General features: G+C 39.5%; 3 protein-coding genes, 3 long non-coding RNA genes and 1 pseudogene across 9 annotated transcripts in view; 1 reads left to right on the plus strand and 6 right to left on the minus strand.

Moving 5' to 3' along the window:
* Positions 1-19670: 19670 nt before the first annotated feature.
* LOC143884774 (pentatricopeptide repeat-containing protein At2g40720 pseudogene) lies at positions 19671-23057 on the minus strand (annotated as a pseudogene). The gene is made up of 2 exons (XR_013253068.1): positions 20417-23057; positions 19671-20299 (listed from the first exon to the last, which is right to left on the minus strand). The product of XR_013253068.1 is annotated as a pentatricopeptide repeat-containing protein At2g40720 pseudogene (transcript).
* Positions 23058-32754: 9697 nt separating this feature from the next.
* On the minus strand, positions 32755-33297 carry LOC143891671 (uncharacterized). The gene has a single exon (XM_077396216.1). The coding sequence runs from the start codon at positions 33295-33297 to the stop codon at positions 32755-32757; it is 543 nt and encodes a 180-aa protein (XP_077252331.1).
* A 4757-nt stretch (positions 33298-38054) lies between these two features.
* LOC143884779 (uncharacterized) lies at positions 38055-45335 on the minus strand. Its single transcript, XR_013253070.1, has 3 exons — positions 45247-45335; positions 43769-43809; positions 38055-38463 (listed from the first exon to the last, which is right to left on the minus strand). It is a non-coding gene; the product is annotated as an uncharacterized LOC143884779 (long non-coding RNA).
* A 6492-nt stretch (positions 45336-51827) lies between these two features.
* Positions 51828-58196, minus strand: LOC143872315 (uncharacterized). The gene is made up of 4 exons (XM_077376729.1): positions 57889-58196; positions 57194-57312; positions 56985-57098; positions 51828-52039 (listed from the first exon to the last, which is right to left on the minus strand). The coding sequence occupies exons 1-4, from the start codon at positions 58032-58034 to the stop codon at positions 51966-51968; spliced, it is 453 nt and encodes a 150-aa protein (XP_077232844.1). The 5' UTR covers positions 58035-58196; the 3' UTR covers positions 51828-51965.
* Positions 58197-60825: 2629 nt separating this feature from the next.
* The window catches only part of LOC143872279 (uncharacterized), a 21036-nt gene continuing 9772 nt past the window's right edge, over positions 60826-72089 (minus strand). For 2 of the 3 annotated variants that reach the window (XM_077376726.1, XM_077376727.1), the window contains 8 exons: positions 62713-63133; positions 62405-62590; positions 62236-62328; positions 62056-62157; positions 61651-61950; positions 61486-61559; positions 61162-61386; positions 60826-61065 (listed from right to left, as the gene is read on the minus strand). In XM_077376726.1, the coding sequence (XP_077232841.1) occupies positions 61377-61386; positions 61486-61559; positions 61651-61950; positions 62056-62157; positions 62236-62328; positions 62405-62590; positions 62713-63123 (1176 nt within the window). In that variant the 5' untranslated portion in view covers positions 63124-63133 and the 3' untranslated portion in view covers positions 60826-61065; positions 61162-61376. The remainder of the gene's footprint in view (positions 61066-61161; positions 61387-61485; positions 61560-61650; positions 61951-62055; positions 62158-62235; positions 62329-62404; positions 62591-62712; positions 63134-72089) is intronic. The other variant, XM_077376728.1, reaches the window with a different exon arrangement.
* Positions 63371-64785, minus strand: LOC143884782 (uncharacterized). The gene is made up of 3 exons (XR_013253071.1): positions 64481-64785; positions 64300-64399; positions 63371-64213 (listed from the first exon to the last, which is right to left on the minus strand). It is a non-coding gene; the product is annotated as an uncharacterized LOC143884782 (long non-coding RNA).
* LOC143884786 (uncharacterized) overlaps positions 68399-72089 on the plus strand; it is a 5557-nt gene continuing 1866 nt past the window's right edge. Inside the window, exon 1 of the long non-coding RNA XR_013253078.1 lies at positions 68399-68464. This is a non-coding gene — a long non-coding RNA (uncharacterized LOC143884786). The remainder of the gene's footprint in view (positions 68465-72089) is intronic.

Genomic DNA, 72089 nt, shown 5'->3' on the forward strand with positions numbered 1-72089 from the left:
ACCCCACTATACTTCTATATTCAGTTGGATCTGTTAATAGAGCACTAGAATCATCAAACATATCAATCTTTTGTGCTATCGGAGTTGCAACTTGTTTTGAATTTTCCATTTTAACCCGTTCCAAAACATCAGTCGTATACTTTTCTTGGCACAAGAATAATCCATCGTTTGTTTTCTGAACCTGAATTCCTAGAAAATAGTGTAAATCTCCCAAATCTGACATAGCAAATTCTTGATTTAAGCAATGTATTATTGAACCCAACAAAGAACTGTTTGAGGCCGTTAAAATAATATCATCGACATATAGAAGAAGAATTGCCATATCAGAATCACATTGGAAAATAAACATAGATGGATCAGATTGACTGCACCTAAAACCTTTTTCCTTGATAAAACTTGTGAACCGTTGAAACCAAGCGCGCGGAGTTTGTTTTAAACCATATAATGCCCGTTTAAGTTTGCATACATAATCTGGAAAATCTGGATGCACAAATCCTTGAGGTTGGGACATAAAAACCTCTTCTTGTAACTCACCGTGTAGAAAAGCATTTTTAACGTCAAGTTGACGTATGCTCCATTTCCGAGATAAAGCAAGAGATAAGATGATACGAATTGTGACAGGTTTAACGACTGGGGTAAAAGTTTCATCATAGTCCAAACCTGGGCGTTGATTATAACCTCGAGCAACTAGGCGAGCTTTATACCGTTCAACACTTCCATCACCAGTATATTTAATTTTGTATACCCACTTCGAACCAATGAGATTTTTATGTTGTGGGAAAGGTACAAGTTCCCACGTGTGATTTTCCATAAGAGCATTATATTCATTGGACATCGCCTCTCGCCACTTAGAATTTTTGAAAGCAATTGTAAAACAAGAAGGTTCAGTTACTTTTTCAATTGAAAAGAAGGAAGGAAGAGTTTTGGGTTTGTGAATGCCAGCACGCCGACGTGTAATTATGGGGTGACTAGATTGGTTTTGAGAAGATGAGGGAACGGTTTGAAGGTTTTGAATTTGAAGTGGAGAAGGCACGTGGGGCTGATGTGAATGTAAAAGAGGAGAGTCATGCGGAAGTGGAGAATTTTGAATATTATCTATTTGAAAAGTAGAACGTGCTATAGTGGGAGAGGAAATGGGAATATTGGAGTCGTGGTGAAGTGGAGGAGGAATAATAGGAGAAGCGGGCGTTGGATTGAGATTCAAAAAATTTTGAATATCATCAGTTGAATTTTGAAAACGGGGAATGGGTGGAGAGAACCACGTCCTTTGCAAGTTTGGGTGGGAGGTTAAAAGGGGATCTGATAAGGATGAATATACATTAGATCGTGAAGTGGGCTGTAAGGTAGGAGAACCGATAAGAGAGAGAGTACGTGGGTGAGTTGGTATAGAATTTGAATGGATGGGGAAACGTGAATGTGAGTTTGAATTGGTGGGTTGTAGACTAGGAGAACTAAATGGAGAGAAATTAGGAAGTAATTGAGAAGGGTTAGCGAAATTAGAGCTAAATGAAAAATTATTTTTCGTTGAAAAAGTATGAAATGGAAATTCATTTTCAAAGAATTTGACATGGCGAGAGATTATAATTTTATTATTTGCTAAATTAAGACATCTATATGCATGATAATTTGATGCATATCCAACAAACATGCATGGAGAAGAACGAGGAGAGAGCTTATGAGATGCAGTAGCAGATTGATTTGGAAAACATAAACATCCAAAAACTCTTAAGAAATCATAATTTGGTAATTTATGAAAAAGTGTAAAATAAGGAGTTTGAAAATTTAAAGTGCTTGAAGGTAGCATGTTTATGACATATACAACATTAAGTAATGCCTCAACCCAAAATGATGAAGGTAGCTTGAAATAACATGGAACAAACCATGTTTAATAAGGAACGATGCTTACGTTCTGATGCCCCGTTTTGTTGAGGAGTGTAAGGAGAAGAAAGACGATATTGAATGCCGTTTTTATGAAGAAAACTTTGGAATTTCGTATTAGCAAATTCACCACCACCATCACATTGTAGATATTTGATCTTACAATGTAGAACATTTTCAACAGCAGCTTTAAAAATTTGGAATTTAGCAAACACTTCTGATTTTTACTGCAAAGGAAAAACCCAAGAGAAACAAGAGTAATCATCTAAAAATAACACATAATATTTATAATTTGAAAAGGAAGTTACAGGAGACACCCATACATCAGAGTGAATAACTTCTAAAGGAGACGTAGAACGAGAATTTGAAACAGAGAATGGCAACCGAGTACTTTTGCCAATTTCACAAGCATGACACAAAATATTCACATCGGGTTGACATTTGTCTACAGGTACAGAACGACATATGTGGTGAAATGAAGGTTGACCAGGATGACATAGCCTATTATGCCATATTGATTTGGAGACACGAACAGCAAAAAAGGATGCTTCTGGCGTAGTATTGACTTGAGCAATTGACGGAGGAAGCTCGTACAAGGACCCATGAGAGACTTCTTCGTCACCATATCCTTAATAGAAAAACCATCAGATGTAAATTCAAACGAGACATTGTTATCAAAAGCAAATTTCTTGACAGATAAAAGGTTCTTTTTAATGTGTGGAACAACTAAGATATCATTCATTCGAAAAGAATGAGTTTTAGTTGTCAAATTCGAATGGCCAACATGAGTAATTGGTAACAATTGACCATTACCAACATAAATATGATCAGATCCAAAATATGGAGTTTTAGATAGAATACTACCTTCAGAGGGTGTCATATGAGAGGTGGCACCAGTGTCAAGATACCAGTTTTGAAGCGAATTGTCTTTAAGGTTCATAGCAGCAAAAGATTTGGGAATTTGATCAGCAGTATATGACTGATTAAATCGATTATGACACTCCAAGGCAGTATGATTTGTTTTTAAACAAATTTGACAAAGCTCTTATTTGGGAAGTATTGGAGGAGGTCGGCCAAGAATTCCATCAGTATATCTTTGTGGTGGGGGAGAATTGAAATTACGGGAATGAGAATAATCACGATTATATTTGTAATAATTAGGATTTGCTCGGCCTCGACCATATAAAGGAGGAAATTGAGAGTGAGTTGTACGACCCCCTCGACCACGACTAACACCACGGTCACTTCTATAGCCTCTACCACGATTTGCAAAGAAAACTTTGTCAACAGGGGGTGGGGAAGGATTACGTTGTACAATACGAGTTTCCTGAGCAAGAAGAATGGGACGAATTTGATCGAATGTAAGAAGGGGGGGTCTAGAAGTAGTGGCAGAAACAAAGCTATCATATTCAAGGGGAAGACCGCAAAGAGTTTGCATTACTAAGTCATCATCATCTAATGGATGACCAATGGTAGAAAGAGAATCAGAGATAGTTTTTATTTCTTGAAGAAATAAAGCCATAGTTTTGTTTGCCTTTTGAATTCCACTAAATGCGACTTTCAATTGTAGGTATCGGGCGTTGGCTTGATCGTGGAATAATTTTTCAATCGCAATCCAAGTTTCACGAGCAGTGAGAGAATGATAAGGTTTAAGTATTTGTTTGAGAACATTAGTGGATAGAGTAGCGTTTAGCCAAGACACAACGCGATCATCAATTTTTTTCCATTGAGTGAAATCAGGATTGATGATTGGGATACCAGAATCGGAAAGAATAGTAGAAGGTGGGGGAAGAGAAGTTCCATCAACATGATGTAAAACATCATGACTATTGAGAATGGGAACGAATAGAGTTTGCCACAGTATGAAATTTTCATGGTCAAGGTTGATAGGAACAAGTGATTTAATATTTCCTATCTCAAAAACTGGATGCGGTTGAGAAAGGGAAGAAGATGAAGGAATATTTTCAGAGGAAGCAATACTAGGTTCGGTTATTGGAGTTGGATTCGAAGAAATAGGTGGAAGTCCAGAGGCCATAATAAATGGATTCTAAGATAATTCGTTGAATAACATAAATAAAGGGGAAAGAGAATCGGTAGGAGGAATATTGTTTAACGAAAATTTAGAAGAGAATCAGTGGGAAAGATCGTTCTCTGCTCTGATACCATGAAGACAGTTAGATATTTGAGTAATTCTGCAAACCTTACATCAATGATAGATGTGGCTGCTATTTATATTAACTAGATAATTATTACAAGACAATAATGCCCTTAGATAAGAGCGATATTACAATACTATAACAAACATAGAAATACATATGCTATCACTAACAACCCCTTGGCATTTGAAGGAAAGTTGTTCAGAGCTACCTTCTCAGACATTTTTAGTTCCATCTTTTCCTTAGGACAACATTGATGGGTTGTTTCGATTCCCAACACACCCATCGCATTAGTACTCGTGAGGTTACCCTCACTCAAATCAACCTCTCCCTTTTCCGAAAGGTTAGTCTGGGGTTCGTGAGAGCTACCATTAGAGTGGCCACTGTCATCTAGATTATTCACGGTCAGGCCCATTGTTGTGGAATTGTCATTACCACAGTTTAAATTATTATTTAATTTGAATTTAATTTCATAGGTACAACCATTACAATACACGAGTTGGAATCGTCTATTTTCAGTGGGGATTGAGAGGGAGCAGAATAATTGCTTCCACAATGCTCCACATTAGTTTCACTGCTACCGAAATTATCAAAGCCAAGATCGACACTGTTCATAATCTCAGAACTCAATAACTATTCATCAAGTAGGCTCCATATATAGGGTCTTTGTTGGATGTTTCTGTGGCCTGTCTCTTATCGGACAATGGCTCATGTTCGTTACTATCAACACCCCATTGGTAGACACACTTTGATTCGAGCCTCAAAGGAGTTTCACAAACCATTTTCCCATCCAAACTGTACCATTTTCTACGCAAGAGCTCCCATGTGGAGAGAAGAGGCAGAATTTCACAGGTTCCAAACAACCTATTCAAAGAAAGCAATAAAAAATCATTTGGCTTAAACTCAAATTCCACAAGTCAAAATTCAGACCAAAAAGAAAATCTAAGCCAATACCAACAAACATTGAAATCTACAAAAATAAAATAAAAGAGGAGAATAAAAACCTAATTAGAAACTGGAGAAATCTTCCAATTAAAATTCTATTTCTTCCTTTTTTTTTGAAGTAGGGCTTTGTATGAAATGGAAAGGGAGCAACCGAGAAGGGGCAACCCAGAGAACAAAAACAAGAAAGAAGAAACAGGAAAGAAGAAGAAAAGAGATAACAAAAATTACAAAATTATACTACGGGGGAAGATGGTCGAACCAGAGAATACTCTTCCCCCCAACTCTCTGCTTGGCTTACACATCCGCCTTTTCGTTTCCCGACCTCCAAAAGTTTTTAAAGACAATAGCCGAACCCGCAACAAAATCCTCAATTTCATCAAATAACGCCAAAATTCTCCAAGGAGGAGCTACTCCACCCTTCAACCACCGAATGACATTCAATGAATCCCCTTCAACAATAAAATGGTCCAAGACTTCCCTACTCAACTTCTTGATCCCAAAATAGGCCGCTTTGAATTCCGCCTCCGAAGAATCACACACACCAATAGGGCCAGAAAAAACCCAAAGTATCTCACCAAACTCATCACGACAAAGTCCCCCCACCCCCACTGGACCCGTGTTTCCAAAACAAGCACCATCAAAGTTGATTTTCAACATTCCTAACATCGGAGGCTCCCATCTTTTGACTATGTTAATTTTCCTCTCACTACTCGAGCACACTTCCTCCAACCTTTCCCAAAGATCAAAGGCCGATACAAAACGAAAGGATGGAAGACATCTAACCCACGATATGACCAATGCTATAATCCGCATGTACAACTAATAAAGTGATTTGGCCAAACTATGAAACAACCTAGAGTTTCTTTCCTTCCAAACCACCCACCACATAACTAGCAAACACACATTCCACAATAATTTTCCTTTCTTTTTCTAGCAAAATTATATTTCTTCCTTCTTCGAGATAAAGAGGAAACGAAGAGAAATATAGGGTTTCAATGTTTACTGTCATTGCAAAAACTTGGATTGGGGTTAGGGTTTTCCTTTTTTGTTTTCCGCTTTGAGATTCAGTGGAAACAAAGAGAAATCTGGGGTTTCTATGTTTCCTGTTATAGCAAAAACTTGGATTAGGTTTAGGGTTAGGGTTTTACGTTTTCTCTCCCGTTTTTTCATTCAAAACCTTGTTCGCAGAATGAGAAGACGGAAACAAAAGGTCACGACGAATATATCTATATATAATAAAGAGGAAGGGAGGTTTACTGTTCACCGCTGATGTGGCAGCCATCCCCTTCCTCCCTCACGTCTATGTGGCAATTAAATTCATAGGTGTTATTGAGAACTAAATATTCTAAAAACAAACAAATTCTACTTTAACACATACACTTTCCAGTATGCATAGAACTCTTTACTGTTATTTGCATGTCCTTCCGTTTTCAACACATCGCCACATTCCGGTTGATTGCGAAAATAATCTTTCCCTATTTTACGCTTCCACTTTCCAGTATGCATAGAACTATGCATAGAACTCTTTACTGTTATTTGCAAGTCCTTCCGTTTTCTACACGTCGCCACATTCCGGTTGATTGCGAAAATAATCTTTCCTTATTTTATAGGTATCACCATTTAATCTTTCCCTATTTTATAGGTTGCACCGTTTAATCTTTCCCCAAACGTCAATTACTATTAAATAACTACCGATTCCTGTCCATTTGTTTCCAAAACGGCATGATGGATTCGTGTTAATTTTCCTTCTATTAATATTGTCCATATAAATCGTTTCTTATTCCATCGAAGCTTCCTCCCATATCCTTATTTCCCCATTCCTCTATGCCTCTTCACCATCCACTCTCCTATTGCGGCTACAATTTTGGTAGATCTAAAGTTTTAGGAGCATCCGCATCAATCGTATAGAGAAGTCTTTTGGAGAACTGCCTATCTACGTTGGGGCCCACAAAATGAATGGTTTAGAAACTTTCTATTAAAAGAGCTTTAAGAGGAGGTGATAAGCAAGAAACTTATTAGTGCTACTTTATAGGATGGTTTTATCGACAATCATAAAAGCGATGCTTTCCATTTTGTTTTGAAAACTATAAATAGAGAGATTATATAGGAATTCTTTATTTTTAGGATTTATATGTTGCCATCTTTTGGGGAGGAGAAGTTTTAGGGAATGATTTAATTAGGGATCTGTTTTGTAGCAGTCGTGTGCAAAGAAAAGATAGAGACCTTTGGAACCTTCCATGATTTTAATTTGTTTTCACAAAGAAACTTAATCGGATTTCTGAAAATAGAGATTTTTTAGGGACCTAGGTATCTTAATTAGAAAGTCTCTACTTAGAGTTATCATGGGCAAGCCATTCATTTATTATTTATTGCTCTGACCTTTAAATGGCAGTAATTGGGTTTTCTCTATATCAGGTAATAGATTGTTGCTAACCAATTGTTTCTTTTCTTTTTTGTTTGGGAGATGAGGAAGATATCTTGGTCGATGCCAGTTTTTCATTCGGCTTTCTCATTATAGATTACTTTTGGCACACCCAGATTGCAGCTTTGTGCACAATTAGTTTCTTTTTATGTCTTTGTTCTTGGTTTAGGTTGTTTGGATGCCCATATTGCAATTTTGGGCTCTTTGGCTTCCTTTTAAAAATCATTTTCCTATTTCATATAATCTTCTGCCCCTTCAAATCTCAAGCTTCTCTCAATCTTTATCTTTTTGGTACTGTACAACTCAAATCCAAATTGACAGTAGGCTTGCACAGTTCATTTTTACTTTTGGAACCATTTTAGTACATCTTTTTGTTACTCTTTATTCGTAAGGGCGCTTGCGGCGGCGTTCGATAAAGTTAAGGCGCACTAGTTTAGAAGCTAGATTGAAGAAATGAAAAATAAATTCGAAGAAACGGTATGCTCCCTAACTTAAACCCGAAACCGAAGGCATTCGAAAGGCATGTCTGGGAATATAATAGGATTCGCTTCTTAATTTAATGTTTAACACCCGGTGCATCGCACGGGCTTCTCACTACCAGCTTACAGACCGGTAAATTCAGGATTCTAGGAGTTTAAGCACAATATACCCAATCAAATTGTTTCACTTATGTGAGGAGATATATTGTATAGGCTATCTACCTAGTGTGGGCCATATTGGATTATCCAGTGGCTAGGAATTGTTCTCCTAGGAAATCATAATCATTGGACCAAGATCTAACACCTGCAACCTAATGTTAGGGTCCACTAAATGGGTGATCAGGATCGATGATCGGATAAGATGGGTGTTATGAATATGTAGTAGAAATTGAAATTAGGAAAAAGTTTATGGGTCTCTTTGGATATCTCTAATAATTATTTGTATATAATCTTGCATTGAAATGGCTATGAAGTTAAATATGATTATTTGCATAAAATGGTTACAACAGCCTTAGAAATGATATAGTTAATGCTTTCCTAAGAAGCCTCAAAATCCCATCAGCAAATAAGATTAGATTAAAATAAGCTTATTTGCAAATAGGAAACTGGATTCCAAAGATGTTTACTTAAGAGCTACTGAATAATTTTAATCGCTTAATTGTGGTTGTTTATTTGACAACTATAGCCCATGTGAGAAGCTTAGAAAACAGTGTGCAGATAGATGGAAGCTTGTTGTGGTTCGGTCGAGTTTCGGATTTCCAGTCTTGAATTAGCCGTGGCTCAAGCGTCACTAGGGGTGTGAAACCCGAATCCGAAAGGTTCAACCCGATTTTGGCTTGGGTTGGGTTAGGGTTGGGAAAAGACAAACCGATTGGGTTATCACTCAGATCTTGGGCAACTCAATCCAACTACGTCCACCTAATTTTTTTAATGTAATTTTTAAAATCTTAAAGTTATTTGTTTGTATTTTTTTTTTAGTTTTTGCCATAGGCAAATTCAAAACAAACTCGCCTCGATTTCAAAAATCAGGTTAGATGGGTTGGATTAGGATTGGGAGATTTAGAAGCAGGTTGGGTTAAGGTTGACCCTTCCAAATCCAACGTTCAGAAAGGGTCGGATTCCAATTGAGACAATGCTACCTTGGGTTAGGCTGGGTTAAGGTAATTGCCTTTTATTGATGATTGTAAAAGTGAATTTTGTGGGCAAGCCCTCTTTCAGAAATCTCATTAGATGGGTTGCCTTCTATTGTTTGTAGAGCATTAATTATTAGAGATTCAACTGTAGACAAAATTAGAAATTTGAAATAGAAGATTTTTAGAAGGCATGGATGATATTTCGTTCATCATGAACACCTAATTAATGTTATTATTTACAAAAGATATTAAATTAAAATAATCTTATCAATATATAGAGACTGATGCACAGCGTATCCAAAGAGGCCTAATATTCATAGAATTAGCATTGATGTACATTTGATTAAAAGTTTTATTATTTGAGTTTTTATATGGTATCCTTGCATGAAGTGCCATGCAGATAGTACCGCCCTTGAAAATGATCCAATGGCAGCCCACTTTTTTTTAAGAGGCTACTGTTTGATCGAATATCAAGGGGGGAACTTTCGACGTCTGCGTACGCTCTGGCACCATATAAATATCTCTAATACTTCAGATAATACTAAAAAAACAAAGAAATCGATACTCCATCCACATATAAAGAGCAAAGAAGTTTAGACTCGTACCTCCTTTTCCTATATCACCCATTCCATTCAACATGTTAATCCTGTCAATTGAAACTTACATATAAGCACAAGGAAACAAAAAAAGACAATGGTATTTTCATCCCTTGTTTTGGTTACTTCTACCATTTCTCTTTTACTAAGCTCATTTGTTAGAGCTTCAATTAATTGGATAGAATGAATGAAAGAATTTTAAGAGAGCACCGAAAGGATAAAAAAAATGGCTGGAAATTGTCCTTATAATTTGATTATTAAAGGACGGTGATATTTTTGAGATTTTACTAAAGTTCGTTTGTTAAGTAGTTAGAATGAATGAAAGAATTTTAAGAGAGCACTGAAAGGATAAAAAATTGGCTAGCAATTGTCTTTATATTTTAATTATTAAAGGAAAGTGATATTTCAGAGAGCTTATATGGTGAATGTGCATGTAGATCGGTACTGGCGGTACCACCCTAGATATTTGATCCAACAACATCACAGTTTGTAAGGTGCTGCCGGAGGATCAAATATCAAGAGCAGTACTTCTGCCGTAGTGCCGTACCACCAATCTACATGCGTGTTTACCTATAATTTCTCGATATTTGCACTCTCTTCATTTTCATGCTTTCTGTTAGGGAGAAACAAAAGGGGTGGAGAAAGGATTTACACTCATGTAAGCATGCTTATAATGAAAAGAATTGGACGGTCATTCAAGCATATCTGCATGTAATTAATTCTAACGCAAAGTAACCGTGTGGTGTGTGATGTGAACAATTTAAGCTAAAGTCTGAATCTACAGTGTGATGTTAGACACTATTGGTGATGGGATTCCTATTCAAAATTTAGAGGGAAATACTATGATTACGATTAATATAGTAGGTTGGTTATCATCATAAATTGAAGGTCCTTTTAGATAAAAATGGAACAAGGTTGGTTCAAATCAATGTTACTGGGGTCCCCCTCTCACCCTCTGACCCACGATCCGAGGTCACCGACCCGAAACATGAGTCGTTTGCGACCCGGATCTCCGAAAATGGCGACCCGGGCGACCCACTGGAAAGAGAGAGATGTATATAGAGAGGGAACACTTCGGTGGAGTAGGAAAAGAGAGTTGAACAATAGTTTATTAGTTTGTTCAAGTTTTTATTTCAGAACTGGTATTTATTTTCTGATATGTTGGTACTTAATTTAGTAATATTTAGAGATCTTCAGATTTTAAATATTACAGATTGGATTGGAAAAATATAAATGAACGGCATACACGAGGCTTTTGTTTTTTGTTTATTAATAGTACGAAGTATAGACTATAGAATGATATTCTTGTAAAAAAAATTGAAATTATATAGAGAGTCTAGAGCGACCCAGATTTGTGCTCCAAATCAACCCACGAGCTGGAATAGCGAACCGACGTTGCCTACCCTCTGAGAACCCCATACCAGGCTACCATCTTACCCCGTACCCGTTCACATACTGCGTACCGGAACGAACTTGGTTCAAATTATCTTTTTTAGTGTGTAAAAAGAAATTTGCTATGGACTTTAGCAGAAAGGCATTTAGAGTCCGGCTGTTACATGAGAGAACAGCGACCTCAGATGATTTAACTGAACAAGAGAAAATCTTCGGAAAAGACAGCCTATGTGGCTGCTCTCTCATGTAACACTAAGCCGTGAAATGCCTTTCTGCCCATGTTACATGGATTCTCCCAAGTGGGCAAAGAATCCGTGTCGGACACGTCTCGGATTCCAATACTTTAGATTCTCTTTTATATGTTTTTTATATGTTTTAAGACACTTCTAGATCTCTTTTATATGTTTTTTTCCCTAAATACTACTAACACATCTTTACAGTTACCACATGTTTTGAGTTTTACACATATTAATAGTGTCTTAAATGAAAATAAAACATTATATTTTCGTAACCTGTTAAAAAATTTAATATATTACTTTTTCTGATTTTGTAAAAAATAAAATTTGATATTTGATTAAAATATTTTGGCGAATCCACGAATTGTTCTTTCTGAGATTTTCCGAATCTTGGATTCATTAGTTATTGGGATGGGTGTGAGACAACCTTATTGTTTAGTTGATTATTGACTTGGGATGGGTGTGAGACAACCTTATTGATTAGTTGATTATTTGCTTTCTCTAGGACTATGAAAGCATGTGATAAAGCTTGCAATTTTACTGTAAGATGGCATTAGGTACCGAGGTGGAACAAAACTTGTGCTCTGCCGTCTGCGACAGTCACAAAGGCTGGTTCTGTTTTAGCAGATGGTATAAAGGGAATGATTTTACAAAGCTTGGGATAGCTCAGTAGTTTACCCAGAAGATGACATTAGGTACTGACGTTGCAAAAAAAAAAAAAAAGGAAAAAAAAAACCCTTTTGTCTCAGCCATCTTGAGAACATAAAGCTTTTGGTAAGGCTTGCCTTTTCTTGGTAAGTTGCAAGGCATCCTATTAAGTCATAAAGCTTGCTATTTCACACAAGCTGATTTCAAGTATGAATTAAATTCTGCAAGAATTATGAAATGAATAGTTACTGTATATTCAGTTTTGGTTTGCAATTGTTCATGAGATAGGATTATGAAATGAATAGTTACTGTATATTCAGTTTTGGCTTGCAATTGTTCATGAAATCAGGTTTCTTGTTGATAACTGAGCTACCTTTTATATTTTTCCTCTTCATGGATATTTGAGCATTTCATATGGAAGAGAAAAAATAGTTATGGTTCTTCATCTGTTTCCTGTATTAGGACTAATATTAAAATTAAAGCACAGTAAGGAAAATAAAAATCAACCTCAAATAGATTCCTTCATCTGTTTACATTTCTTGAGATGATTCAGATTTGCATAATTCTTCCTCTTGCAGAACTATATAACTAGCCCTGTGCATGTCCTGACATTTTATTTTCTTTACTATCTTCTGCATTTTTTCATATGAATTTTAGAAATTTCTTGTTTTGTAATTTGGTTTGTAGCCATTCGATTGGCTGGAGGAAGCAGTCTCAGAACCCCTTGAAGAGGCATGAATTTTGTCTGCACAACAACTAGAAACAGGGGTGATGAGAAGAATCTCACAAACCAGAATTTATTGCATAATGCAGTTGGTTGCTTTTCTTTTTACCCAGTGGGTACAATGATTATTGAATCTAGTTTCATGGTATTCTGCAAGAATTTGAACACGGAATTTGAGCAAACCAATATGGTTCATTGATGTTTACTCATCCGCTTGTGGGTGCCTGATTGTTTTCTTCCAGATTGGAAAATCACTGATTACTTGACTGTATATAGTAGCAGAAAATTGTGTAACCAAGAATTTATCATCCATGTTCTTCATGACAGGGTATTGTACTGAGGGCCACCTCTTGCCAAGGGGGTTGGTCCCATTTCATGTCCCTCCTGCCACAGAAGGACTGAACTTTCTGCTATTGGGGCTGTTTGGCATGCAGATAGCAATCCCTGGATAAGCTATTGCTATCTAAGGGTGAGGGCCAAGGAGGTGGATACAAAGAGCTTTACAAGGAGAGAGGTGGAGTGTTGAGGGCTGTACAGATTTGCTGCAGTTGGGGGAGGTAAGGAAGTATAGAGGTGAAGGAGGGGTAGATAAAGGATATTGAAATATCAGGTCAGCTATAATATTTCAATATTCAGGGTTTTTAGTGTTTATTTTGTTCCGATTCAATCGGCAAGAATCAACACATTATCCAAGGATTGTTATCCTCGTACCTACAAGAACACTATGATATGCTGAAGATGGTGTGTATTTAAAAATTCTAAGACGGGCACTTAGGCTCCTTCCTAAAAGACGCTTATTGAACCTCGCTTGACTAACCAGCACCTCCACGTCCTCCTTTTCAGCCCCATCTTTTGCCAATTGTCTGCTCTAGTGTTAGCTGAGCTTCACTGGTGGTGGAGTTTAGGTCCAATGGCACAAATGAGATCCCTAATCTCTGCAATAATATGAAGGTCTCATTAACTTGTTACTTGCTCGGGCTATGACATCTAGTTTCCTATAATCATAGTCAAAGTCATGTATTTGCATACCATCTTAGTCCCCATAGGAGAGCTTTTGCTTCCTCCGTGTGTGAGTCGCATATTCGTACAGAACTAGAAAACAATAAAAACAGTCTTCTATTTGAATCCCGAATAATGCCACCAATACCAGCCCATCCGCCCATCTGGGGTTTCCTTTGGAATTACCATCGAAATTGAATTTCAACCACTTTTTAGGCAGAGGTAGCAATTCTGGTGCAATTTTGCACTTCATTTTCTTTCTCACTACCATTTGTATTGTAATCCGATTCGGCGAAAAAGCGAAAATAAATCACAAGAATAGGTAATCATAGTCTTACGATAGCAAAATAGAGAGAAAAAGAAGAAAACTCCACGAGTGGATGTCATCTCTTAATTGATTAATTGATAATCAAAACAGAAGTGCCTTATATGTCTCTTCCACTCCTTTAAATAAGATTAGGAGGGATTCTAAAAAGGGAATCTCATACAAGAAAAAAGGAAAACGTCTATAATGGATGCTTCCACATTAAAGGCAACCTATATAAAAGTAAACTCAATATTAAACGGTCCTAATTAGCCATGCCTGGAATGGTATGTTCCTTATTTGGCCATGCACAAAATAGAAATGATTCTATCCTAATTGGCATGCAAGAATAGAAAAAAATCTGTCCCGATTGATATGCAGGAGAATCGAAATAAATCTGCCTTAATTGATATGCAGGAACATGGAAATAAATCTGTCTCCATTGGTAGGCTTGGAAATGCAAAGTCTCAAGGTTGCCTGACTCTGCGCCCAAGCTTGCTTCTTAGCACTTTGGGGTGGGCCCACATCCTCTCCATGCCATCGCGGATGGTATGGGTCCCATCATCCTCCCCGGGTTCGGAAAAATCCATCCTCCGATTTGCATCATCTGATGAGCTATCGCCGACATATGGTGCCAAGTGCTTCACATTGAATATGTCATGAGTCCGAATGTAACTGGGTAGTCGCAGCCTATAAGCATTGTCGTTGATCCTTTCGATCACTTTGAGGGGGCCGATTTTCCTTGGAATCAGCTTGCCATGCTCTCCTGGTGGAAGCCGATCCTTGGTTAAGACGGCACTTACATAGTCACCAGGCTCGTAGATGCCCCTGCACTTGTGTTGGTTGGCCTGTGCTTTATACTTCTGGCTCGTCTCCTCCATTTTTCCCCGCACCTGTTCATGCAACTCCTCTAGGTTGGTTACCATGTCATTGGCCTTATGATTTGCTCGACCCACCTGTGGTAGAGGTGCAAGATCTAATGTGTCCCATGGGTTGTAACTGTAAAGCACCTCAAAAGGGCTCAATCCTGTGGACCGGTTCCTTGACCTGTTGAATGCAAACTCTGCTTGCGCTAGCACTTGATCTCCCACTGTTTGGGTAAGGATCCCGCCAGGCTCCTTAGCAGGTTTCCCAAACTCCTATTCACTACTTCTGTCTACCCGTCAGTTTGTGGATTATATGCACTACTAAAGTTGAGCTTTGTCCCCATCATTCTCCACACACTCCTCCAAAAGTGACCCACAAACTTAGGATCCTTGTCAGAAGTAATGATCATCAGAACTCCATGTAGCTTCGTAATTTCTATGAAGAATAAACTGGCAATATTGGAAGCGTCCATCGTCTTTTTTCATGCAATGAAATGGGCCATTTTGGTGAACCTGTCGACGACGACATAGATTGAGACACAAGCCCTCTTGGTCCATGGCAATCCCAATACGAAATCCATGGTAATATCCGTACAGGGGCCCTCAAGAACAGGCAGTGGAGTGTAGAGGCTCGCATTAGTAGACACCCCTTTTGCCACCCGGCAAATGTGGAATCTGTCGACGAACTTCCAAATATCTTTCTTCATCTTCGGCCAATAATAATTCCCTGCAATCAATGCGAATGTCTTGTCATGCCTAAAGTGGCCTTTATAATGCAGCTCTTGGACTATCTTCAGCCTCCAACTACAATCAGGAACACAGATCTTATTCCCCTTGAAGAGAAACCCATCATGTAATACAAAATCGGACCGTTGGTATGTTTGCACCTCTTCAAAAACTCCATCAAAGAATGGATCTGTGACTAGCATGTCTCTGAAAGACTTGGGTTTTAGCTCTGATTAAAAAGGGCCGCCTAGTGCATGAGGCTCCCACCATTGCGGGTTTTAGCTTTGATTGCAGGAAGAATTTGCTGGAAAACCTAGATCCAAGGCTCTGTTACCAAATTTGATGTAGGATCGGGAAGAAAAATAGATGAAAGAGGCGAAAGAGAAGAAGAAGAGAAGAGAATGAGAAGAATAAAAGAAGAATAGGTGAAGAAGAAGAAGAAGTTATGGAAGAAGAGAAGATAGAAAAAGAAGAGAACTACAAATAGAAGAAGAGAAGGATTAGAGGGGAGAAAATATGTATTCCAATCAATTAATCATCCAAACTTGTAAACCCTAATACATGAGGCTTATATAGAAGCAATTGAAATAAAATTCCATGGAAAATAATTTAAATAAATAACTTCCCGAACTCTAAATAACATTGAAAATAAAATTCCTAAAAATTAAAAACATGGAAATAAAATCCTAGAAACTAATAACATGGAAATAAAAATCCTAGAAATCCTAATGGGCAAATATGCCACTTATTGAACCTATAATCTGCATCCCAAAGGCTGGTTCTGCTTTAGCATATGGTACATAATGGATGATTTATATTCTGATGTGGAATAAAGTTTGGTGTTTTGGACATGTTCAGGACCATGAAAGCTTGAAATGAATAGGTGCCTTCGTCTTTTCGAATTCCTTGAGTTGACTCGATTTGTACAATTTCTCCACTGGCAGGGCTATATAACTAGTCCTGTGCATGTCCTAATATGTTATCCTCTTTTATCATCTTCTCCATTTTGATTAATTCTTTTGTAATTTGTTATGCAGCCATTCGATTGGCTGAAGAAGCAGTTTGAGAAACATGCGAAAGAGGCATGAATTTTGTCCGCACAACTACTGGAAACAGGGGTGATAAGAAGGAATTCACAAACTGGAATCTCTAGAACAATGCAGTTGACTGCTCTTCTTTTTTCCCACTGGGGAGTATGGCCACTGAATCTATTAGCTTTCATGTTTTAGTTTCATGGCATTTTGCAAAACTTAGACACTGAGAATTTGAACAATCCAACATGGTTCATTGGTGTTTACATTTTTTCTTGTGGGTGCCTGATTGTTTCCTTCCATATTGGAATATAACTTATTTCTCTTGAATTTGTCTATTGTAGCATAGAACCCTTTTGAAGCATCCCCCGAAACCTCCCATATCAGTTGTTTCCTTTGTGTGTTAACCCAGAACTTGATATCTAATGTTCTTCATGAGAGGACATAGTATCGAGGGCCACCTCTGTCCACTAGGGGCGGCCCTTGATCAAATGAGCTTAATCCCTTGATTCATCAAGCCCAGTTTAGGGTTTTCCCAAGGAAAGCTAAACTTATCATTTTTATAGTCCATTATCTTATGCCAGATGGATCTCTCATTTAATAAAAGTATGAAACCATGGGTGGTTGTTTTTTTTTTTTTTTTTTTTTTTTCTGAATGAGAGAATTTTTATTGAGACATCTTGTGACCGAGGTGGTCGATACACGAAGAGAGAAATTACAAAGGGACTTGATAGCAGATTGCCCTCAAGAAGGAAATCAAATAGCCCTGGGTGCTCTCTAGCTATACCTTCCACAGCTAACCTATCAGCTTCTGAATTAGCCGACCTTCTAACATGGTGAAAGGAGATAGCAGAAGCCGCCCCCCACTCGTAACATGGGACCTAGGGTTAATTATCCGTGGAATAGCAAGCAATTCAAATAAAGTTTGTATGATATTCAAGAAAAAAAGGTTCTAGCTCCTAATTCCTTTCCAGCGTCCAAGAGCAGAACCAACTGTATCCATATCCAGAAATTCACATCCAGAACCCCACACCAGGATAGTGGGTTAGTTGGGCCCACCAAAACCTGAAAACATGGAATGAGCTGTTACCCAGTTGAACAAATAATAACCGAGAAAGACATTTCGGACTTGAATCAGAAATGTGAGGTTAGGTTGGGAAGTAAATAGGAGCTCTGTAGTTATCCTTTCTGAAGTTAGTTTAGTAGCTGCATGGATTCTGGCTTGATCTGATTGACCGAAGTTTGGTGATGGGAATAAAGAAAAGTCTAGTATGGAGCAGGAAATAGTGGCATGTCAGCAGAAGGATGAACTATGAACTGAAGAAACTACGCTTGCTTGATCAAGGTACATGGCTTGGGAAACTAGTCCTGTAGTCCTATAGTGGAATTGTGTCAAATTTTCCTAGGGTTTAGTTATGCAGAACTGAAAATATTCCAATTTGGATGTTTTGATTTAATCTTTATTTAGTCTTGAAACTTTTTATTAAAGCAATCAGCAGATGATGTAAAAGCTAAGCCCAGAGTCCCACAATTACCTTGACCCACTATCTATAATGATGATACTGACCCAAGGATGTTCTATGTTGGAAACCCAAGGATCAATTACTGTTGCATGCTGGAGAGTTGAAAAAATGACGAGAAAATGTTGAGTTTTGAAAAAACACTAACAAATGCTACTTTATTAAAAGAAATGTTGCTAGGGACGAAAATACCCTTCAACTTACTTTAATCTTTCTCTTCTCTTCTTGGTTTTACCATTTTACTCTTTTACTTGCAGGTTTTACACTCTTTCATTTCTAGGTTTTACTCCGACGCATTTTGTGTGAAACGACGAGATTTTCCGGCGATAGAAGCCTTCTTCTCCGGCGAAAAATCTCATTTCTCTGGCAGCAGATGCTCCTTTGTCCTGAGGGATTCTGAGGATCAACAAGTATGCCTTTCTTGAAAGCCAAGAGCACCGATCTATCAGTGTTTATATCGTCATGTGAGCAGAGGAATAAAATATAATGGGAAGATGAGAAGGAGAAATTGGATTATGGCCATGTTGAGAAACCCCATTTGATAATTTTTTGTTGTGTTACTGTGGCTAATGGAAAACTCCACTACCTCTCTTAACTTCTAAACTTGTAAAATAGATGCTATGGCAAAGTCATATGTTCATCATTTTTGTGCTATCCAATGGACATCAAATGATAAGTTATTTTCAGAGATCTTCTCCTCTTCTTCTCAATGCAAAAACAGGTACTCGAAGCCAAAACAGGATATTCGAAGCCAAAGTTACTTGGTCGAAGTGAAAAATGTGTTTCCTGTAACATTCGCCGTTGTGTTTTTCACTTCGACTAAAGTTTTTTAGGCTTCGAATAACTGGTTTTTTTGCTTCGACTAACATGTTTTTGGCTGCGACTAAAACTTTTAAATTCCAGTAACATTTGGAACTTTTTTCGTCTTTAACTAATATATTTTAGCTTCGAGAAATATTTGTTGGCTTTGACTATCATTTTTTTTTTTGCTTCGACTATCATTTTTTGGATTCGACTATCATTTTTGGCTTGGAGTAACTTTTTTTTGGCTTCAACTAGCATTTTTTGGGCTTCGACTATCATTTTTGCCAAACTTACATTTTGCTTCGAGTACCATTTTGGCTTCCACTACCCTTTTGCCTAGTGAAAGCTCTTTGGGCAATTGATTTTGGCTACAGCCATTAGAAAAGGGGAAATACTTATAAAGATAATGAGATTTTAGATATTTGGAAGAAGAAAAAGAAAATGAGAAAGGAGCATCTCTAGAGAACTCCTTCTAACCTCTCAAGACAAATGAGCATATGCCGGAGAAATGAAGATGTTTCGCTGGAGAAGAAGGCTTTTATCGCCGGAGAAGAAGGCTTCTATCGCCGGAAATATAAAGTGTAAAAACAAAGAAGAGAAAGATAAAGTAAGGTTAAGGGTATTTTCGTCCTAAAAAGTTCTTTTTTAATAAAATAACATTTGTTAGTGTTTTTTCAAAACTCAACATTTTCTCGTCATTTTTTCAACTCTCCAGCATGCAATAGTAATTGATCCGAAACCCAAATACAGAGATCCGTTGTATTTATTGTCCCCCCCCCCCCCCCCCCCCCCCCCCCACCCTTTACACTTACATTAACTGTCTCATCTTACTCATCATCCACCCCTTCTTTTGCAAACTAGTCCTCTCTTTCATTTGCAGGCTGAAATTGAGGACCAAATTTTGGAGGAAGGTCCCTAATTTCAGCAATAATATCTGCTAACTTCCATGGGCCTCTAGTTTTTTTAGTGGCCCAGTTCAAGACAATAGCTTAATCACCTTCAATTATTAGGGTCCGAAACTAGGATTCACCAAGTCTGCCACATTTCTCTTTAAAAAAATTATTATTTCTCTCCTTCCGTATATCCCAAATTAGAGCAAACGGTAGTAATTTCCACTAAGTCTGCCACATTTTGCCCAAAGGCCGAATATGACAACTTTCTTAATAGATCCTTGAAACACCCATGATAGTCCAAAGCCTTTAATAGTATTCTGCAAAGTCTATACGAGAAGGGCCACAGGATTAGTAAGTGATCTAAAGTATCCTCATTCTCCTTGCAAAGCATGCACGGGCTCACGATCTGAAATTTTCTCCTTTTGAGATGTTCACATGTGTTAATCTTATTCTTCATCAACGTCCAAGCAAAAACCACAACACTTGACGGGGCAATGGATTTCCAAACTCTTGCACTGCAGGATCCTTCCTAACCTTCGAGTTTAACCTGTAGAAAAAAGTTCGATAAGAAAAAGCACCTTGAACACACGATGTCTCTACAGTCAGGTATGGTAGAAGAACAATAAAATGAGGAAATAAGACCAAGCAAGGAAGACAAACTAACCTTCTCACAGTATTTAAGGTTCCGCCTAAGCCTAATGTCCCAGGTAAAGCTCCCAAGCTCCCACCCTCCCCCTCATAGAACTTCTCTCAATTAAAAACTCTCTTGGGGCCTCACATGGGAACAGCTTCAAGAGAGCTTTCTTCCTTTTCCATGTTATTTTTTAGACAGTTCAATGTAGCATGGATTTCTACTGTTCGTGGCGATGATGAATCCCCTGAGAAGAACACATCAACCCTATCTTTCACCTCAATCCAACTGCATCCGGGGCTCTTTTTTAATCCCCTTTCTTTCATCAAAGCCCTCAATTTTGCTACCTTGTCCCACAGTTCACCTTCCCCATAAAGATTTAACAAGTGAACATAATTGCTACTTCTCTCTGGCTCTAGCTTTAGTAGCCGGCCAGCAGCTATTTCTCCGAGCTCTATCCGGTTTTGAGCTCTACAAGCACATAGCAAGCACAACCAAACACTCTCGTCAGGTTCGATTGGCATGCTTTGGATGAAGTCGTAAGCTTCATTAAGGCACCCGGCACGCCCCCAGAGGTCTACCATATTTGCATAGTGCTCCATTTGTGGTACAATGCCATAGTCTCTGCTCATAGAATGGAAAAAACCAACACCCTCTACCAGAAACCCTGAATGAGTGCAAGATGAGATCAAGGCAAGGAATGTGACTTCATCGGGCATTAACCCCGATCTTTGCATTTCTTTGAACAGTTTGATTGCTTCTAGGCAATCTCCATGAGATCCGTACCCAGCAATTATCGAATTCCAAGCCACAACATTTCTCTGCGACATCCTTTGAAAAATGCAGCGTGCATATTTTAAGCAGCCACATTTGATATACATATGGATTAGTGCATTCTCTACATGAAAATCAGATTGAACCTTATGTCTCATCAGGAAACCATGTATCATCTTTCCCTTTAGCAATGCCGCTAACGAGGAGATTGCAACTAGAACACTTGTTATGGAAACAGAGTCAGGAATCAAACCATGTTCAAGAATTTGAGCGAAAAGAGTAATGGTCATGTCGGATTGACCACTCCGACAGTAGCTGGAGATTAATGAATTCCATGCTACCAAATTCTTATGCGACATACCGGAAAACACGCCTCTTGCCAACTCAGGCAAGCCGCATTTTGCGTACATATCTATCAAAGCGCAACCTACAAACACATCTGATCCTGTGCCATTCTTGATAACAAGTCCATGGATTTGACAACCCAATTGCACATTTTCTAAACTTGCAAAGGCATTGATCACACTTGCCGCAATTTCGGAATCTGGTTTCAGTCCTTCGAGCTCCATTGCTTTGAACAAATCCAAAGCCTCCTCAATTTTCCTCTTTTGGCAAAGTCCCATGATCATGGAGCCCCAGGCAACCAAATCTCTTTCCTTAATTGTATTAAAAACTGAATTAGCTTCCTCAATTCTTCCATATTTAGCATACATTGTAAGCAGGGCACTCTGCACAGCCATGTTAGTCGAGGCTGCCGGACATTTCACCAATTCCCCGTGAACTCTCCTCCCAAAATCAAATAAACCAGTAATACTACATGCAGATAAAATATTTGAAATTGTGAAAGAATCAGGTCTTAATCCACTTAATCTCATACGATTATAAATCTCAAAGGCTTCTCCAACGTAATCATTTCCAACATAAGCTGAAATCATAGCATTCCATAACTCAATTCCTCCACTAGACACACTATCAAACAGTTTGTATGCATCTTCAACTACCATACACTTTCCATACATTGTCAATAGAGAAGTACAAACATAAGGATCATCCACAAAGCCCATCTTTATTACATTGCAATGAACCACCTTCCCAAAAATTAGAGCCTCTCCATACGAACAAGCTGTTAAAACACTCGAAAACGTTGAAGACCCAACTTCACAACAGTCATTCTTCATGCATTTGAACAGTTCCAAGCTTTCCTCCCACAGCTCATTTTGACAATACCCCCCAATCATAGCATTCCAAGCAAAGCTGTTTCTCTCAACCAATTTGTCAAACACTTTGCGGGCATCAAAAGGCCTCCTACATTTCGAATACATACCTATCAATGCAGTACCCAAGTAAGGGTCATGATCCAAAGCATTCCTAACAACAAAACCATGAACTTGCTTCCCATGCTCTACAACTAAATAATCCCTACAAATCCCAAGAATTATACTAAGAGAGTACTCGTCTGGTCTGACGCCTAAAATTTGCATCCGACGAAACGACAAAAGGCCCTCAGCTTTATAATCATAGCGAAAATAGCCATCAATCATGGAATTCCAAAGAGTGACATCTTTTAATGAACACTCATTCTCAGACATTTTCACAAACACCTGGGTGGCATCACCAATTGAACCTGTTTTAAAGTACATGTTTATCAAAGCACTTGCTATGTGAGAATCGGATTGAAGACCCATTTGAATGATCGAGCCATGGATCTTCTTTCCGAGATTCAGATCAAACAGGGAAGCACAGTTTTTGAGAAGGGAAGGGATGGAAAATTTGTCGGGTTTTAGGGAGGAAAGCATTAATGTTACACGGAATAACAGTCATAGAACTTCTTGATGAATAAAAAGAGAATAGTTGTAGAGGTGATTTGCGTCCACTGAAGCGCACCCCCTGTAGGATAATTCGCACCCATTTAAATTGAATTCATGCGCCAGACATGAACGCCAGAACGTTTTTTCACGTTAAGGGGCGCGAATTATCCAAAAAAAGGGTGCGAATTTATAATTGCCCTTTTTATATATGAAAACATGCCCTTCGGATGATTTTTGGAGATTGTATGAGGATGAAGATCTTCAATTTAGAACTTATAAATTCTTGAATACACGATCCAGCATTGTAAAATCCTGGATTTTAGAAGCTTAAAACTAGATTTTCTAAGACAAATTCTGTAGTTTAGATTTTCGGGTTTTAGCTTATAAAATCTTGAAAATGTACTACAATATCCAGGTCTTAACTTATAAAATCCAGGTTTTAGCTTGTCAAATCCACGATTTTACAATCCTGGCCACTTAGATTGTAGGTATCGGGTCCTACAACCTTATAAGTTGAGAGTAACGTCTTGATATCCACTCTTTCTTAATGATCTTGTACAAAGAAATTTTTGATCTACTAAATTTGATTGAGATCCTCATTTCCCAAATTTTCCAAGCTGGATTGTAGTAAAACCAAAATTTTAAGACGCCCTGGATTGATTCCCCATAGATGTGAGGACTATGTGAGCCATTTAATGTAAAAATCAGAGTACATTAATTTTAGGGCAGTGATAAATCGACTCCCCATGTGTCTATCTCTCTCCTCTTTCTCTCTCTAACCTAGAGGAGAGAGAAAGACACATGGGGAGTCGATTTATCACTCCCCTAATTTTATACTACGCAGTTCATATTTAACAGTGGTTCATGTGAATGAGATTGCTAAACTTTGTAACCATAGAATGATCAGACACTGATTAAGATGTGTATTGATCTCTATAATTCGTTATTAGGAATTTGTTAAGGGCAATGATATTTTCACCACCCTGCATTGCACATGCGCTCCCCTTATAAGGTGATTTGAGGTGAATAGTGTGCAACTGTAACTCTTTTTGACGTTAAACTTAATCATGATACTAAGTTGGTATTCATATTAATTTTCGGCAACCACAATAGATAATCCAATCTAAAAAAGTTTCCAAGGTTTCTGGTCATATAATTAGGCCGTACTTGGCAACCACAATTTTTTAGAGTTGCTAGCGTCCATCGCAGAAGGCAATTCGCGGAGCATCTGTTGCTTGAGGTAGCAACCACATATGCTCAGATTTTATCTTACTCATTTAATTCATCTGAGGTGGCTGCTTCCTCATGCAACAGACACTGTGAAATGCCTTCTACGATGGACTCTAGCAAATCCCTAAATTTTTTATCATGATATATTAATTTCTCCAAGTGGTGAGAGAGGGGTAGGGCGAGTGGAGGGAAGAGAGACTTGACAGGGCACGGATAAGTAGTGGGTGAAGTGGCTAAAAAATATGGAAAAACTCGATCGCTCATATTTTGGGTGGAGTTTTTTGTTTCCCTGTTTTTCTACTTTTCTTACCCTCTCCACGCTCATTCTCTTGCATCTATTACCCTCCCACGCTCCCTCACCATTTGAGCTAATATTTGTGTGTGTGTGTGTAGGGGGGGGGATCACGGTAGGCAAACATGCCGTTTTAATGATTGCCCAAGTGTGAGAATGTAAGAACTTTTGTATTATAGGCTTTCCATTGGTTACATATATTTAGTTAGGCCTGTGAGTAAAACTGATGTAAAGCGGAAATGTCTAAAGCCATCAATTTATCCTTGATTCACAGATTATAAATAAGAATATTGTGGGTTTATGATCTTGGTTTGGAATCTAATGGCTATTGTTCTATGGTTTTGCTCGCCCACAATATTGATCCTTAAAAAAGGGAAATATTATATTCATCCCCTTTTCTTCCCCGGGCCACACCTTTGTTACCCAATAATTATGAAGATTGCCACTAATCTTTGATTAATTTTCAATTAAGCTCTAATGAGTGTTTATATAGAACACTCAAATGGTACGGTAAATATAAAAAATTAAAGATAATGATTGAAAGAATTCATCCTAATTTAGTTCAGTTACCTAATATAACTTTTACCTACGGAATCTAACATTACCTAAACCCAATGAAAGGTAGTGATTATGAGGGTGTATTGGTGCACCTTAGACATGAGCTATCACGCGCCCACAAGATACAGATGATTAGTATAGGTACTGTTAGACCGAAAATCGGTAACAGGTACGACAGTGGCGTAAGAGCTGAGCTGGAAGACCAGAGGAGCTGACTCCTACGGGACCGGAGTGAAGGGGGGAGCGAAGTGGCTGAGTCCTGCTGTGAGGGCTAAGTTCTGCACAAGGCAAGCGAGGTCAGAAGACCAACCCGGGTTTTACTCCGGACAGGCCCTTCGACACTCAAGTCAGTATGAGCAGGAGTGCAGAGCTAGTCTTAAGAGTTTTGGGTGGAGAGAGGGTTTTTCGTATTACCTGTTGGTTTAAGCTTTGAACCCTTTTTTATAGGGGAAAACCTGGTGAGGTGTCCAGGACAGGTGTCCTGGACAGATGGCGGCCTGTGAGAGGCTGGAGTTCACCTACTCCAGGACAGGTGGTGACCTGTAAGAGGCTGGAGCTCACCTACTCCAGGACAGGTGGCGGCCTGTAAGAGGCTGGAGTTCACCTACTCCAGGACAGGTGGCGGCCTATAAGAGGCTGGAGCTTACCTACTCTGGGACAGGTGGCGGCCTGTAAGAGGCTGGAGCTTTTCACCCCATCAGTTGCCCCCCAGTTTTCCAAGTCATTGAGTGACTTGGGAAAGTGTGGTTGATCGATTATCTGGACGGGCAGGTGCCGGAATTAAGTCCGGAAATCCAGTCCGGAGTCCGGCGGGAGTTGAGTCCGGAGTCCGGCTGGAGTTGAGTCCGGAGGTCCAGTCCGGAGTCCGGCTGGAGTTGAGTCCGGAGGTCCAGTCCGGAGTCCGGCTGGAATTGAGTCCGGAGGTCCAGTCCGGAGTCCGGCTGGAATTGAGTCCGGAGGTCCAGTCCGGAGTCCGGCTGGAGTTGAGTCCGGAGGTCCAGTCCGGAGTCCGGCTGGAGTCGAGTCCGGAGGTCCAGTCCGGAGTCCGGCTGGAGTCGAGTCCGGAGGTCCAGTCCGGAGTCCGGCTGGAGTTGAGTCCGGCTTCAACCGGACTGGTTTTTGTCGTTTTGCAGAATGCGTTGTATCCAGTCCGGCTTGGGCCGGACTGGTTTTTGTCGTTTTGTAGAAACGCGTTATATCCAGTCCGGCCCAAGCCGGACTGGTTTTTGTCGTCTTGCGTCCAGTCCGGCTTGGGCCGGACTGGTTTTTGTCGTCTTGCGTTCAGTCCGGCTTGGGCCGGACTGGTTTTTGTCGTTTTGTAGAAACGCGTTATATCCAGTCCGGCTTGGGCCGGACTGGTTTTTGTCGTCTTGCGTCCAGTCCGGCTTGGGCCAGACTGGTTTTTGTCGTTTTGTAGAAACGCGTTATATCCAGTCCGGAGTGTTTTGGAGGTGGAGGTACGCGTATTCGTACGCGCGTGCTCAATCACATTTTTGTTCTGGGAGAATGTGTCCGTCATTAATAAGGGACACGTGGCGTCATTTGAGTACCCTCGAGATGCGTGCTTCGCATTTAATGCCCCACCGCCTTTGAAAAGTTATAAAAGGAGGTTTTTACCTCTCATTTTTCACTTTTCACCTTTTATCTGCTCCTCTTCTCTTGCTCTGCGAGTTCGGCTTCGCAGTTCGTGTTTGGAGTTTGCGCTTGGATCTTTAGGAGCTCTCTACTTTTCCTGGTATTTTTCTCAGTCTTTCTTTTTACTACATGTCTGATAGTAGTTCAAGTTTCGAGTCCGGTTCTGAGTCTTCCACCAGTAGTAGCTCAGAACTGAGGCCGCTTCAGGAGCCTGTAATGGCTAGTCCGGCCGCTAGAGTAGATATTATAGACAGCGATGACGGCGGGGACAATGACGAAGTTAGACCTGAACGCTACCCCACTCCCGACTGATAGTCTCCACCGAGTAGGGGGGTGGGGGTAGTGATGTTGCTGAAGCGTCGACAACGTTTCTCCCTGGTCGGGCCGTGGAGGTCATCGCTAGAGCACGGATGGAGGCCATTCCTAAGTATAACATGCGGGCTTTAATTGAGGAAAATCACCTCACCGAGTCTATGCTGGGGGACATTAGAGATAAATATTGTGTGCCCCCAAGATTTGAGCTGAGGGCGGCTATAGAGGGAGATAGGGCCTGTAACGAGAGTCAGGACCTCTATATCTATGAGGAGTCGTTGAGAGCAGGACTTTGATTCCCTTTGCACCCGTTCTTTACAGCGGTGCTCCGATACTACGGACTGGGCCCAGCCCAGGTTGCTCCGAACTCATGGAGGTTACTGACTGGGTTTTTGTACCTTGTCCACGGCCGGCTAGAGAGGAGCGTGACCTTGCCGCTATTCCGCGCTTGTGCACATCTGAAGAGACACAAGGAGGGGGGCTGAATTTATATTAGCCAGTGCCCTGATTTGAAAATAATTACCGGCATACCTTCGTCGATACATACGTGGAAGAATAGGTTCTTCTACGTCGAGGATAAGGGAGCCAGTGAGGCCTGGCCGGTCCCTTTAGTGTGGGACACTCCGGATACCACCGGACTGAGTCGCAAACCGCTTCTTGAGGGTGAAGATGCGAGGACATTCGCCTTGATGCGGAAGGAGGTTGAACGAACAGGCATCATCCACTGTTCGGACTTTTCAGGAGAAAATATCTTGGTCGGACTTGGTATAAGTACCACGACTCCGGCACGTATGTAGCTAGACTTGTCTCAAAATCTGCTGATTTTTGTTTATTTGTTTCTGACTGTTTGCTTACTTGCAGAAATGAAGAAACAATCAACAGTCGAGAAGATAAGGCAAGGAGCCCAGCCCAGGGTGCAGGAAGGGGCTCAACAGGCAATTCAAGAGCGCCAAAAGAGAAAGGCGTCTGAGCTGGCGAGCCCGGCACCGTCACGAGACACTGCGCCACACCCGGCTCAGAAGGCAAAAACCACAGTGAAGCTAGTGGGCCCCTTTGCTCAAGGAGGTGGTTCCTCTAAATCTGGTGGCACATCCACTGGAACTGGGGCTGGAGCCCGTCCTCCTGTGAGGTCGAGTGACAACATTTTTCTGCCCAATTGTGCCATTCAGAAGGACGATACCGGGCTGGGCGAGAGTCGAGTAGCGGCTGAGATCGTGAGCAAATGTCTCCTTGGAAAGGACAAGCAACAGGTCATCCACGAGCCGCCGGCTACTGACGAGGAGGCGGTGTTCTCTTCACTCTATCAGGTAATGAATTTGTTTACTTTCTGTCCGTCTTTTGCTTTCTTCCTATACTGATGCTTGTTTCTCTGTAGATTGGAATATACTACAACGATCTCAAGGAGAAGAGCCAGAAGTTCTCCGAAGCCATCACCAAATCCGAAGAGGTGAACGGAAAGCTGGCCACTGAGGTCAAGGAGCTCCAAACGAGTATCGGACGGGTGGAGGCTGAGAAGAAGTTACTGGCGGAGGATTTGGCCTTCGAAAGGCAGAAGTTGGACAAGGCTGCCGAGGCCATGGACGCCCAGAGGAGGAGGGCCAAAGAGAGGCAGGAAGTGGCAGTAAAGGGGGCCGTCGAGGCGAAAGAGGCCGAACTCTTCAGCCTGTCGAGTGAGGCTTATAGTCTTGGGTATTACGACTGCCTCCAGGAACTCCAGGCGTGCAACCCGAACTTGGTGATGGCTAATCTGACTCTTCCTTCCAGGCCGACGATTGTTGACGAGGAGCCAGAGGCCCCTGCCGATACTGCTGCTGATACCGCTGTTGACACTGCCACCATCCCAGATGCCTCTTAGTATTTCTTTCTCCTTTTTGTAGTGGTCTTTGAGACCCTAGGATCTCTTGTTTGTTCTGTTGTTTTTCTTTCTTTTTTTGACGGCCTTTAAGGCCAACTCTGTAATGGTCCTCGAGGCCCTACATTTTGATGAATGAAATTATATTTGTCCATATTTGTTTCTCCTGCCTCTGATAAGCTTTAGCTGAGTAACTTATCCGGCTTGCCCCCTAGTTTTAATAACCTGGGATTTAGGCGGTGGAGTGCACCCATGTTTCCTAAGCTGGGTTTCCAGAGAGTACCCAAGTTTACGAACTGGGTTTCCAGAGAGTACCCAAGTTTTGCGAACTGGGTTTCCAGAGAGTACCCAAGTTTTGTGAACTGGGTTTTCAGAGAGTGCCCAAGTTTTATGAACTGGGTTTCCAGAGAGTACCCAAGTTTTGTGAACTGGGTTTCCAGAGAGTACCCAAGTTTACGAACTGGGTTTCCAGAGAGTACCCAAGTTTACGAACTGGGTTTCCAGAGAGTACCCAAGTTTTGTGAACTGGGTTTCCAGATATAAGTGATAAGAGAAAGTCTAGATCTGCAAAAAGGATCATTTATTCATATTAATGTAAACGTAATTTTACAAAATCACCTGTCAAGCCGGGCGACGTGTCTACTGATAATATTTCCTAAGGTTTTTGGCATTCCATGCGTGGAGTAACAAACGCTCCTCCAATGTCTCTAGCTTGTAGCTTTCTGGGCGGATGACTTCTTTCACTCGATATGGCCCCTCCCAAGTCGGGGAAAGTTTCCCGATTTTAGTTGGTTGGGATACTGCTGCCCTCCTCAGGACTAAATCTCCTGTTCGGAATTCTCTGGGGCGTATCTTGGAGTCATGATAGTTGGATACTTTCTGTTTGTAAGCGGCGACTCGGATTCAAGATTCTTCCCGGATCTCTTCTAGTAAGTCGAGATTGGCGCGGAGCCCTTCACTATTAAGCTGCTCGTTGAAGCTGGTGACTATGGGAGACGGAGTGCCTATGTCAACCGGTATCACAGCCTCTGTTCCGAAGGAGAGGTTGAATGGCGATTCACAAGTTGGCGTACGAGGAGTAGTACGGTACGCCCATAGAACGTGATAGAGCTCCTCTGCCCATCGACCAGCTTTTTCATCCAGTCTTTTCTTTATCCCCTGAAGCAGGATTCTATTAGTCACTTCCGTTTGCCCATTGGTCTGGGGGTGAGCTACTGAAGTGAACCTCTGTTCAATCTTTAGGTCAGAGCAGAACTTCCGAAAGTTCCGACAGTCGAACTGTTTGCCGTTGTCCGTTATCAAGGCACGGGGAATCCCAAATCGGCAAACTACTGATTTCCAGAAGAAGTTCTGCACATTTTGCTCTGTGATCTGCGCTAGAGGTTCTGCCTCCACCCACTTAGTGAAATAGTCGATCGCCACTACCATGAACGTGCGCTTTCCAGAGGCCGGTGGGAAAGGGCCTAGGATGTCCATCCCCCATACTGCAAAGGGGAGTGGACTGATAATTGGAGCCATTGCTACGGCAGGCTGGTGGATGGTGGGAGAGAATTTCTGACACCTCTCACACCTTTTAACCAGACCCAGCGCGTCCTGCCTTATAGTGGGCCAATACAGACCTCTGAGCAGCACTTTTATTGCCAGGGCTTTGCCCCCCAGATGCTCTCAACAGATCCCTTCATGCGTCTCTTGTAGTGCATACGCGACGTCGCCCGGCCTGAGGCACTTTAAGTATGGGAGAGTATGAGATCTCTTATACAAGATGTCACTGCTGAGGGAGAATCGGGCAGCTCTCTGTATCACCTTGCGGGCTTCCTTTTTATCCTCAGGGAGTTTACCATCGCGCAGATAATTGATGATCTCGTCCATCCAGCACGGCTCATTCCCGACCTACATTATTTTCGCGGCTTCACTCTCTATACTCAATCTCTGTAGAAACTCCATACATATGCTTCCAAGAGCAGTGTACCCGGAGGCGGCTAGTTTCGACAGCACATCCGCCTTGGCATTTTATGTTCTGGGGATTCTGATGACCTCAAAACTTTTGAACTTGCTGGCGAGTAGGCGGACCTTGGCGAGGTACTTGATCATACGCTCGTCTCGAGCTTCGTATACTCCCTGAATCTGGTTTGCGACTAGCTGGGAATCGCAGTATGCTTTTAAGTCCCGTGCGCCGGTTTGGATTGCGAGGCTCATTCCGGCGAGGAGAGCTTCATATTCTGCCTCGTTGTTGAATGTGAGGAATCCAAACCTCAGGGCGTAATCTGCAGTGAAGTCGTCAGGCCCAGTGAGGACGAGGCCGGCTCCACAGCCACTCTTATTCGAAGACCCGTCGACATGTACTTCCCAGATTAGTGAGCTGGCTATGGAGTCCTGCTCGGCTGGCAGATGAACGATTTCTGTTTCAGCTCCCTCCGCTATACATTCTTTAGGAGCTGATTTTTCCACCACTGGGAGCTGCACAGCTTCAGAATCGACGAACTGCTGGGGGATGGTGCACTCGGCCACGAAGTCGGCCAGTACTTGAGCCTTGATGGCTGGCCTAGGTGCGTACTGGATATCGAACTCGCTTAGCTCCACGGCCCACTTCACCAGTCGCCCGGGGATATCTGGTCGATGTAGTACTTGCCGGAGTGGCTGATCAGTCAGGACTTTTATGGTGTGGGCTTGAAAGTACGGCCTTAACTTCCTGGCCGTCATTACCAGCGCGTAAGCCAATTTCTAGACCCACTGGTACCTTGTTTCTGCGTCGTGAAGAACCTTGCTGACATAATAAATAGGTTTTTGTTGTCGGTGCTCTTCGCGGACAAGGACAGCTGCCAGAGCTGTGGAGCTAATGGAGAGATATAAAAATAGCTCCTCACCCGGCTCCGGCTTTGTTAGTAGTGGTGGGGAGGACAAGTACTTCTTCAACTCCTCGAATGCGGTCTGGCATTCCTCCGTCCAGGGCGTAGTCTTGAGTCCTCTGACTGTGCTGAAGAAAGGCAGGCACCTCTCCGCGGACTTGGAGATAAAGCGCCCCAGTGCGGCTATCATTCCCGTGAGCCGCTCGACTTCTCTGATAGTTTTTGGGGCAGTGAGCTCCATCACAGCTTTGATCTTCTCTGGATTCGCTTCTATCCCTCGTTGGCTTACCATGAACCCCAAAAATTTTCCTGAGCTGACTCCGAAAGTGCACTTGGTAAAGTGCACTTGGTGGGGTTAAGCTTCATGCTGTGCTTTTTCAGCACCTGAAATGTTTCTCTGAGATCAGATACATGATCCTGCGCACTGCGACTTTTGACCAGCATGTCGTCCACATAGACTTCCATGTTGCGGCCGATCTGGTGCTGAAAGAGTCTGTTCACCAGCCTTTGGTAAGTAGCTCCGGCGTTTTTTAGGCCGAAGGGCATAACACGGTAACAATAAGTCCCTTGATCTGTGACGAATGAGGTCTTTGGTATATCTGATTCGTACATTCTGATCTGGTTGTATCCGGAGAAGGCGTCCATGAAGCTCAACAATTCGTGACCCGCAGTGGCGTCGATAAGTTGATCGATCTTTGGGAGCGGATAGCTGTCCTTGGGGCAGGCTTTGTTTAGATCGGTGAAGTCGACGCAGGTCCTCCATTTTCCGTTAGTCTTCTTGACTAGGACTACGTTTGCCAACCAGTCCGGGTATCGAATCTCTCGGATGAAGTCAGCTTTCAGAAGCCTCTCCACTTCTTCTTTTATTGCCTGTCGCCTTTCAAAAGCGAAATGCCTTCTCTTCTGCTTAACCGGTCTACAAGTTGAATCAACACCAAGTCTTTGCGTGCTGATCTCTGGGTCAATGCCGGGCATATCAGCAGGAACCCATGCAAAGACATCTGCATTGTCTTGGAGAAACTCGGTGAGCTGGTGCTGAATGCTACCGCTGAGAGAGGAACCGATCAGGGCGACCTTTTCCTTATCTCCTGGGCACAGCGGAATGGAGATGAGGTCTTCGTGGGTTGAGTCCCCCTGAGCTCGTCCCTTACATCGAGTAGTTCGATGGGTAGTGATTCCACCGCGTTTTTGCCTTTAAGTGCCATCGCATAGCACTCCCTGGACTGAGGTTGATCCCCTCGAACTTCCCCCACGCCATTGGGCGTTATGAACTTCATCTTTTGGTGGTAGGCCGAAGTCACTGCACGAATTTGGTTCTGGGGTTGGCCAGGACGTCCTAGGATAGCATTATAGACTGAAGTGGCCCTTACTACTAGAAAATTGATCATGGCGAACGCCTGACAGGGTGGGTCTCCGACAAGGACTGGGAGCTCGATCTGCTCCACTACTTTCACGACCTCTCCGGAGAAGCCAAAAAGGTCTGAGTTCGCTGGCTTCAGGCGGTCGTCGCCTATCATCATTTTCTCGAAGGCATGATAGTACAAGATGTCCGCCGAGCTCCCATTGTCCACGAGGATTTTCTTTACTTCCCAGTTAGCGACGAGCATGGTTAAAACCAGTGCATCGTCATGAGGCAGTATCAGATCGTCCAGGTTTGCATCGGAGAAAGAGATCTCATTCTCTGTTCTTGTCTTCTTGTTGGTTGTGTGCACGGCGTTGATCCGTCGTGCATACGCCTTGTGAGCAGCGGAGGACGTGCCCCCAACAGCAGGTCCACCCATGATTGTACCAATGACCCCCCTTGGCCGAGTCCGTGGTGCCTCTGGCTGTGTGCTGGCCGGCGGAGGGGTTTTATTCCGAGCAGGGGGCGGTTGTGATCTTCGAGGGCTGCGGCCTTGGGGGCTCTTTTCTCTCCACTCTTGCTTGCGGCCGTCAGTTCGGATATACTTTTTCAAATAACCCCGGCCGATCAGCTGTTCAATTTCCTCTTTGAGCTGCCAACACTCATCCGTGTCGTGACCGTGGTCCTTATGGAACCGACAATATTTTGATGGATCTCTCCTGTTTCCTTTGGAGATCATTCTAGCAGGCCACTTCACGAATTCCTCTTCGCTGATCGCAGCCAATATATGTTTTCTGGAGGTGTTGAGAGGTGTGAAGTTCTCTTCTCTTCTTTGCGGAAGTGGAGACTTCTCTCTTCTTGGAGGTTTATCCTCCCTGCGCTGCTTGGTGGGGTTTTTCTCTTCAGAGGTTATCCTCCAATTTGAGTTAAGAGCTGCCAGTGTTTCTTCCACTGTTATGTACTCCTCTGCCCCGGCCATGAGGTCTGCCAGTGAGTGCGGGTTTTGTCGAGCTACAGTCCGACGGAAATCATTAGACCTGGCACCCGCGAGGAGCGCATTCATAGCTGCTGAGGGATCTAGGTTTGGCACTTGGAGTGCCTCCCTGTTGAAGCGGCGGACGAATACTTTCAGGGGCTCATTGTCGTCCTGTCGCAAGGCCATCAGGGATGTTGTCGTTTTCCTCGGCCTGCGGCTACTCATGAAGTGGCGGACCAGATCCTCTCCAAAGTCATCAAAATTGCTGATGGAGTTCGGTTTGATCCTGGAGTACCAGTCTCTCGCCGCGCCAGTTAGCGTCGTTGGGAACGCTCTGCAAATGAAACCGTCGGAGGAGCCGTGGATGAGCATCATTGTTCTGAATGTCTCCAAATGGTCTACGGGGTCGGTAGTCCCGTCGTACTGCGGGACGGCGGGCATTTTAAACCCTCTGGGTGCTGGAGCACCCAGGACATCATCAGTGAACGACGTTCTGCTTGAGAACGCCCTGGAGGCGGACCGGCCTTGATCCTTCGCCAGCTCCTTTATTCGGTGGTCCATTTCCTCCATTCTCTGTAAGAGCGGATCCGTTATATGTTCCACGGACCTGATTCTTCCCACAGATCGGCTCTCCGGACTCCTACGACGAGACCGGGACTTCACTGGCGGTGCACGATCTTTATGAGCTCGGCGCCTTTGTGCGGAGCGGGACCGTGACCTTTGACGGCGGTGATGCTCTACTTGAGCATGCCTCACTGTGGGGTGATGGACTTGTCTGGTGGAGTGGTGAGTTTGATCCTCTACATGGCGCGATGACTCTCCCCTGTGGATGTCTGGGCTTTCCTGGATGGATTGTGGAGCTTCTGGAAGAGGTTGGGGAGGTGTCTGAAGCAGTTGCTGGTACTGCCCAACGAGAGCTGTCATTTGTTGAAAAAGAGCTTGAACCTGCTCCGGAGTGGGCAGGGGATTCAGGTGTTCTGAGCTAGCAGGGCTCTGCTCGGCTGTAGCAGAAGCTGCTACCACCAGCGAGGCAATTCGCTCACTCCGGGTCCTGCGAGGTAGCACGGCTTGGTCAGTCCGTGCAGAGGGTATCCGCGCACTCTTGCGCCCGGCCATTTTTGTGAGATGTCTGAGAACAGCTTTTAGTTCTGCGGTCCACGGATGGCGCCAATCTGTTAGACCGAAAATCGGTAACAGGTACGACAGTGACGTAAGAGCTGAGCTGGAAGACCAGAGGAGCTGAGTCCTGCGGGACCGGAGTGAAGGGGGGAGCGAAGTGGCTGAGTCCTGCTGTGAGGGCTGAGTTCTGCACAAGGCAAGCGAGGTCAGAAGACCAACCCGGGTTTTACTCCGGACAGGCCCTTCGACACTCAAGTCAGTATGAGCAGGAGTGCAGAGCTAGTCTTAAGAGTTTTGGGTGGAGAGAGGGTTTTTCGTATTACCTGTTGATTTAAGCTTTGAACCCCTTTTTATAGGGGAAAACCTGGTGAGAAGGTGTCCTGGACAGATGGCGGCCTGTGAGAGGCTGGAGTTCACCTACTCCAGGACAGGTGGTGACCTGTAAGAGGCTGGAGCTCACCTACTCCAGGACAGGTGGCGGCTTGTAAGAGGCTGGAGTTCACCTACTCCAGGACAGGTGGCGGCCTATAAGAGGCTGGAGCTTACCTACTCTGGGACAGGTGGCGGCCTGTAAGAGGCTGGAGCTTTTCACCCCATCAGGTACAAATGATTCCCACCCACTAATTTTAACACTCTCACCCATGTCATTCTCTCTCTTTCCCATTGAGATTAGAATCTATTATCATTGAAGAACTACTTTTAATTGGATGCCCTATTTCCTTCCATGTAAGTTTGGCTTTAAGTATATACTTTCATCACTAATCAATGATCTGTTATTTTCATCACTAATCTATTATCATCACATCCATATGATAATTGCTTGCTATTGTTGCCAAAATGAGTCGTGTATTATTTTTCTTATGCAATATGTAGTATTTAAAATTAGCATTCCAAATTCCAATCAATTCATTCGTTCATCGCTTTGGGTTGTTAAAACTTCAGTCTCACCTATAAATTTATCTGTGACATCAATCAAACCCTTTTTACACCTGATCAAAGGACGCTAAGCCACTTCCTTCTCTTGTGGCTATGATTTCAGGTTCAGGAACCAAAAGATTTACGTGTGACTGCAAGTTCAAATAGCAAACAAAGCACCTATAGCTATTGTATAGAGTTCCATAAAAAGAAATTGTCACTGGAATACTGAAGGGCATGCGGTCTTGGTGCCAGAGGTAGTAAGAAAGGATTCAAAGAGTTCCCATTGGGGCTTGGAAGAGAAGCTAGGATTTATTTTTTCCGCATTTAGGCTTGCTATCTAAGGATTCACGTTGAGAACAGCCCCATTGGGTAAGGTATACTATACAAACATATTAGTAAATCCTATACTATACAAGCATAGTAGTAAATCCTAGGGATTTATTTAGACGGGAACACATGTTAATTTTCTTCCATTAATAGTTATTTTATTGCAGAGCCCTTTTGTGGACTTATTTTTCTAGTAGAGACTCAAAGCTGCGTTAATTTTGAGTGTAATAATCAGTATTGGACTTGAAATTGTAGAATTTGAAGCATGAAAGCAATTTGTGAACAATATAAGTGTGTGCTACTGGTAATACCCTCATAAATAGGAATTGCTTTGGATACAAACCATATGGCTAATGTATATGTTCTTAGACCTATTACAGTTAAAGCACAAATCATGGTTACAAAATTTATAGGAGAAAATGAGGGCCTTCCACTGGTTTAGTCGCCTGCCGCTATACACAGTCTCCCACCACCATACATTCGATTTACAAAATATATCGAAAACACAGTTTTTATATGGTGTAAGGCCTGACAACAATACGGTAGAGGTACCACCCTTATATTAGATAGAACAGCATCTCACTTTTTGAGAAGCTTCTGTTGAATCAAATATGAAGGTTGGTACCTCCACCGTACAAGCCTAAGGCCTTACACCCCCAAAACACAAATCATCTTATTTTTTCTTTCCTATATAATTTGACATGAAATTGTATAGTTCGAATCACAAAAACAGGTTGTGAAGAGCATAAGATATGTGCTACTGGTTATACCTTACAGAATTTCTTCGATCACTACTTTTATATGCTTGTCATGCTTAGCAATGTTCCCGACTATTAAGCAAAGAAGTGTCCCATTGTGCTGTACATTTGATGGGGTGAGTTCTTGATGTGTATTTGTGGATTAGGATCCCTTTTAGGGCCCGTTTGGATGCCGAGAAGATTTTGATTTTGATTTCTCACATTTGCAGCCCTTTTTGTGTTGTGATTTGGATCCGGATCAAATCCATTCATTTCCAAATCAGAAACTGACAGTGAAAAACTATCAGATTTCCAAATATGCTGTGGAAATCCTCTGGCAGTTTCCTTCACCCTCTTTGCTCATCAACCTCTCCCCCAGTAGGACCCCATTCCCTCTCTGTCTCCCTCAACATGAGGTAGCAGATCTATTCGTTTTGTATTCAAAACTCAATTCTAAATCCAAATACAAAATATGAGGTATCCAAACGGGCCCTTACAGTATTTCAGGAATCTATTCTTGACTAGTATGGGGGATTAGGATTCCTTTTATGGTATTTCGTGAATCTAAGAGGTGGTGGAACTTGCTCTTCTTATTTTTAACATTGAATATGATTTTTCGGCAGGTATTTCGAAAAAAATCTGCACGTTATCTTCTATTGTTCTTTATTATTTACACAGTTTATCCGAGAATTGTGAAACACCCTTGCGGGTCCATATCTCAGCATATGATCCGATATCTTCATACTTGATTTTTGAATTTGCATGTGAAAAGAATTAATAGTGTCATTATCAGCTCAAAAAAATAGATAATATAAAAGTATGCAGTTAGCAAGTATTGTTCTAGAAAGGAAAGATGCAAATGCTTTAGATTCAGCTCCGATATCAGGTCCTTTTTAAGTTGATTGAGATGAACTTCCTACCTTATTGTTCCATTCTATTGAAAAATGTAGCACTCATAAGTTCCAAATCTATTTCAGTCCCTTTTTAAAATTTAATGAAGAAATCTATAATGCGGGAACATTTGCCACAAGTCTCTCATAGTTTCATTCACTTTTTCCATTATCGCACGGGTTCACACACACACATATGGGATTTGCTAGGGACCATCACTAAAGGTGGCACACCGTGGGGACCCACACATTTGGTTGCCGATTTCTTGGATGAGAGAGATGGGCTTAGAGCCAGAATTCGTCTATGCCGGCGTCCGTGAACAAGAGAAATGAGCTTAGTGCGAGTCATAGGCTTCACTATAACTCGTCAACTCCGGCCTCCGTCAACAATTATTTCTTAGAACTTCGTGAGTTTCCGCTGACACCCACTATCTTGCTCTGAACACCCATTCTCCTCATCATTCCTATCACATGAAAAAAATCTCAATATTTGAAGGGAAAATATATGAAGATACATCTTCTGTCAAGATTAACCCAAATAGCCCAAGTAATATTAAAAAGTATACTAAAGTTGGAGCATGTTTGTTAGTTTATTAAATAATATGGGCACTTCTGGTAAAAAAAATGCATCTTTGAAAAGAAGATAGAATAGAGAGGGAAATCTACGTCACACACATTTCTTCTTTGCATTTCTCTTATTAAAATAAATCAAATCATAAACATAAATGTTTTCACGAAAATTATGGGTATTTTGTTCATTTAGGCACTATTTTGAGAAGCCAAATGATACAGGCATGAAGACAACTTGTCACATATGCTTTAACCGGCTGTTAAAGGCGGTACAAAGCTATTTGGGAAATGTAAAACTGGTTAAGCATATAGGACAAGGTGAGATTATGCATATTATTAAAACACGGTTGTGCTGATATTGTTTTCCTTTGATAATTGATTTTGAGTACAAAATTGTTGTACTCAAAATTAGATGTCGTGTTACGAGGGTAAGTTTCTAGACATTTTATCATTGAGTTTGATGTGATGGAATTACAGTTTTTTTCCATAACTAGCTTTTGCATAGGATGAGACACATAGCCCATGGAAAGAATTGTTATTCAATTTTATCCCTACAGATGTATAGCTGAATCCAAATGAAGATCCCGCAACAAAGAATGAAATGTCAATCCATGATGGCATCTCGATACTCAAAATTACATGTCGTTACGAGGTAAGTTTATAGTCATTTTATCAATGAGTTTTATGTGATGGAATGACAGCTAAGAATGTATCTATTAATAAATTCACCCACCCACCCCTATTTATTCTTATTTACTCACCCGTGTAGAATCTTCAAAAATTTCTGCAATTAGCAGTCTATTACATCTCCCATAATCGCATCTAACCATACTTTTATTCCGTTACAATTGTATTTTCACACCCCAATCAATATCATTTATAATAGGAAACAAATCTAATAGATATATATGGACAAATCCTCTCCCTCTCCCTCCTCCACCCCCCCCCCCCCCCCCCCCCCCCACCCACCCACACACACACACACACACAAAAAAAAACTAATCGCATCTAACCATACTATAATTAATCCGTTACAATTGTATTTTCACACCCCAATTGATATCATTTATAACAAGAAACAAATATAATCGATATGGATGAATCCTCTCTCCCTCTAAAAGCCATATGTTGCCTCCATGGCGCTATATTCTCCTTCCTCTTCAAATCCACCGTTACATGCTAAATGACCTCCATCAATCATTCTTCAAAAATGCCTCACCCACCATAACTACACCTAACCTCAACACATTCACCATTGTTTGCATTGAATGAATTACAACCTCTATATGATAAGATACGATGGAACCAAGAATCCTTCCACTTCTATTCCACTACTTATTTCATGTGTCATTCACACCTCGTTTTGTAATGGTTAGAGGGCTGAGGTGGACACCCTCTCCTTCCTCCACAGTCCTATGTGTCTGCCACTTCAGCACCTCCAACAGCTTAAGAACGTATCTATTATTAAATTCACGCACCCCCACCCCCGCCCATTTATTCTTATTTACCCACCCGTTTCCAATCTTCAAAAATTCCTGCAATTAACAGTCTATTAAATCTCCCATAATCGCAAAAAAAGAGAATAGAACATAGAAATAAAATGAACTAAATTAGAATTGGCAACATATTTTTGACAAACTTTAGAAGTTTCCACAAATAGATTAGAAGAGTACCTTGAACATCCAATAGAGACGTGTGATGTTTATTAGAGGAGTACCTTGAACATACAATAGAGACGCGTGATGTTTATTAGAGGAGCACCTTTGGAGTTCCCCTGATTTAGGAATCATCAAAGCATTAAAACACTGAACTTTTTATTATTGGTGTCTCGTGATGTTTATTAGAGTAATTTCCTATTCAAATAACCCCTACTAATTTCACCCAAGATGCAATAAAGAAAGCACAACCCATTTCTACATAATTCCATCCACCCGTACCCTTCGAAATCTAATACTCAATATTAATTGATATTAATCAAAGATCGATATTTATGAATTTCTTTTTAAACCCAACCCCGTCCGTTAGGTTTGACTCAACCGAAGTTTTTATAGATATATTACATTACTTTTCCTATTACTAACGTTTCCTCTTCGACACCCACATCCGGTATAATAAGGGTCTCCATGGAGCTGTGTTGAAACGAGTATGTCCTCTTCGCCTCCAAGAAAATAGGAGGTCTCTTTCCAGCACCTGTCGCTGCCTTACCCAAAAGCATTCCGACGACTTATTGGGCACCCAAAAAGGTTTGAGAACGCCTAGAAATTTCGGCAAAGGGGCACACTCTGTGAAGATCCTCAAAACTGAACGACTCCTTCTCGATGTCGACAGAAACAAGTGGCAAATTTCCAATCACTCCGAAGAAATGATCAGATGCAATATGCATATTGCTACTATGCGGGGATTCCGGCATGACGGAGTCTGACAATGTGTCGAACTCTTTCCCTTCCAGAAATTGATAGGTAAAAAGAAAGAAAACCGCCCTTAAACCAGAAATGTCATTCTTCTCCTTCCAGTACTTGCAAGTCCTGCAAACATGGCCAACCTCGAAGATATCTTGGAGCTTCAAGTTGGCGAGTTCGTTGTTTGTTATTGCATTCCGTTTAGGGAGGGGGGGAGGTTTTTTTGCGTATCAGAGAGAGAAGGGAAAGAGTGTACAGATTCCAAAGGTGAAAAAAAAGAAAATGGTCGTCGGTGGGATGCATCCAGGAAATCTCCTCTATTTTGCTTTTTTTTTCATTTCTATTCGGCCAATGTATGTTGATTTTTACCAAATATTTAGGTTGAGCAGACCAAACTTATTTTTCAGAGAAAACAAATATCTATGATTTTTATGATTTTACGGGTTTTCTGCACTGTTTGAATTTGAACCATCCTGAAACCTCTCTGTCCTGGAGTTTTGTCCGACTCTTATTCCTCACATAATCTATACTATGCCAAATGATATTTCTACCACCGTTCTCTGAATTCACGCGAAGCAAAAAGGTTCTAAAAATGCAGTCATTTTTACGAAAATACATAAGTTGATGACAATGCTGGAAAGTGGTAGAAGCATGACCTAATGTGTACCATGTATACATACCTTTGTCACATGTGCATGTGGAGCTAAACCCAAAGACATGTAGACATGTTTGTGAAAAGTTCTAACTGCATCCTAAATGTACATACACAAGCATGTAATTGTGATGGGTATATGTAATCTTCTGAAAAAGAATTAAGTACACAAGTGAGGGCACTTAAATGTATTGTTGCATAACAAATATGATCGTGGGGAATTAGACGTCAATGCATTCCAAGCACAGCTTGCGTCCCACATAAGGGCCTGTTGATCTAGTGGACCACGATTATGAGATGTCTGTGAGAGCTTAAGGCCTACTAAAATCAAAGATTTAGCTTCTATAGAAGGAACTTAAATGTGAACCAACATATCAATGAGCTAGGATCAACCCAGTGCTAACAACAATGGGCCGGAATTGTTCGCCTGTTGTGTATCAAATGACCCGATCACATTCACTTCGAACACATAGGTTGCAAAAAAGATATGTTTAGAAGAGAGACAAATGACCTCTTTAAGCACCTCTTAACATTATTTGAAGCTAAATGTACAGTTACCCCCACATAATCAGATGATCTAAACCATTCATGTTTGCTGATGTTCCTTGTTTCCATGTTTTTTTTAAGCTTCATTTGATTGTGACGCTTTTGAATTCATCCAAACATTTGTGACTTACTGCCACGTCAAGATCTTAATTTCCCTGAGAAAGGTCCCTGGTAGCAAAGACCCTTACAACAACCGCATTTAAGAAAACAAAACCAACAAAATCCAATCAGCAATCAGGTCTGGGATCCTAGCTCATTGATATGTTAGTTCAATGATCTAGGAGGGGGTGAAGTGCTTGGTGAGTTGGTTATGATTTTTCCTGAAGAAAATGGGCAGGTAATGGGCTTAATTGTATTTTTCTGATATCATTGATTTAGCTCTACAGGAGATGGTTCTAAAAGCATAAATCCTTAGATGGGTTTTTTATTTTCATGGCTAATATTTGTGTTGTAAAGGAGAATCTATTTTTCTTGATTCTTTTCTTGCTTTTTATAGGATGTCTCGGGAACCATGGAGGAGAAGGTTCGATAATTGTTTGATGAAGATAATTTTCTTCCTTACAATCTGAGGGGTGTTTCTGAAACCATGGGAAGATTTCTATAGTCGGTCTTTCCTTTTTCCACTTTTCAAATTGTTTTTTTTTTTTTTTCTTATTTTTCTGTTGGAAATTTTAAAAAATCTGAAAAATCAAAAGTGCTTTTGCGTTGTCTTTAAAATTTAGAGGGAAATATTCAAAATTTGATTTCCCTTTTATTTCAAAAGCTAGTGACTTTTGAGTGCTTTTTTAGGTTTAAATGAAAAATAAATAAATCTTTTTAATGCCTAAAACAGTTTCCATTTTACCCCATTAATTGCTAAACGTTTGTTTTTTAATGGCACCACAAACGGTTATGATAATAACACCTATTAAAGTTGCAAAACCGTTTCATCTCTAACGGTCACAGATATGAATGTTGGAAGAGAAACGTTTCATCCCGATTGGGTTATGACAAAGGTCTTGGGAAACATTAACCTAATTTTTTTACTGCGATTTTTAAAATCTTATTTATTTGTATTTTTTTCATTCTTCGCTATAGGACAATCCAAAACCAACCTGGCTGGATTTTGGAAATCAAGTTAGATGGTTTGAATTAGGGTTGAGAGATTTAGAGGCAGTTTGGGTTAGGGTTGAGCCTTCCCGACTAGAGGTTCATAATGGGTCGGATTAGGATTGAGATAATGCAACCTTGGGTTAGGCTAGGGTTGCAGTAATTGCCTTTTATTGCTGATAGTAAAAGTGGATTTTGCAGGCAAGCCTTCTTTCAGAATTAGGGTTAGATGGGTTGTCTTTTATTATTTATAGAGCATTAATTATTAGAGCTCCAACTGTGCTCAAAATTAGAATAAAAGATTTTTAGAAGGAATGCATGATATCTAGTTAATAATGAACTCCTAATTAAAATAATCTTATCGAGACTAATGCACGTATCCAAAGAGGCCCTAGTATTCTTAGCATTAGCATTGATGTGAAGGTTTTATTATACAGATAATATTAAAAAGAAAAAAAGAAATCTACCCTACTCCATCCACATATAAAAGCGCAAAGAAGTTTAGATTCGTACCTCTTTTTCCTATATCACCTGATCCATTCAACATGTTATTCCTGTCAATTGGAATTTACATATAAGCACCAGGAAACAAAAAAGACAATGGTATTTTCATCTCTTATTTCAGTTACTTCTACCATCTCTCTTTTACTCAAACTCGTTTGTTAGAGCTTCAATTAACTAGTTAGAATGAATGAAGGAATTTTAAGAGAGCAGCGAAAGAATAAAAAAAATGATTGGCATGGCCAATTGTATTTATATAATATTATTAATGGAAAGTGATATTTCCACACTCTTTTCATTTTCATGCTTTCTGTTAGGTAGAAACAAAAGGGTGAAGATAGGATTTACTCTCATGTAAGCTTGCTTAGAATGAAAAATATTAGATGGTCATTAAAGCATATCTGCATGTAATTAATCCTGACATAAGGTAACAGTGTGATGTGTGATGTGAAACCATCTAAGCTAAACTCCAAATCTAGAGAGATGTGATATGAAACTACATGTGATGGGTTTCCTTTTCAAAATTTAGAGGGAAATAATATGATTGTGTTTGCTTTAGTAGGAAGAGCCGACATCCGATTGTTCAGAGATGGGAGGCTCCGCCTATTGAAATGTTCAAAATTAACTTTGATGGGTAGAGTATTGGGAACCCGGGCCCGGCCGGTGTTGGTGGGTTGTGTCGGGATGCTTGTGGTGAAGTTATATGGGCTTTTGCCGGCCCTCTTGGAGTTTGTGATGCCTCGGAGGCCGAGGTGAGGGCGGTTTATCATGGCATAAAAAGGCTTGAGAGAGATAGCATGGATACCACTATTGTGGAGGGAGATTCTTTGAATGTGATTAAATGGTTGAAGGGGTTGGTGTCGCCTCCTTGGAGATTTTCTTCTATTTTTGATGAAATAGATGATTTAATTGCAGGCTCATCTATTGTTTTCAATCATGTTCGGCGATCTGCTAATGGGGAGGCGGACTCCTTGGCTAGAAGTGGGGTTAGGAGGTTGGAGTTGGAGTGGTTTGACTTCCTCCCTCCCTGAGATTTGTCTTTCTTGTTATTGTTGTTTTATTTTCTTGTAATTTTGGTTGAGACCCACCTCGGTCCCCTTCCTTTTTAATGAATTCATCTTGCCATTTCAAAAAAAAAAAAAAAAATATGATTGTGATCAGTTTAGTAGAATATCATCATAAACTGAAGGTTCTTTTAGATAAAAATTGAATATGGTTGGTTCAAATTATCTTTTTTAGTGTGTGAAAAGGGATTTGCTAGGGACTTTCACATAAAGGCATTTGTGATCTGTTTTTCTAACTTGGGTTCTTCCCCAATCTCATGAAAAAATTTCTACAAAAATTATTTTTTCCTCCGCGATTGGAACTTAGATATTGAAAGACTCTGTGGACAAAAACAAATAAATAAATAATTGAAAATGGGCTAAAAACAAATAAAGTAAAAGAAGGGGAAAAATGAAGGTGAATCCAAGAATCGATTAAACTCTTACCATCTGAAGAGAACTCCACCATCGTTTTTTCTTCCTCATCTCCTCTTTTCTTCTCTTTTTTCTCTCAACCCTAATCTCGAATAAGAAAAGAGGTGGTGAACTTATCAGCTTATAGTATTCTCAACGACAGTGATATTTCCACCCCCTTTCAACATTTTCACGATTTTCTAGGTACCGACAAAAAAGGTGTGGAGATATAATTTTTCCTTAGAATCAAAAGTATTGGACCCCATGCAGCGGACCAGCTGTCGTTAATCTGCTCACCATTTAGAGTTATTTTTCACGAAAGATTAAGAAAGGGAGATGATATTTTCACCCTCCGTGAAGTACGCATGCACCCCCCTTATAACTTGAACTGTGGGCAACTTTAACGCTTTTTGACGTCAAATCACGTAAAAAAATTCATTGGATGGCCCCATTTGTAAATAGGCCATTCCTGAAAAATCATCTCCATATGATAATCTTAACTCGTGAAATTTAAAATTCCAAAAAATTAAAGTATGTGAACCAAACCATAAAATTTAAAATTTCAGAAAACATATTTTGCAGAAAACTTTCTTGAAAAGTTCTACTTTTAAAGAAAGAATGGATATGATGCACCAATACGAAGCTTTAAAACACTGTGGTCAGATGAGAGAGCTTTTGACATGGAGAAGAAAGGGGCCATGCCAGTTTGCCATTTCAGGTCCGATGAAGAAGCAGCTATTTCTAATAATGCCTGATGAGAGTGATGCCAACTACTTATCTGATTTTTAATTATTCATCTTCTAATTAGCTATTACCTAGCTAGTCAGAAAAATGGATATTGGGTAGCAAACTTTCTTACCATTGCCTAGGATTCTTTCCTATTAATTATGCAGGTAAGAAGGAGATTTAGCTAGGACTCTTATCGAGTGTGAATGTTGCATATCACCTCTTATGATTAAAAAAAGTTGAAATTTTCTATTTTGAAGAAAATGAAAAATCATCTATTTCTCTCTATATTCTTCATATTCTCCAGTGTTCTTGAGACTATCCATAGATATGGGAATATTTTAGTCTCTTTTACAAGTGTCGTATAAGGGAAAGATCCTAAACAAGTGTGCCATCTTTGAGCAAGTCACCAAGTGTCGTAATAGGAAAAGTTCCTGGAAAATTATGTTATCTTAGAGAAAAGACTTTAGAATGGAACCATTTCGACTTTTTTCGTCAAGGTGGCGTGGCGTCATACAATGAAATTTTGCCATGCTAACTAGTTGTCTGCTAAATTTTTAATTCAATTTTAAAATCTAGAAGTTATTTTTTTGTTTTCTTTCTATTTTTGCAATACTCCAATCCAAAACCAACCTGGCCCAATTTTGAAAATCGGGTTAGATGGGTTGTACTAGGGTTGAGAGATTTAGAGGCGGGTTAGGTTACGGTTTACCCTTCACAATCCGAGCTTCATATTGGGTCGGGTTAGGGTTGAGATAATGCTATGTTGGGTTGGGTTTGGGATGAGGTAATTGTCTTTTATTGCTGATGGTAAAAGTAGATTTTAAGTGAGCAATCTCAAGCTCAAAGCCCTCTTTTGGAACGGTTTAGATGGGTTACCTTTTATTGTTTATAAAGCATTGATTATTAGTGCTCCAATTATATTCAAAATTAGAAAATTGAAATAGAAGACTTATACGAGGGATAAATGTTATCTAGTTAATAATTAACTCCTAATTAAAGTCATTATTTACAAATAAGATTAACTTAAAATAATCTGATACATAAATAAAGACTATTGTAGATAAATAAAGACTAATGCACGATGCACCCAAAGAGGCCCTAGTACTCTATTTACGCTTGTATAAAGGTTTTATTATTCAATTAATGCAAAATAAAAGCAAAGAAATCTATCTATTCCAAATTTAGAAGAGGAAAGATGTCATGACCCACGCCCCAAGATCCGAAAATCCCATGGTGTGGTGCCGTTCAAAAGTGTTTCCATATATTGGGGTTCAGAGTACTACATTTTTTTTCTTTCAATGAATTCCAATGAATGTACGATCAAATATCACTAAGATTACTTCCATTCATGTATTCAATAGTTACATACATCCCAAAAAGAATATTACATATTTCCTCTTTCTTTCAACCATAACATGATCACATATTTACATTATACACATTACCTGTTGACACAGATGCAACAAAAACAGCTCTACAAAGCTTACTCCAAGATCCTCAGTGATCCCTATCCCTTTCTGGAGACTCAACCTCTATAAAAACAGTTCTTTAACTAGAATGAGCAAAACAGCTCAGCAAGTCACTAAGTTAAGCCCTATGAGTACATAAATGCCCTACTAATGATGCAAAGCGACTTATAACATGTTAGCACTCAATTATACAAAGATCATAACAATATTTGGCAATGTATGAGACATATCACTTCTAAACATTTCCTATTTCACAGTATATAGGTTCATGGCCAAACAATGCTCAGTAGAATCATAAAAACAATAAATCACAGGTGTAATCCCTCACGGGGCAAACATATTTAAAACAAAGCTCAAGAGTTACCAAATAGCTTATATAGATAACCAAATCCGGATGGGTCCAATAACAGAGGACTTGCACAAGCCACGAACCCCAATGACCTTATGGTGGGGACAATCAGATGATACCTTGATGAAGGACCCAACAAAGGCGACCAATAATCAGATCACCTTACTGGAGGAGCCAATCAAGGCGACCAATAATCAGATGACATCTTACTGGATGACCGACAAATAATCAATTCATTGACAATATTCAACATTGCATTACAATCAATGGAGTCTCAATATAATAAATAATAGAATTTCTAATTTTTAATGAATCATGTAATGTATAAGTATTGGGAACATGCTCTATACAATATGGATCACAGAAGAAAGCATAACTTTCTAATCCCATAGAAATCTATTTGGATTTACCTTTGTAAATAGCATGCTTCAGTATTTTAATTTCAGCTCTCAAATTACTTCAATTTTCTTAGTACAGTTAGTTTCACTCAATAGTAGACTTCAAGAGCTTTGAATAGGAGCAAATTTCACTAAATTTGGATTTAAATCGACAAAGTTGTGGTCATTAAAAGTTAGACCAAATTTCCACCATTTCTGCAGATTTTATGCCATAATCTGTTTCATGTAAACTAACAAGTTTCGTCATTTCTACATATTTTTATGCCATAAACAGTTTCCACGTAAATTGGCAAGTTCATCATTTCTGCAGATTTTATGCCATAAACAGTTTCCACGTAAACTGGCAAGTTCCATCATTTCTGCGGTTTTATGCTCTAAATAGTTTCCACGTAAGCGGGTAAGTTTCATCATTTCTGCAGATTTTATGCCATAAACAATTTCCATATAAATTGGTAAGTTTCACCATTTCTCTAGATTTTATGCCACAAATACCGTCCAAGTAAATTGTAAAATTTCACCATTTCTACATATTTTTCACATACACTGACATGTTTCACTCTTTCTGCCATAACTCTCAAAACGCTAGGAATTTTTTAGTGTCATTTCTTCCGTTAGAAAGTAGACTTCGAAAGCATCTATTTGAGTATAAATTTCACTAATTGATTCACCTAAGGCACCTATTTGTAGGGTCCTAGGAGCAAGCCAAGAGTATCCATTAATGGATTAAACAAAAAGTCACCAGTAATGAAAGAACTCAAAGGACACCTAGGGTAAGCCAAGAGTCTCCATTAATGGATTAAACCAAAGGTCACCATTAATGAAAGAACTCAAAGGACAACATAGTTAATCCAAAAGTCACCATCAATGGTGAATATGAAGAATTTTGCATGCAAAATAGCCATCTCTTTGTTTTGTTCATTCTAGCTTCTCTCTTTCACTCAACCTCATTTGTTAGTGCTTCAATTAACTAGTTAGAATGAATGACAAAAGTCTAAGAGAGCAGTGAAAGCATAAAAAATGGATGGCAAAGCCAAATGTCTCTCTGTAAGCATGCGCTTTTTAAATTCTGCATTTTCCACCCCTTTGAAAAGTCAATAAAAGGAAGCCCTATTCACCCTTCATATTTACATCCTCTACCCCCTTCTCTTAAGCATAGAAAAACACAAGAAACTCTTTGAATTTACAACATCATGCCTTCAACCATAAAGACAAAAACTCCTCTTTCCTTACTCGTTTTCTCCCTACAAATCTCATATCCAATTTCCCACCCTAAATCCTTCCCTATATAGCCAAATCTCGTTAAAATCCCCCGAATCCCGCCTTATATTTTTTATCCCTCAAGAAAATCCCGAAAAATCCTGTGTTTACACCTTGATTTTCAAAAAAAGAAGAAAAAATAGCATCAAAATCCTTTGACAGATTCGCCATAGCGGCTCTCTTACCTCATCTTTTCTCTATAAATAGGCTCACCAAGAGCCTTCTTAGACACAACATTCCCACATGAAAAAACCACAAGCAACAAGATCTCTCTTCTTTCAAGCATTTTCTCCACTTTTCCTCTTTATTTCTCTTCATTTTCTTCATTTTCAACAATCGGGCCAGCAACTAGACACCATCTCAAAGTTTTCCAACAGGCTCACATGACCCACCATTTCCTCCTCTCTTCACCCCAGCGTGAAACACACGGTTCGGCATTCGACTTTGTAAACGGTGAAGGCCTCAACCTTTGATTTTATTTATCTTATCAACTTATTCATGATCGGTTTACACTGATTTACCATTTTATTTGTGACTCATTATTTACATTGATTTCATTCAGATTGTTTGTACTAATTTCATCATCATATTCAGGATCTGTTTGTATTGATTTCATTCCCTTACTTACGATTCATCTGTGCCGATTTCATTTATTTATGAAGATTAGAATCAAATCATCTATTTTCTATGAAACAATTCAAAATTGTATATTTTGTCATTAAAACAAACAAGCCTGACTTAACTCTGTTTTATTACATTTGCTTTTAAAACATATTTTCACATTTTCCAATATATTGGTGGAATGAAACTATGAACTACAGTCCTTACAAATTCGGTGTATTAAATTCATACCCAATTCCTCACACTTGATTCAAATTTCTCTCCCGTTAATAAATTCAAATTCAAATATTTAATTGTTTGAATTTTATTATTTTTTAGTCTTTATATTAGATTATTAATGGAAAGTGATTTTCCAGCATTTATTCAACTCTATTTTCATGTAAAAAAAATTCTCGAATTGAAAATTGTCATTGTTATAATAGAAATTGTAAGTATACTAACCAGCTACCTTGATCTGCTTACAGGTTGTGACAGTCCATTTGTTGCGGATGCTATTGCATATCAATACATAAATCCCATTTTGAACCAGTTACATCCATACTTACTGGACAGTTAACTGAAATTGGCTATGCCTGTTACTGAAATTTCAGTTGTCACTGCCCGAATCATAGACTCCAAGCTGATCACCCTGGAAACCCGTGGTACACAAAATAAATCAAACAAAACCCAGTAAAGAAAAAAAACGCAATCAAATGTATCAAAAAAATATTTCTCTACCGAAGCACCCCAGGATCTAGAACTTTCAGCACCATCTTTCCTTCCCGACTGCTCGCGAGCTCGAGACCCCTTACTTTCACCCTACCAAAAGCATAACCTAGACCAGATAAATTTTTATTTCTCCAAAAAAATAGAGAAAAAGAAAAAAGTGCACATATCTCCAAAAGAAATTGCAGAAATGTCAGAAGAAAGTTACCTCAGTCTATTGATCCGATAGCTAAAGAGCACCCGCCAAAATAAGAAATCAATAAATCAAAATATCATCCCTATCTAAGTAACCAGAAAAATAAATGAAAATGAATATCTAAGAGATGAATAAAAAAAAAACAAATGACACTACTTACATCTCTATAGCGCTGTAAATAAACCCTCAAAGGCTCGATATAGTCCACGAATCCTAAAGTTACCATTGCCTCCAACGAATCCTAAAGTTACCATTGCCTCCAACAAATCATCTCTGTTGATCGTTTGACGCCTCTCTCTCTCAACGGAGATGATTTGTTGGAGGCAATGACAACGTTAGGATTCGTGTACTATATCGAGCCTCTAAAGGTTTATTTACAGCACTATAGAGAGGTAAGTAGTGTCATTTGTTTTCATTTTATTCATCTCTTAGATATTCATTTCCATTTTTTTTCTGGTTACTTAAGTAGGGATGATAATTTTGATTTATTGATTTTTTATTTTTTATTTTTGGGGGTGCTCTTTGGCTATCGGGTCTATAGACTGAGGCAACTTGCTTCGGTCATTTCTTCAATTTCTTGTGGAGCTTTGTGCACTTTTTCTTTTTCTCTATTTTTTTTGGAGAGATGAAAATTTATCTGGTTTGGGGTTATTCTTTTGGTAGGGCAAAAGTAAGGGGTCTCGAGTTCGTGAGCAGTCGGGAAGGAAATATGGTGCCGAAAGTTCTGGATCCTCGGGCGCTTCGGTAGAGAAATATTGTTTTGATACATTTGATTGCGTTTTTTTTTCTTTACTGGGTTTTGTTTGATTTATTTTGTGTACCCCGGGTTTCCAGGGTGAACCTCATTGTTAAAGATGACTACAATCCTTGTATTTAGGTACAAATACTCAGAGATGATATGGTAGACAGTTCCTTTACGAAGTTTTAGTGAGAGAAACTGATCTAACTTCCTTAATCGGGGAGAGGTTGCTGTCGATCATAAACCCATTGGTATGATTGTAATCTCCGGCCACTTCAACACCATCAAACTAGGAGATCTTTATCATCTCTATTAAAAGATGGTGATACTGGAGTCTTCGCCACTTTATGGATTTAATCTCAGCTGCAACATAAACGGAGAAAACATCTCTGTTTGAGTCAAATATGTGACACAGAATTCATGAAACCCCTCAATCCCTCATAATTCCAAGATTGTGAAACAGGTTGCTATTTGGTATTTGTACAATTTGGAGGAACTGAATGCTGTAGTGAGTCAAATGCAACTTACATGGACGTTAGTTACAGAATTCTGATCACTTCATCTTGAGTTCCTCTCTTAATTCACATTAAATTTGGAAGCCCAAGGCACAATGATTGACTCAAGCCAATGGCTCACTAATCCAATGTTTATTTGACAAGTTACCAATTAGGATAGCCAGGGAGTTGTAAGGGCAGCAACACATGTGAGCATTCACAAACTTTTGTCAAGGCTAGGGAACCCCTTAGATAGGAATTTGATCTAATCTGGGCCAGTTTTTGCAATACCATCGGTTAGCTCAGATTAAAAAAATTCAGCTTAAGCACTACTAGTGTGAGTATCTTTCAGCCACTTTTAAAAGAACCTCACTAGCTTATCCAAACCTCATTGAGGATGTGCATACCTGGAATATAATGTGGAAAAACGAACATATTAGAGCATTGTCAATCTGCTATTGATGTGACGTTCCTATTCAGTTGAGAGATCACAATAAATCCCCATAGCTCTGTACTTTAAAATTAACTGAGATGAGTACTTTTCTTTTGATCTTCTTACTAGCTCTTAAATAACTTGATATATCCAGAGCTGAATTCTATTATGAAGATTTTGATTCAAACCAATTTGTTGATCATATAATGGAATCGCAGCAATTAGCACACCTTTTACTAACCTTCAAGGCAACTGAACTCTGGTAAGAGTTTTACCACGAACATCACTTCAGACTGAAGAAATCAATACACCAAGATAACCCCCCCACCCCCCCACCCCCCCCCCCTCCCTCTCTTGAAGTTAGGGGGAAAATGAAATTGAAAAAATGGGTAACAAAGAAGTAAAAAACTTAGAAACAAAAAACTTCTTTCATGAATTTCGGATCGAAGAATGCAGAGAGTGAGAAATATGTATTCTAAGCATGGCTTAGAAACATGCAATTAAAAATAACCCCCTCTTTTTGGGGCGAAGCTATCCAATGTCGTGCATCAAAATATTCCTTCCATAAAAAATAAATGTTTTGTGTGAAAATTTAGCTGCCCCACATTCACAGTCATTTGTAGGAACTCACTGCTTCTTTTGGTAAGCATATAGTCGATTTTTTTTTTTAGAGTTCTCTTTTCATTTTAATGAGTGTTTTTTTGCCTTCATTAAGCTTAGAATCTATTTATTATTGAAGTACTACTTTTAATTGGATGCCCCTATTTCCTGTGACACCATTATCTTGCTATCCAGTGCATCACATCCAATGATAATTGCCTCCTATTGTTTCCAAAATGAGTCATGTGTTATATTTCTCTTATGCAAAATGTAGTAATTAAAATTAGCTTTCCAAATTCTAATCAATTCATTTGTTCATCGCTTTGGGTTATTGAAACTTCAATCTCACTTATAAATTTGTCAGTAACATCAATCAACTCTATCACACCTGATCAAAGGATGCTGAGCTACTTCCTTCACTTGTGGCTATGATTTCAGGTTAGGTACCAAAAGATTTACTTGTGACTACAAGTTCAAATAGCAAACAAAGCACCTACAGGTATTGTATAAAAAGAAAAGATCACAGGAACAGTGAAGTGCGTGCAGTCTTGGTGTCAGAGGTAGGAAGAAAGGATTCAACGAGTTCCCATTGGGTCTTGGAAGAGAAGCCGGGATTTATTTTATCCGCGGATAGGCTTGCTATCCAAGGATTCACGTTGAGAACAGCCCCATTGTTGACTTTTATGTGAAAAGAAGTCTTTTTGTAATTCAAACTTACAATGGGGTGTTTTTAGTAATTTTATGTATGCTTTTGGGCTTCCCTCCAAAAAGACTAAAGTCATGAGAAAACTTTAGTCCTAGATGGGAAGTGTGAGAGGATGAGAGTGGCCATATATATACTTTCACTCTCTTAACCTTGTAAATGAGCAAGAGGTTATGGGGATCCTACGCGCACGGATCGCCCACTTGGGTCCAGTGGGCTTTTGATCTTACCACACGCGCGCCGCCCAGCCCGGCCCGGCCGGCCGCGCGCGTGGACCTTAGGCTTTTCTTTTTCTATTATTTATTTTTCATTTTAACGGTCAAGAATTTATTTATTTTGTTTTAATTCTTTTTTTACCGTTTGAGATTCCTAATCGTGGTTTAGTGACCGTTTGGAAAACGTCTCTCACGCACTAAAAGAGTGCGACGTTTCATCCTAACGGATCGATTACCTTTCTATATAAATCGGCTTTACAGAAAACAGAAGATTATCCTTGACGGATTCTTCTTCTGCTCTTTCTCTTCTCTGGCTTTCTCTCTGCTTTTCTGCTCAAGGTTTTTGGCAAATATAAGCAAGTTCTTAGGCATCCGGGCTGCGTGAGTGCACACCCCTGGAGCGAGAGTTGTTGTATCCTGGAGGCATACGCCGAGACGCCCATCTGCACCGTTGATTCATCATAGTGGGGGCGAGATTTGCACATAAATTTTCTAACATTCTTAAGGCAAATCTACGATCTGTGATCTGTAATTTTTGGATTTCGATTATTGAAAATTACTCATCATGGCTTCCCAAACCGAAAGACCGGAGAAATTTGACGGATCGGATTTCGGTAGATGGCAGGAAAAAATGCGATTATTTCTGACTTTTCTAAACCTAGACTATATCTTGAAGGATCCTGACTCATTACCTGATGAGGAAGAACCTGCAAGAACTCATCTCACTGAGAAAAGAAAAAGAGATAACTATCTCTGTAAAGGTCATATACTGAGTTGTCTCAGTAATCAATTATTTGATGTATTTTTTAGAATTGAGTCTGCAAAAGTGTTGTGGGAAACTCTAGAGAAGAAATACCTAGTCGAAGCAGCGGGTTCAAAGAAACATTTAATTGGAAAATATTTTCGATATCAGATGATAGATGGAAAATCCATTATGGATCAAGTGAATGAGATCCAATTGATTGTTTCTGACATTCTTGCTAGAGGGATCAAAATAGAAGAACAGATCCAAATTGGTGCAATTATTGAAAAACTACCACCTTCATGGGAGAAATTCCAAGACACATTATTGCATGACAGAAATGATTTTTCTCTTCAAGACTTGTTTGTTTATCTTAGAACTGAAGATGAAAATCGTTTCAGAAAACTGAAATCTAAGGCCTATGAGTTTAACTCCAAGGCAAATCTCACTGAATCTTCATCTGGAAAGAAAACTTTTTCTAAACCTGCATCTGGATCAGGAAAAGATCATTTCAAGAAAAATAATAAGGATTTCAAGAAAAAGAAAGGTAACTGCTTTGTGTGTGGGAAAGCAGGTCACTATGATAAAAACTGTCGGAAAAATGATAAGAAGAAAAACCCTCAAGGAAACATTGCGCCTCAGGCTAATGTGGCTGAAGATCAATATCTGTCGGCCGTAGTATCTGAAGTGAACCTGGTTAGTAACGTGAAGGACTGGTGGGTGGACACTGGTGCCACCAGACACATCTGTAGTGACAGAAGTGTATTTTCTTCCTACGAGCTTGTAGGGGATGGAGAGCAACTTTTCATGGGAAACTCGTCCTCATCTGTTGTGACGGGTAAAGAAACAGTGCTGTTGAAGCTTACATCTGGAACTGCTTTGTGTGTGGGAAAGCAGGTCACTATGATAAAAACTGTCGGAAAAATGATAAGAAGAAAAACCCTCAAGGAAACATTGCGCCTCAGGCTAATGTGGCTGAAGATCAATATCTGTCGGCCGTAGTATCTGAAGTGAACCTGGTTAGTAACGTGAAGGACTGGTGGGTGGACACTGGTGCCACCAGACACATCTGTAGTGACAGAAGTGTATTTTCTTCCTACGAGCTTGTAGGGGATGGAGAGCAGCTTTTCATGGGAAACTCGTCCTCATCTGTTGTGACGGGTAAAGAAACAGTGCTGTTGAAGCTTACATCTGGAAAAGTTCTGAAGCTCTGTGATGTCCTTCATGTACCAGATATAAGAAAGAATCTGGTGTCTGGGTCACTTCTGATCAAGAAAGGATTTAAACTGGTTTTTGAGGCTGATAAATTTGTAATCACTAAAAGTGGTGAATTTGTAGGAAAGGGTTACTCTAGTGAGGGCTTATTCAAACTGAATGTAACTGAGAACATTATGAATAAAGCTTCATCTTCTTCTGCTTATATTACTGATTCTTCTTGTTTATGGCATGGTAGACTAGGTCATATTAAATATGCATCTTTAAAAAAAATGATGACAAGACGGGTTTTTTTTTTGAATGGCAAAATAGATTTCATTAAATAAAAACCGAGACCGAGGAGGTCCCGAAAGAAAGATACAGAAGTACAATCAAGACACCGAAGCCAATATACAAAAGGAAGACACTAGGGAGGAAGACACTAGGGAGGAAGAAAGTCGAAAAACTCGACAATTTTTTTGGAAACCACCTCCATGAGCTAATTTATCTGCCTCGCCATTGGCTGACCACCTCACATGTGAAAAAGAGACCGATGGTGCCCCAATTCTATCCTGAATTTCATCAAAGAAGTCGGCAAATCTCCAAGGCACCGCCTTTGTACCTCGATGCATCTAATAACATTGAGAGAGTCCCCTTCCACCACCACCTTGTTCATATCAACATTAAGGAGCATCTTGATACCATGATGGATGGCTCGTACCTTGTACACATGGCAGTTAATAAAAATAAAGTTTGAAAACATTCAATTGACCATTTTCGTTGTATAATGTCTAGACTCTAGACTCTAGACTCTAGACATTCACATATACTTCTATTGTATTTTATCTCTAAAGTATCTTTCTGCAAGCTATTAGGTGAATGAAACAGAGGGTGAATTTACTGTGGCAAGTAGAAATAGATGTTCACCTGCTATGCCTTGGCCAATGAAGTTCAAAGCATTTAGATCATTCGTGGCAGCATAGATCTCCTTAATTGGAATTTTCTGACAGCCAGACCCTTCAGATACTAACTCCTTGGAATCTGTAGAAGTAAACAAGCCAATGCTCAATTTACTAAGTGTTAAAAGTGGTAAGTTACAGTGGATGAATCTAGGAATGGGAAATGCTATGAAATACCATCTTTTTCTTGTGGAATACTGGATATAGACCATTTTTTGTCGAGTGCGACACGGCCCACACCACAATAATTACCAATATGAAAATCTCTACTAGGCCCCCAACTAGTAGCCACAGACCTATTCATTGCAAAAACTGCCCAGGTTAGAAAAGAGATCAAAATAACTCATATAGAATGAGGTTTTGGTCATCGTTTCGAAGAAGGTTTCAATAAACAATTATTCCATTTCTCTAAAATAACCCAATCTCCATTTGCAGTCACCTATAGGGTAAACAATTTACATCTATACAAAGTTAACTAAAATGCACCAGCATGATATATGATCTTAAAAGCCTCGAACATAATCAACTAAATGAATCATTTAGGGTACGGAGTACAGCCTACTTCGAGACAGTAGAGGCAACAAGAAAATTTGCTATAGGAACGAGACTAGAGCGAAAATGGGCATCCCTCACCAAACCCACCCAGAAACACATGTACACCCTTTTCTAAGCTCTCAACCCTCTTCAGAAAACCTCAAATATTGAATTCAAGACACCCAACTCAACACTCCGATACTACTGAACCACAAGTTCAGAGCAGAAATAAAAGATTCTCACATATTTAAAGACTAGGATTAGCAAAACTGAAATCTATTTTGAGGGCTACAATAAGGAAAAGAAGAATTCCTGAAAATGAGAAGGAAGAGAAGTACCATTCAAAGGACTTGATAACATCAATCTCAGAAGCCATCTTGTTCAAACTTTTGAGTATGTCTTCCACTTGTACCCCTTCCTTGAACTTAACCAGTACTAAATGCTTCAATTCACCCATGGTTGCACTGTCAAGAGGTCCGAGCATATGGGCATTTTATAAAGGTGAAGGCTCCATACATGCTTTCACAATCTCACTACTGCTTTGTTCGACCCCACTGCTTTGTCGGTGCCTTTGCTGAGTAGTAAGGCACCTTGAGGAAATCACTGTTTCATGGACAACATCTCCCACCTGATATTATTTGGCATATCAACTACACAAGGTGGAGAGCCTCAAATCAGCTACTAAATTACACCTTTTCGGGCCCCCATTTGAAATGCAGGAATTTTCAGAAAAGTTAGGAAAAGAAAAACTTACCAGAATTTCTTGCCATTCCATTGATTACAAATGAAAAAAAAAAGTTACTTGAACTACACCAGTTCAAATTTCATTTAAGTGGAGGATTTTCAATTTATACTGATCCCTCCAAGGAAGGTATAACATTAAATCAAGGTAATTAAACAATTTTCCTATGAAAAATTTTTTTTGCCTAAAATGTTTTTCGCGCAATACAAAAAATTTGAGCATTTTAAAGTTAGAGACTCCTCTCTTGATTGAATGGCTTAGAATATAAGATCAATTGTAGTTGCTTAGGCTCTTCAATGTTGAAATTTTAAAATATTTAAAGCTTTTTAAATTAGTTTTTTTTAATGGCATCTGTTTTTATATCAGAACTATATATGGATCAATTCAGACACTGTAATTATTTAATGTTAAAACATTTAAACGTTGCAATCTTTTACAATTTGTTTTTAATAGCAAAGAATTATATTAATATAGAAAAAGATACATGACGATTGAGATGATCAAAAGAATACAAAGGAAAACAAGAAGGAAAAGCCATGAAACGTAAGGAATTATGAATCAATTCAGACGTATGGAAATTTTCACTTCAGACGTATAGAATTATTTAATGTTACAACATTTAAAACGTTGCAATCTTTTACTATTTTTTGAATAGTAAAGAATTATATTTATATAGAAAAAAAATACACAGGGTCATCCTGGTGATTGAGATGATCAAAAGAATACAAAGAAAAACAACAAGAAAAAGCTCACAAAACAAGGGCTCATAAGGGAGAGAAAGTCATTAAGTATTTCAAAGCCATCCTAGAAACTCCTTCCCTAGGAAGCTATCGGCCTCACTATTTGCCGGCCTCCTTACATGACGAAATGAGATGGAGGTCTAAAGTCTAATGAATAAGAAGAAAGAGCAGAACAAGGTGTTCTAGTGATATCATTTGACTTCATTCTAAATTCAGAAGAAGGTTCGCCAGTGGTCTTTAGATCTCAAATTCAAGCAATCTTTCTGTTTTTCATTTCCAGATCTATGGTATTCGTTCCAGGTGTAAGAGCTGTTTAGATAGGTTTCTAGAAGTGGCTATGTTAAGTCTCTAAGATGCTTATTTCCAGATTTACGGACTTCGGTAGAAGTTTAATTACAGCAAGTTTGCTTTATTGAGTCAGAACTATAATTTCAGTACATGTGAAGTTTAAGCTAGAGGCTCTAAGCCAATATTGGTGGGATTATATATATATGGCATGCAAGAGACAAAGTTCAGGAACCTTTTGTATGGGAGTTTGATGTTTTCCTCTATATTTCCCATTACTTTCTGTTACTTTCTATTTGAGCACCTCCATAACCCCCAAAAGAACATGAACCAATACAACCTCAGAATATGAAAAGATCATTGGTCGATCTTCTAGCAGCTAGATTTTGCAACACTGACTCTTTCCTTACTTTTCCAGCATGCAAGGAGAATACACATGAAAGTGAGGGAAATGGCACCATGTGCGTAGTCTATTTTTAGTGCACACCACTACCCATAAAAAAAAAGAATTTGCAACATTACACTAAACCCTGATGAATGGTAGAAGAAAATGTGTTATATGGATAAATCAGAGCAAACAATGAAAAACATGCATGTGCCAAGAGAAATGAAAACATAGCTTGCTTATCAGGGCAGTGGCAAGGGCCCTGTGATAACTACTTAATAACCCAGTTTTTGGTGTGGGGGCAATCATTGTGGTGGTACACAACAAGATGTGGCCCATCTCACTTGACTAGGAGAATTATGGATCTTATGTTCAAACCAAGTAACTTAACTGGAATTTTGCATGGACCATGAGTGAGAATAATGTGTTTTAACCAAGTCCGAATAACCAGTTTCTCATTCTTGAATACTGCATTGAACCAATGTATGCTTAACCAATTTACAATCACATTAAAGAAAGGGTACTTTTTCATCCAATCCGTGAATAAAGCCTTCTGTAGCACTCTAGACTCTACCGAAAGGCAGTAGAAAATCTACATTTCCCCACTCTACCTACAAAGTGTAAGTATGTTAAGAAGCAAGAGAAATCTAAGAACACTCAACATAAACACAATAAACACATGAAGGCATACTAAAATATATGCCAAATTCCCAAATTTACACATGCTAGAGACATGAATTTTAGGGAAAGTGAGCAAATGCTAATATTACTAAAAACTATCTATCTCAGCATTTCTATATCAAATGCTAATGCTAATAGATGGGAACTACCTTTCTCATCGTAGATCTCGTGTCTGTAGGGAAAGTGAGCAACAACTTCTCAACTCACGACTCATGACCCATCCACAACTTGATAACTTCTTATTTACACTGAATTCCTAAAGAAAACTAAAGGTAAAAGTTACATCATCAAGGAAAGTAAAGAAAAATTACATCAGAAAGGAAAGTAAAGAATAAACAATGCTGAATGCAATTCCTATCCCTTTGCTACCTGATCAGTTGTTCATATCAACCTCCTTATTTATGCACACTTAAGATATAAAAATCATTAAGCAAAAATAATATGACCACCAGCAAAATCATCCCTTTACTACCTCGTCCACACAAAAAATTTGGAATCGGATACAAGAGTTTAGCATATCCCCAACCACTGTTCACATGAAGATTATCTATAGTTTAGCATGTCCCCAATGATGATGTCACTCATCATCCATAACTACAAAAAACAGATAACATCCAAGTTCATAACTACAAAAAGGTACTACAAACATAAAAGTAACTTAATTGCTCGGTGCTTCTTTAACCTGCAAAGAAAGTAAAAAAAATAAAAATAAAGAAAACGATTAATAAATATATGATAAAAAAATATATTAAAAACCAAAATTATATCATAAACTTACACAAAAAGATGGCCAAACGACATGTCCTCCAGCCACGTCTCTAATAGTTTTCCGTCGTCCTGATGGTCTTATCAGAAGTTCATCGCCCACTATTATAACCCTGACACTAACAAGAGAGAATCCTGGCCCAATCGGTGTGCCATCAACTATCGTCGCCGGATCTTCGCTCACAAGAGGTCCTTTGGCCAATTCAATCCCCGGTCGTGCCAAGCTCATCAAAATAACCTAGGCAACATTAAGGAAATGAAAACTTGTAAATTACACAGTCAATGATAGCAGTCAAGTATTGGAATTAGCTGCATGAAAATGTAAAATCAATTATACCTCTGTGGAGGAGCAAGGCGGGTGACTTGCAGGGGGGAAGTCACATCTCGTGATGGAGTCGCATCGGCAGTATTCTAAAATTATTATAAAATAGAAACGTTATGTAAAAAACCTCATTTTACAATTTTGTATCTTACTTGTATGCAATATAATTTCAAACATTACCTGGCTACCACTAAAATTTGACATGAAATTCTGAAGCTGCTGGGTCATCTCCTCCTTAAACTGGCGAAAATCCTCCCTAATTTGTTCTTTGTCATTTCGCTCTTCTTCAATCATTCTCCGATAATCCATGCGATTCAGTGATGGCCCAAAACAATCAGTTGGGGTCGTACCAAACCCCATCATCCGTACCCTGCCATGTCTCTCTGATCCCATGAAATGGGCAAAGGCGTCGTCTCTGGAAATTGCAACGTTGCTACTGGAAGACTCAGGATGCTCCATCTCGTACTGTGTAAACTTTTTCTGAAAATAAGAAAAAAAAACAATAGAAATAAAGCTTAACATAAAACCGGCGAAATAAATAAAAAAATAGCATATAGTATTGGCACATTATATTTAATAACATACTATCAGATCCTCTGACGCTTTATCAACAATCTTCCCATTTTTCTTCGTATGAGTAAGCTTGAATAGTTCAGGGCGGCTACGAACCTTGCCACTTCCTTTCTCCTGTCAACAAGAAAACAATTTTATCATGTCAAAACCAATATATAAATGAGGAATTAAATTAGAAGTTCATGAAATTACCAGATCATAGCGTTTACATGCGAAGCTCTGAGTCCCATTTGTGTGCATCATCACTTGTTTGGATCGGTTAGCCTTGTTCGTTATACTGCGCTTCTGAAATTAGCAACCAAATATAATAATGTTAATTTTTTTATATTAATGTTAAAACCAAAATAAGATTGCATTTTACCTGAGCAAGCGATGACTGCCAATGGGCGCAGAGACCCGTCCACTGGTCACCAATTACTCTATCATCCGTGCATGGGAAACCAGGATCAAAGTAAGCTTTTCTCAAATAACACTTCCAATCTTTCCATTTTGTACCGATATTACTCAATGTCCAACTCTTATGCATCTCATCAACATCATAGTAATCCTAAATTGACATGTAAGAAGTCTTTAATACCATGGAATTATAACAAAATTTAAAATCAAAATAATACTAGCTTCCTAAAATAACTTGTAGGAAGTTAATAATACAATTTATTTTCATCGTACCTGAACAACTTCCCACGCATCTTCTTTCTTTTCGTTAGGCACTTGCCTCCAGTCGAATTGGTCAATTGGTAACTTAGCACCAAGTCTTGCTACAGTGCCCAAGAAATTTGTGAATTTTTTCCCTATTTTTCCTACGGGCTGGCCAAATTTATTAAACACTACTATCTTCCTTTGGCTCCTAGGGCGTCCCCATGTATCTTTGCAGTAAGTGGGACCACTTCTCTTCCAAGACCTCCTCGACGAAGAGGCAACATCCTGTGTCTCAAGAACAGAGGAGGGCTGTGTATGCAAGTGCCCGACCTGGTCATCCAGATCCTCAATCCGCTCATCCCCCTGTCCTAACTGGGAATCATCATGTGTATCTTGGGCCTGAGAATGTGAGGGTGGCATAGTGAGATTGCGTTTCCTCATGTCTGATCACCTGTACATGATTAACAATTGAGATTGATATCTTAAATAATAAGCATACAACTATTGCAAATTGATAACAATTTAACGATTTGACATTTAAGTGGAGATGATAATGTATCCATCAAATTTCAAAAGCTAGCAGGTGTAAGTATTTTAGTAAACAAAGCCTATAAATTTAAGAACATTAAGAATAGAGCAACATTTAGTGATTCAAAACTCCCAAATATGATACCCCCTCAACCATTTCTTAGAAAAAGAACAGATACAAGTGTTCCACTACACAAAGTCTACAAATGTAAGAACATTAAGAAAAGAGCGACATTTTGTCAAAATTCAAAAAATCAACCATCAAAGCAGTACACCAAATAGAGAAAGAGATATGATCCCGTTTATTTATCGTTGGCAAAGGGACTCTCATCACCGTCACTATCATCTGAATCTGTATCACATTCTTCATCATCTGGTATTGCCTGGGTCAATTGTTCCAACGGTTCGTCAATTTCTGTCCCTCCTATATCTATTCGTTCCCAGCTATTTACGTCTTCCAAATTTTGGATTTCTGCTGCCTCGGTCTGGACATCTCCCTCATCATTGTTCCCATGTAACTCATACAAGTCCCTAGGTTTTGTCTTCACAACCACATGCCAGTCTTTGTTACCGGGGTGATTTTGCACGTAGAATACTTGCTCAGCTTGAGATGCAAAGACAAAAGGCTCATTTTTATAAATATGACGTGTCATATTTACAACTGTATAACCGAACGCATCTATTTTTATTCCCCTGTTCGGCGTTACAACATCAAACCAATCACATTTGAAAAGCAATGCCTTCATGCGTCCAAAGTAGTTAAGTTCAATGATATCTGTTAAAACACCGTAATAACTAATATCTCCTGCTACTGGATTCTGATCCCTGGCACTTGAAAAACTTCTTGTATTTGCAGTGACAACAACTCCACAATTCTGTGTTTTCCTTTTCTGTTCGCGAGCCTTTGTGTGAAAGCGGAAACCTTTACTAATAAACCCTTTGTATTTAACCATCTAAGCTTTTCTGATATATGCTCACTCCTTGTTCGCTGCAAATTTTGAACCTATTCAAAATTTGATAATGATTAGCAAAGACCAACGTGTATGCTAAATAAAGTTGAAGAGTAGCTTAATGTGGGTGTGAGCTGACTTGTGTGCCAAACCAAGTTGGAAAATTTTTATTGTGAATTTGCTCTATATCCCTTGCCCTAGCACGAGGATGCAGCCTTTGAATATGGTTTACATGTTCTCTGCATAAGCATTAATGTACGTAAGAGAAAAGAGTTTCCAAGTATTTACCGAATAGATTAAAGACAATTTAATTGGCTTACGCAATAAATGGAAAAACTGCAGGGCAGTTGAAGAGAACATATTGATGTGCCTGTTCAATTGTGGTTTGATCTAAAGGGCAACTCTTAACTTCGCCTAGAGGGTGTCCTGCTAGTGAGAATATAGAAAATCCTTCTTCCATTTCAACATGTGCATCTTCATCATTCCTTACCGGCCGATTCAACTTTAATTCAACACCTTCCAAATATCTTGAACAAAACGTCAAACATTCTTCTGCCAGGTACCCCTATGCAATAGATCCCTCAGGACGACTTCTATTGCGCACATATGACTTTAATGTGAGAAGGTACCTACACAATCACAGCGTGCATTACTTTCACTAATATGAACTTATAGAAACCTTCAAGATCGAATCAAATTTTTTGATGAACTGTGCATACCTCTCTATGGGGTACATCCATCGGTATTGTACCGGTCCAGCCAACATTGCCTCATCCGCTAAATGAATAGGTAAATGCACCATAATATCAAAAAAGGCTGGAGGGAATATCTTCTCCATATGACAAAGTGTTAGTGCAATCATATCTTGTAGTTTGAGGAGGTCGCCTACATTGAGGACTTTTGAACATAATTCTTTGAAGAAGTTACATAGCTCAATCAATACAGAGCTGACGTTCTTAGGCAATGATGAGCATATAACTAATGGAAGTAGCTGCTGCATCAAAACATGACAATCATGACTCTTCAATCCCGAAATCTTGCGCTCTCGAACATTCACACGTCGCGAGATATTTGAAGAATAGCCATCTGGAAGCTTGACATCCTTCAGGATGTTGCAAAGAACATCTTTCTCCTTTGGAGACATTGTGAAGCATGCTGGGGGCAAGTATGTTTTGTTCCTTATAGTAGTCACTGGATGAAGTGTCCTTCTCAGTCCCATTTCTTGTAAATCTAATCGTGCTTTTACACTGTCCTTTGTTTTCCCTTCAATATTCAATAATGTACCAATTACACTGTCGCAACCATTCTTCTCAATGTGCATCACATCTAGGTTGTAGCGCAATAAGAGCGATTCCCAGTAAGGAAGACTGAAAAATATACTTTTTTTCTTCCAATTATGCTCCTTAGGAGGCTTCTCTTTTTTCTTAGCAGCGGAGGCAGAACTGTTTTCCTCCAAGGGACTCTCCTCTTGGACCCTCTTCTTCCCACGCTTACCTTGCTTCTTTGCACCGGTATCTTGCTTCTTGCCAAATGTGATGTTAATGCTTTGTAGTTGATCCAGTACCTGTGTCCCTATAGGGGAATCGGAGCTAACCTCTTCTCCTTAGTTCCATTAAAAGAAGACTTATCAGACCGAAATCTGTGGTTGGCCTCTAAGAATCGTCGGTGTCCCATGTAACAAAACTTCCTTCCATGCTTCAAACGCAGAGAACATGTGTCCTTGTTACAAGAAGGACAGGTCAGTTTCCCTTTGGTGCTCCATCCCGACAAGTTAGCATATGCAGGGAAGTCGCTAATCGTCCACAAAAGTGATGCATGCATCTGAAATGTCTCCTGCCTCGATGCGTCATAAGTCTGCAAACCTGACACCCATAATTCCTTCAACTCTTCGATCAGAGGTTGTAAGTAGACATCAATGTCATTCCCAGGACTAGAAAGGCCAGGAATTAACAATGACAACATTATATATGGTTGCTTCATGCACATCCATGGTGGAAGATTATATGGAATGAGCACAACGGGCCATGTGCTGTGAGCAATACTCATCGTCCTAAATGGATTGAAGCCGTCGCTTGCTAATCCAAGTCTAACATTGCGAGGTTCAGAAGAAAACCACTGATATATGTAGTCAAAAGTTTGCCAGGCCGTAGAGTCTGCAGGATGCCTTAATATATCGTCTTTGGTACGGTTCTCATAATGCCATCATGAAAGAAGCCGTTTTAGTTGACATATACAACCTCTGCAACCTTGGCTTCAAAGGAAAATGACGAAAAATCTTTGCAGGAACTTTCTGCTCTCTTGTGGATGAATGGGTTCTCTGCTCATCTGAATTCCCTTCAATTGTTTTCCACCTTGAAGCCCCACAAATACGACATTGAGAATCATTGGAGGCTTCCTTCCAGTATAGCATACAATCATTGGGGCATGCATCTATTTTGTCGTAATGGAGGCCCAAATCCCTAATTATCTTCTTCGTTTCATAAAAGGACTTCGGTAATGCTTCACCCTCAGGAAGTACCTCTTTTAACAACTCAAGCAACATGGTGAATGATTTGTTGCTCCACCCATTAAGACACTTTATGTGAAACAATCGAACCATGAAGGATAATTTAGTGAACTTGCTTCCTGGTTATAATTTTTGCTCCGCATCTTGTAATAGTTTAAAAAACTTATCCACATCTCCATTATGCTCGTCCATACGTGCATCTGCTGAATGACCCTCCTCATCTAGTGGTCTATTATCATGATCATGGCTCGATCTTGGGTGTATATCATTCAATAGTTCGTGCATTTCATCTTGTATAATTGGTTCATGAGGTGCTTGGTATTCATTATTACTCACAGCACGAGATGATCCTTCCCCATGATTAACCCATCTACTGTAGCCCAAGAGCATCCCATTCCACAACAAATGTCCCTCGGCCTCTTCTCGATCAACCAATCTAACGTTGCCGCATTTGTTACATGGGCAGAATATATTTCCTCCATGAGCTCCATGAGTAAACGCAAAGTTAAGATTGAGAAACTCCTTCCTCGTACGCCGGGTCATTCCTATTGTATCCAAAAGCGAACACAAATTAAAAATATTAAAATTATACATAATCAATCCAATTTCTTCCACATTTGAAAAACCTAAACGCTATCATAGTCATACCTTGGAAGTTGGATCCAACTTCAATCCATGACTTTTTGAGATTTTTTCGTAGACGCGTACAACTGAGGATGCCAGGTAGATCACAATATTCAACTTATATGAACATCCTAATAACAAAGGTCATTGCTTTTGAAATATTAAAAAATCACCTTTCAATACATTAACATGTATAAGCAACATGTATTAAAAAGGGTAGTTGACTCACGGGAATAAGGTAATGCGATGTCGAAAAGAAAGGATTGAATGGATGAAGACATGTTGTCCAAATTTTGCAGGCACACACACACACATTCGTCTGGACTCTGGAGTTTTGCAGGCATAGATATTAATTTAATTCTTGCGTGAGAGTCATGGCGCTTCAGTCCGCGTGCGCGCGCACACACACACACGTAGCTTCCACTGCATAGCTGCGCTAGCAGATAACTTCCGCTCAAGCAGCGGCTCTGAGAGTAAGTGGAGTTGGGCAGGCTCCTCTCCAGGGCCTCATTCCTAGATAGAGTAGTGTGTTACATCTCATGGTAACAAAACTATATTGTTCTGAGTTATATCAAGATTCAGGCTCTGGGTATTCGCACTACCATGTTTTAATAATCGCACAAACTCGGGTTATCTTTTGTTTTTTAATTGTTATCATATTAGATTAACTCGTATGACTTTGCCATAGTTCATGCATAGTCAATTAATTGTTGGTTGGTGATAAACTTATAGTCTCTATCCGAAATTAATAGTGTTACTATGATTATTATCATAATGGATTTGATGGCTATTTACTTTTGAGAATAGTGAAATCATCAACTGATAGTACATTGGCTTCAGATATTTTTGCCATGAAATTTATGATACTGCTCCATCTTAAAAACTAGCTACTATGCACATCTACTTTCAGTATGGAACTGAATGCATGATGAATATTGAGGTTTTATTTAATATTCAATTATACATCTACTGGCCTTTGTTTTATTGACGTTACTTATAGAACTATGTGTTTTTTGTTGTGAACTTCGTGTGCGCAATCTTAAAGGCCACTATTGGTCATGCCATCTCAAGAAACATTAATTCATGTGATTAGTGATAAATTTTGCAGGCATTTAGAAGATTGTATGAAGAAGTTGGTCTTGGATGGGTTTATGCCATTACAAAATATGAGCCTGTAAGACTTCTTATGATAGTATGCAATAGCTAACTTGATGGACCTACTACATTTAATTTATGATTAATGCTTCTCTTTGCAGGCAAGAATGAAAGTTAAATAAAATTATAATCAATACATGTAGTTGAATCTTGGTATTGCCACATATAATTGCTGGAAAATGATTTCATGTCGAGAAATCTTTTTGTATTGAGAAAATGATGCTCTAGCTCGATACCTGATTTACAAATTCTGATCCTGTGCTTCTGAAGTCTATCTTTTAAAATAGAGAAAGATCCTCCAACCTTGACCAATGATGGTTAAAGGGCCCTTACGATTGAAACATATCTTTATTCGAGGAAAAAAATCCACCCGATATGAAATTCAAAACCCCCTTGACGTCAGTCCATAAGTCTCCTAGAATTTTTTGTTTTCTTGAACATTTTGATTTTCTTCCAGAACTCCTGTCTCACATGCTCATATTGCTTACTTTCAGCACTGCTAGCTCTGTTTTTTAACCTAAATCTTATATGCTATACATGAGTAACGTGTAGCATTGTAGTGAAGATGCAAGGATTAAATTGTAACTTGTGATTTACTAAAGAATGTGGTGTTGACTATGAAGAAACCTACACTATAGTTGCTAAAATGACTGCCACCAAAATATTCTTGCCATTCATGTTCTTAGACAGTGGGAACCTTTATCAGATGGATATCAAGAACATGTTCCAAAATGACGATCTTAATGAGGAGGTATACATTATGCCTCAAGTAGGCCTAGATTCCTCTTGACTTCTCTCTAGTTTCTCGGCTGAGAAAACCGCCATATATCCTGAAGAATTCAGCAGTACTGTGATACAGACAGAGCTTATTTAAAGCCCGAGTGAGTACTCTATCTTTGTACATCAAACCACTAGTGGAAAAGTCATCTTGCTCATTTATGTTGTTTAGTTTCTCATTATCACTTTCACATTAAAGATCTTGGGAGCCTTACATGTTTTTGGGGTTGGAGATCACATGTCTTCCGCGCTGTTGTGTTCTCAGACATTAACTGAATGCAACAAAATTTTCATCCCATGCTCAACTTCTAATGCTGCACTAGAGTTATATGTCAAACTATGTGTGTATGGCGGAGCCAGTCTTATCGAGTAACGACCAATTGGAGGACTAGTATATCTGATAACCTCTTGTCGAAAAGAGCTTTTACAGTTCACAAAGTGAACCGATTTTCAAATGATATTGGAGAGGCTCACACGGTTTCAGTTCATTTATCTTTGATATATTCAGGACTTTTCTCTTCACTCAGCTGTTGATTTTGATTGAGCAGATGAACTTGGTTTTTGCAAGTCCAAAACCAGATATTGTATCTTCCTCAGTTCCTTCTTATTTCTTGCAAAAGAAATAAAAAGGATATAGTGGCAAAATCAATTACCGAGCAAAATATTAGGCCGTGTCCACTATCTCCTTGCTTCATGTCTCACCAGGGATTTAGATAGCCAGCATCCTTATCAATCCAATGATTCACTCCTGACAGTTGGCTAATGAGATGTGCATACACTCCTGGTGACTGAAAATGAATGTTCAAAGAGAATAGGTTGCTATAAGGCTAGTCTAATATATAGATTTTTATTATTTATATGTTATTAGCAGCTTAGCCAACCCCAACTAGTTTGGGACAAAGGCTTAGTTGAGTTGAGTTGAGATATGTTATTAGCAGCTAGAGTTGTGTAGATTAGAGTATATCTGATAAAGATGACACGCAATTGCCCTCGCCTCTTTGTACGTTGTTAACAACCAATGTTTCAGTTAGGCCCACACGAGAATCCGTTTATGTGACAAACTAATAGGATGGATAATGAGCAATTTGAGGATATTAGTCATCGAGTTTTATCTGCTAATGAGTCCATATACTATTTCTCTTTTAGAATTCTTTCTCTAAGTTCACATTACGTTCGTCGTTAAGGTTTTTTGAAAGTGAATACTAGAAAGTTTTCCAGGTTGACTTAGTATCTTAGGGACCTCTCTGAAAATTCCCCATTCTGTCCTGCAGTAACTTTCAAGAACCATACTTCTATGCATAATCTTCCATCAATATTTGTTCTAATTGTTTGATAGAATTCTATAGTTTTCATGGATAGGCTATAAAGAGCCCTGTTTTTTTTTTCTTTCTCCAAGTGAAGTCTACAGTGTCTTTATCCATTATAGTAAGTTTTTGGTTTACTGTTAGTAATTTGTATTTTATCTTTGCATGTTTTTCTCTCTCCAAATTCTACATTCTTTGACATCTGCTGTCATATATCTCTTTCCCTTTCCTCCTTGCCCAATTATTGCATCCATGTGTTCAGTTCTTTCCACTCACTGCCAAATGTTTTTTTCTGCAGTTTGCAAAGTTATCCACATGATTATAAATTAAATCATGTCTACTTTTAACATTCTATTTGCCCTGCCTTATTTTGAGAGAATTGCATCTGGCATCACTACCTAGAAGACTTTGTTAGACTCCTAATTGACAATACACTCCTTGAACAAGTGGTAGACATAAATTCTATGTTGATATGTTTTAACTTTTAAGTTTTTGCCAATTTTCATTTATTATTATAATGTAATATACTTTCCATGGAGAGCCTACTCTCTCGCTGCTGCTACCTTTTCATTTGAAAGAGTCAAAAGCTAAAACCATTTATAACACAGTTCAGTTTTCCATATTTGTACACCAAATGACCGATTCATTGTTAGGCTACTTGTCATGGGCCTGCTAATCTGTAGGCTAAAACCTGTGCGGCACTCATGCAAAACTCAACTTTAGCCCCGAGTCAGCCAAATCCAAGTGTCCTAGCCTTCGATCAAGGCAACAAAACAAACTTTCACACAAGAAAGCACACAGGAGTGGAATCGGAAGAAGAATTGTATTATACCGTGGAAGGATTTACAACGCTTGAAGTTCTCATATTCAGAGGTCTCATAGGTGATTTGCACTAAGGAGCTCACCCTTAGATAGTCTCTTTCCTCCGCCAATGGCCCTGATCATGCATTCATGCCACTCGGCATCATCCAACGGTTCGAGGGCATCCTAGAAATTTCTAGACTCGCTAGAATACTCTACACTTGTCTCTTGAAAGAATTCTCAAGAATACTCTAGAATTCCTGCACATCTCTACAAATATCTACAAACAACCAAGTCTATCTAGTGTCTTCTACACATCTTTGGAGGGCTGATTTGGGCATCCTTTAAGCCTATAAAAAAAGGGTTCAAGTAGAACATGGAAAAGAGAACTTTGTCAATTTTGGTGATGTACAAGGGTTTAGTATAATCTCTCTTGTTGATAGATCTACTCTATGCATTAAAAAAATTTAAAAAAATAGGAGCAACAAGATATCATCCTTGAATTGCATTCTAATGAAAATATCTGTGTAGAAAATGTGCTTTTGGTTCTACAAGAAAGAATTTTTTCCCTTCCATCAAAATTAATGGAAACAAGAACTACGGGGTCACCTTTCTTTGTTTATTGGTCCTTTTGCTGCTGTACATTCAAAATCCCCCTCCAAAACCTTCTTTTATCACTAGTACCATGAGAAAAAATTTCCCTGGTACAAATAATTCAATTTGTAGATTTTTATTCTTATGCTAATGTTTTGTGTTTTTTCC

This window comes from Tasmannia lanceolata, unplaced genomic scaffold (genome assembly GCF_043159265.1).
Source record: "Tasmannia lanceolata isolate RefF3 unplaced genomic scaffold, GAP_Taslan_0.1 ptg000002l, whole genome shotgun sequence".
Lineage (NCBI taxonomy): Eukaryota > Viridiplantae > Streptophyta > Magnoliopsida > Canellales > Winteraceae > Tasmannia > Tasmannia lanceolata.

Bases quoted from the DNA above. Each gene is read 5' to 3' on its own strand.
- LOC143891671 (XM_077396216.1), bottom strand. From the start codon at position 33,297: ATGCTCGTCGCTAACTGGGAAGTAAAGAAAATCCTCGTGGACAATGGG.
- LOC143872315 (XM_077376729.1), bottom strand. From the start codon at position 58,034: ATGCTCGGACCTCTTGACAGTGCAACCATGGGTGAATTGAAGCATTTA. The intron at 57,313-57,888 runs GTACTTCTCTTC...TGCAATGAATAG, and splicing joins GTTATCAAGTCCTTTGAATG to GTCTGTGGCTACTAGTTGGG. The intron at 57,099-57,193 runs GTATTTCATAGC...TTACTTCTACAG, and splicing joins TATTCCACAAGAAAAAGATG to ATTCCAAGGAGTTAGTATCT.